The 72,089-nt window shown below is 36.5% G+C and overlaps 1 long non-coding RNA gene across 3 annotated transcripts; it reads right to left on the reverse strand.

The window, feature by feature from the left end:
- Nucleotides 1-2,824: 2,824 nt before the first annotated feature.
- On the reverse strand, nt 2,825-30,687 carry LOC130684581 (uncharacterized). 3 transcript variants are annotated; one of them, XR_008998913.1, is made up of 3 exons: nt 30,404-30,687; nt 27,668-27,761; nt 2,825-4,631 (listed from the first exon to the last, which is right to left on the reverse strand). It is a non-coding gene; the product is annotated as an uncharacterized LOC130684581 (long non-coding RNA). The 3 variants fall into 3 exon arrangements; XR_008998912.1 differs by lacking the exon at nt 2,825-4,631 and adding an exon at nt 4,643-5,424; XR_008998911.1 differs by lacking the exon at nt 2,825-4,631 and adding an exon at nt 24,155-24,680.
- Nucleotides 30,688-72,089: the final 41,402 nt, after the last annotated feature.

Raw genomic sequence — 72,089 nt, forward strand, 5'->3', positions numbered from 1 at the left:
TCTTTAGCTCTGTAAATACTTATGTTTATCTTAATACCTCACATGACCTATAACTTATCCACTTGGTAAACTCCCGTTTATGGACAAGTAGTTAACTACATAACATGTGAGGGATATAAGCACTTAAATACGTCAAGATCAGTATTGAAGGATCACAATCCCTTAGCTTGTAAACATAAGCCAGTGACTCCTAGAGTCAGGGACAAAATCTCATTTCCTATCATAGCATCAGTCTCGGAGGAATGTCAAGTTTTGGCGAAAGGTATGGAAGTATCATTGAATTTCCATTCCCACAGTGCCTTGAACAGCAGTATGGACAAGAAAGCCCATAGTAAATGTTTTTTCAATAGTGGTAAATGATAAAAGTTGTGCAAGACACCTTAATTACAACTTTTTCTAATCACTTACTGATATTGGCCATCTATGTGACTTGTGTGAAAGCTGCAATTTTAAGGGGAAACTATTCATGGTTTTATTTTTTCCACTGTAATCACTGCCAACATTACACTGATCACCCATGAAAAAGGCATGTGGAGATCATGAAAATGATTTGCCAAGATTAAACTGTAATAAACAGGTAAGGTACTAGTGTGCATAAATAATAGTAATAAATACAAGACTACCACTTGACTTTTTAATCTGTAATTATACTAGTTAATATTTAGTAAGCTGCCTCTATGAATTGGGCATGGTGCTAAATGCTTTCACACTGAACTTTTCACAGTGACTTTATGAGGGAGGTGCTGCTATCATTCCCATTTAGACAAGGAATCTGAGGTCCAAAGTGGGCAAGTCATTTGCCAGAGGTCAAATACCTATTTAAGTATTAGTCTTCTTAAAGTAGGAACTACTGATTAGAAGGATTTAATTTTCATACAGTTTACCCATTCCTTATTCACTCAAAGTCATACAATGCATGACATCACATTGTGTAATTGGAATATTAATGAACTACAGTTCCTCTTAAATTCTGACATCAAACTTGGTAGACTACCTTAATGCTTTATATCTTAGAAACCTCAGGTATGTTAAAAGTTGAGTAGAGCTGAAAAGAGCTCATCTTTATGAGATGTGATTTCAGGACTTGCAGGGCCCTTGACAAGGTGGCCAACACCTGTGGATCACGTGTCTATGAGTGATGTGGCTTCACCACGACTGTGTCACAGACGACACATAATTTATGGAAAAATATACAATGCAACCTCCAGTTCATTCCTTGATATTTCCTTGAGAAATTAAATTTTTGCTTGACTTCCTAATGAAACAAATGGGATGGTACAATGGTTTCACCTTGTGCCAGTCATGCCAGCTTGATAAGAGGAGAAGGTTATGCAGAAAAAACGCAGCCCATTTTAACAGGTGATATGAATATGAAGTTTGATTTAAATATGTGGGCAATATGAGTAAGGCAAGGACTTAGGCTCCTAGTGAATATATCATTCTCAATTATCTAGGTAAAGAATATTCCTTAATGTTTAAATATCCACATCTATCTGGTAGGGGAATAAGTTATACACATAATAATAAAAATTAGTTTGCAACTGATGCTTCTTTCTTCTAATTTTTAGCTAATCCAGAATTCTCATTGAGTCCCTCACTCCTTTCTCTAAGTTACATGGCACCTGAAGGAACAATGGTATTTGTGTGGGATGGGTACTAAATGTGACACTCACTGAAAATAAAAAGCAGTACCTAGGTGACTTTTTTCTTAGAAGTTTTCAATACTCCAATCCAAACAATACCTCTTTCTAGTACTGACGGTGATAAACCATCTACTGTGAATATAAATAGTTCTGCTTTCTTTTAAAAAGGAACGTATCACAACTGTTGCTCTTAATAAGCACTGCTGCTTGTACTGTGTGATTATTGCTGGGCTTGAAGTTTCTTCTCAGTAACACGTTTGATGTGGCTAATGGATGAAAAAAGGCATATCTACCCTGAACAATAGTTTGTAAGTAGAAACATGTAGTTACTCACAAGACACTTTGGGATTCTCTTTAAATTTGTACTCTTGCATACTAATGAGATAATGGGAGATTTGGGATACTAAAGCACTTCCTGAGTGATAAACACTAAATTATATTCCATATAATTTAATCTTAAACTTTATTTCAATGCATTCCATGGTATTGTGTTTTATTAATTAAAATGGTAAACTTATCTAACTCTATAATTTAGAACATCGAACTTTTTTTCTCTTTTGGAATGGGTATTTTTTGGCTCTATCAAATAAAGTGAACAAAAATAAAGACAGGCTGATTGGGAGACCATACTGTTGGCTTGAGAGTTAGGTAATGTTATCAGCTCCTTGTGGGAGGATTTCTTTGGGTGAGTCACATCACTTCTCTCAAGAGCCAGTTTTCCTCATTGTGAAAAGAAAGGGCTCAGACTGGAGTAAAATAATTTATTTCAGTCTAGTGTTCCAGAGTGACTATATTATTCATGTTGACATTATTGTAAAAAGACCAAAGATACAAAAAGTGCTTCACACTTCTGTTATTATGAAAGATTCAAAAAAACATATTCAACAAGGATTGAATGAATTCCTTGCATGTACTTATTACTAAATTAAGCTGAGTTATTAATTACTTACTGATGGTTCTCACCACATAAAACCATATCTGGAATTATGGTTGCCAGATAAAATATAGGATACCCAACTAAATTTAAATGTCCCATGTGATATTTGAGACATATACTTTTATTAAAATATTATTTTTCTGATGTTCAAATAACTGGGTATCCTGTATTTTTATTTGCTAAATCTGGCAACCTGATGGGTCAGAAAGAGTGAGGAGGGGGAGAAAAATTGGATGGAAGGAAAGTGAACAAAAGCAGTTTTGGAATATCCAGTAGTGAATTTAATAGTAAACAGAAAAAAAAAATAGTCAAGTAACATTTCCCAAAGTATATTCTGTTGAACCATCTCCTGAGTGAAGCTGTGTTAGTAAGGGGGACTAGTCCTTTATTCATTTATAAGTGGTCAAGTAAGTTTGGGAAATGCTTTGTATTTTATTTTCTTCTTAAAGTTTTATTTCTAATTGCAAGACTTCTCAGGGCATTTGTCTGTGAAAATAAATTTATAAGAATAAAATAGTATGTACTGAGCGGTCCATACTTACTTGAGCAGGACATCCTTATTCATGATCTTAGAATATCTATTAACAATCTACAGTGTTCCACTGAACATGCTTTGTAAACAGCAGAGTAAATAGTACAAAAACAGTGTGCTGATGAATTATTCCAAACGTCTTAACACAGAGGCTTTCTTCTGATTGGACAGACTTGTGGCCCATTGTGGACAATTATTCAAGGAGTAACTGTCCTGGGTTCCCCAGACCACAGAGAGTTCTGAGGCTATCATTAGATAGCACAAATACATTAATTTAAATAGTAGGTCTAGTATATGCCAGCAGTGCTTATTATAAAACACTGCAATTAGTTAACATACCATAGAAGCAGTGACCCAATATTAGGAAGCATTCCTTTAGTCTAAATTTGTGGTCTGTAACTTGTCTGTGATATATATTCAAAAGGGTCCACTGTTTGATTACAAAGGAAACAGGAACCCATGTGTGCATCAAGCTTGTTTATTGTTGAAAAAGCACGTTGCTATTTTGAAAATTAAGTGTGTGTTATCGTGGTTGATGAGGTATTTTTCATTTAAACATGTTACTAAATTTATAACAATTTTCAGTCATTAATTTTCTCAGTGAACACATTGAACTTCGGTCACATGGGATTCTACAAAAGTTTTACAGTTGGGCCTCATTTGTTAGTGAGCTGATCATCTTTCTCTGAGGACTCTGACTATTCCCAAACAATTTGGTGCAATGTGGTGGCCCTGTGACCTGTTATAACCAACAGAATATGGCTGAAGAAAAGCTGTGTCAGTTCTGGGTCCAAGCCTTAAGAAGGCCTGGTAGCTTCTGCATTTGCACTCCCGAGGAAGCCACTCACTATGTAAAAAGTTAGACTGAGCTGGGACTGCCATTCTTAAGAACCTTAACCTACCAACATGGAGAGGACTGGTGGATAAGAAGCCGAGCCCCCAGAGAACAGCCTTCACTGAACTCCCAGCTGACAGCCAACACTAGCTCACCAGCCAGGTGAGGTCAACCCCAGCTGAAACCACCCCAGGCTGATGCTATGCGGAGCAGGTGGGCTGTCCCCACAGAACCCTGCCTAAGTTACAGAGTTGGCAGCAAGTGAAATGGTTGCTGTTGTAAGTCTGCAAGTTTGGGGTTAATTTGTTATGCAGCAATATGGAAGTATAATTATACTAGATCTTTTCTCCTCCCCCCAGATTTGTTTGGCACTTAGTCATTTGTTCATTGGTTTTATAAAATGTTAACAGCTTTACCATGTTATAATCTCCCCCCCACCACTACTTTGAGTTGAAGGAAGCATTCATTCTTTCAATAACTGTTTGCCAAGCACCCTTGTTGGGTGCCGTTGGGCCCTAGATACCTGGAGATGAGAAGGAGACTCGGGAGAGGTGGCAGGAATACTCACACAGGATCTGTTTTGTGTGCGGTAAAGCATGTGTGCCCAGTGCAGTGGCAGCCCAGAGAACGGATCAACTTGTTCTCCCAGAGGCTGCAGAGAGTCAGAATACTCCAGGAAATGTCCTAGAAGGAACATCATTTATGTTAAGACTTGAAAGATGAAAGAATTCTTCCAGGTCAAGAAAGAGGGGTATGGAGGAGAGTCATTTTGTGTCAAAGGAAGAGCAGTTGCAAAGTTCTGACAGTATGGAGAATTATGATAGTTTTGAATAACTGAAAGTAGTCTCTGTGGCCACGGTGCAAGATGGAGTTAACAAAGATTACCCAGCTGTACAACCAGACAGAAGCCTTGAATGCTGTTTTAATGAATTTGGCTGGAGGACATGGTGAAACCATCTGAAAGATTTTTTAAACTCATACTTAAATGAGGTATAATTTACATACCTTAGAATGTTTACATCTTAAGTTCAGTTAATTCTAACATATGTAAATACCCATGTGACCACCACTGGGCCCAAGATGAGGTTAGCATGACATTCCTGACGAAGGACATTATAAGCATAAAACCACAAATTCAGAACAAAATATCAGCAAATAAAAACACATGCAAATCCAGCAATTTATGAAGGATATTACATTAAGACCATGTGGACAGGAGTGCAAGGTTGTTTTAATATTCAAAAATCAATAAAATAAATCACCACAATGGCAGAATAGAAAACCATACAATTATCATGATACAGATAAAGTGATAAAATTCAACACCCATTCCTGATAAGAACTTATCTGAGTATTTAAATTGGGGGAAAGAATGGCCAGATCAGTGCTGTTTGGAGAAGAAGACTCTTTATGAAACAGTCACCATCCTTGGTCTTGGAATAGGGAGCTACAGGATGACATTCTCTGGGATATATTTCTAGTGATTGGAGAGAAAGCAAAATCCACAGACATCCAACTTTAACATTTGAGGGACTATGCCAAATGCTGACTGCCAAGTGAGCAATAGATTTATTCCAGACCTCTTTAAGAGCTATGCAGACAAGCAAGGACTCAGATAGAGTCCATTAAAAAATGTGATTGCTCCACACATCACAAGCAGCAGTGCTAATGGATATTTGCTTACATGTTTTTGAGCCTGGCAGCTCTGTGCTAAAACAGAAATGAAACAATACAGAAAGCGGATTAGCTCAGGTCTATAGAGGTGGCTCATAGCAATAAAGGTAACAGGTGGAAACCTGAGTTCTAGTTTTGTCTGCCACTGTCCAGCTTGGTGACCTTTGGAAAGACAGGTTTCCTCTCTGAGTCTGCTTCTCCATCTATAAAAGAAGTGGATTGGTCTAGATGGGCCACAGAATCAGTCAGATCTGGGTTTTAATCCTGGCTCTATCCTTTACCATTGGTGTGATTTGTGCCTCAGTTTCTACATCTGTATAATGGGAAGAGTGTCTCTCTGTAGATTAGATAAGATCATGTGAGTGGAGCACATAACACATTCACTATACTGAACACTCAATGTAGGTAAATGCTATTGATGTTTTAAAAAATTAGCTACTAGGCTTGAAAATGCCAGAACGATAAACAGTAGCTTGGAAATACTATTTTTTTCTGACATGGAGACTGGTAGGTGTTGTGGAAAGCTTTGAAATTCTGAATATTCTGCCTGTCATCCAGGTGGTACTATAAGAAGTTGATAATTTTAGCAGGAGGAAAACAGAAGGGTAGATATATTTTCATGATTTAATCTTGGTAATGTACCAGTGATTTCATTACCATGTGCAAAAAGCTATGATGATATTTCTTATACTCTGATAAGTACTAAGTGAAAAGTCTAATTAAATGATGCGCCCATAGAATTTCCATAGAATGTAATCAGTGTGACAACCAGAACCCCCTATTGATTACACTGGTGAATTTAATAAAATACTATGTTTAAGTAATCCAGCAGAGTCTGACATTCACAGTCAGACATGTGGTTTTTGCCAGCTGTAAATAAGTTGCTCACACGAACCAAGTACCCCCTTAGAGACTGGAAATTTAATTATCTGCATTTGCAGCATAACATATTGTATCAAATAAGTGACTACTTTTTCCAAAAGAAAGTTGTATTCATTGTATCTGTCTGAGAGTTTGAACTATTTGGATGGACAGAATATTCAGACTGGAAATATTCATGAGAGAGGTTAAAATGATACTATTGGATCATGTCTGCACCATACATCTCATGCTTTCTTATTTATGGGCAGTCATAGCCCAAGTCATGCAGAACTTGTAATGATTACAGTTGGATTGCAATTTCTGTGGCCTTTGGGTGGCAGTGCTGGAAGCTGGCTACCCTCACTGGCCTGTACCCTCTGGCATCTGTGGCTGCTTCCTCCACTGCTTACCACTTTTAATACCTTGAACTTGCTACTACAGGAAGATGTCCTGTTTGCATCATGTCCACAGGGCGGACAGCAGGGCTGTGGAGTCTTTTTCAAACTTCTTTCTATAGCTCTTCATCTTTTTATGGGGTTGGATTTGTGGCTATGGGAGTCAAAATTTTGTCCTGTACTCAGAGTCAAGTGTGCTTAACTCAGGCCCTCTTTTTTTCCCAACCCTTCAATCAACCAAAGAAAGGGAGTGATGGCTGTCATTCTAAGTGGGCCCAGGGGTTTCCCAGATTACTTCAGTTGGTCCTTCATTGATATTTAAGAGGCAATGTGCCATGCCACGCAAATTACACTCAAAACAGAGAGCCTACACCACTCTCATCTGAGGCTTGTAGAAAACCTTGCATTCAGTGAAAACATGCAGCAGTGAGGCAAAAGTCAGCACAGATCTGCCCAACAGAGTTTTAAAATAGAACAATTAGGGGAGTGAGAGCCCAGTCTGGAATAATAGTGGCTTTGGAAAGAAAGTGCTTTTCTGGCAGGCAGTGTGGCTGTGGAGTTGGACACACCTGGATCAGAACCCTGGCTCCACTGCTCACAGCTGTGTGGTTCTGGATGCATTATTTTGCCTGTTGGGACTCTGCTGGCACCCCTCTATATTGGAGAGATGTGTATTGAGTACAATCTGCTTATGTTACATCAACATATAAGTAGGCTGCTTGTATAATAAAATGAATGCAAATATGTGGTAAATACTTCGAGTGAGGAGACCTTGCCTTAAAAAGAGCTCAGCAATTTTCTAGCTATGTGATGTTGGGAAACTCCCTAAACACCCTTAATTCTTAGAAATGTCTGGAATGGAATTACCTACACCTATCTAGAATCAGTGTGAAGTTCAAATGCATTTTTGTGTCTGGAAGTGCTTTCATAAGCTGTAAATTCTAAGCAAGATAGGTTATTATATTAATATGTTATTACCATGCTATTAAATGTAGTGATCATTTATAATGTTTTTAAAGAAACTGGACATTTTTCTGCACCTGAATTCCAGTGAGTAGAAACTTTCAAAATGAGCCACATGAGAAAAAAATGTCTGTGGATTATATGCAGTTAGTGGTCTGTAGTTCTTGTTGGAATGAACGTTAAAATCATCTGGTTACCACTGACCTCCAATATAACCCTTCTCAACAGGAAAAGAAACACTTGCCTGTGACAGATAATATATCAAAATATGCAAAATGGTTTTATTTTCCTTTTAAATAGAAGCAGACAGAAATGGCAGAGGAGAGAAGAATGTTTAGTGCTTAACACCCCCTATTTTATAAGCTCATCTCAAACTGCAAATGCAAAACAAAGTCAGGAGTCCAAACTGGCTCTTATACCTACCTTTTCTACAATTTTTTTTTGCCTTTTGGGGGACATTTCCACACCTTCATGAAGAAGCAAATTATATAATGTTTTTCTCTCCGTCATAAAATGTGTAGCATAAATATCTAGGATTTTTTCAAATAGTCATAATTTTCTGTTTTCTTCTAAGGAAGTTTTCTACTTGACAAGTACTTAGAAGCTTATCTGTCCTTTGATAAAGTCTTAAGATGATTTATTACAGCTCTGGAAATAACAGTTGGCTTAGTCAACTCTTGGGCAAATAGAAAGAGTTTGAAAAAACACTGTGATTCCTGCTTCAATTGCAACAGTTTTGTCCCCTTCCTGAGTTGGTTTTGGCTTCATAACGATAACCTGCACACTGACAATATTATGATTCTGCTACTTTAAATCTTCAAAGCAATGTCACTTATACTGTCCACCAGTTTTCAAAGTGCTTAAACAAACATGTTATGTCTAATGTAGAGTTAGACAGTCATTAATGATTACCAGCCATATTGTTAGGTGTGAAAGTCCCTTTCTAACATCTCAAGAAAGTCTTAATTGTAATGCAGATCACAGCTACAGATGTCATGGTAGAATTCTTCCAGAAGTATTGCAATAATGTATAATTTCTAGCCAAAGTGATCTCATAAACAATCACATAAACAAACCACATCATTTGGTTTGACCAAAAATTATGGCAGGAATGTTCTCAGAGCCACTCACTGCTATACAGGTAGACATTTTTCATTAACCTCTGCTCCATACAGAAAACCCAAATGGCTCAGCAAATATTGACTGAATTATAATTTTGACATCATTAATCTTTTTTTCACATACTTGAGGTTTGCATATTGCTCCCCATTTTACAAGATGAAAGTGAATGCAAAGTTTAATCAGCAAATAATCTGAATACAATAAACAGGATCCTAGCAGATAAATTCACAGGTATTGTAAGAGGCTTTTAGGGCAGCCTTGCAAAAAGGCTCTTTTGAAAGTTGCACCCTTTGCAAAAAAATGTGTCTGAGCAAAATAAAATGTTTAAACAGCAACATTTACTAAAAAAGAAAACCTCAGCATTAGAAAAGTACATACCCAGGCTCTCCCTGCTTTCCTGTAGTTTGTCATCACCTATTTTAAATATAAAGTTATGTGTCCTGTTGGAGCAGAACAAGGGTTTCAGACCTGTGGATCTCCAGAAGAAATCTAAAACATTTGTAAAAGGTGCAAAGATTTTTCTGTTACACTGCTACCAAAGTTCTCAAGTATTTGGGTGTATTTCTGTATTACTCTTTCCTGTATCATATAATGTAGTATCATTTCCTTAATCATTAGCTCCCTGCAGTAGTTTCTTGGTTCCACACATTAACAAATGTAAAATCTAATATAATGGTTCTTATGTATTAGATAACTCCTGAGAAAATGAATGAATGAATGACTAGGTATTTAATAATGCTATCGATCGTTTCAAAACAGCTGAAGGAAAACACTGATATCTTTGTCTTGACACATCTTGTCATTTTTTCCTTCTACTGTCTCACACCATTCTCTACTTCAAAATGCATGAAAAAGACCAGCGGGGGTACATGTATGTGAAGTGATATACACAAATATAAAATATAATCTTCATATAATATTCTTTTAATCTCTGTAAAAATACACTTCATGAAATATTCTTTTCTAATATTTAATGATTTTGCTAGTTAGGTACTCAAAGATAAATATGCTACTGCCAATTTCCTTACAGAAGGAATTTTTCTCTGAGAAATGGTAAATGTTGATGCCAGAAAGGATAAAAGATGGACAGAAAATTCTTCCCTGTGTTTTGGTCCACTGCTGCCCTCCAGGGGACACATGGGAAATTAGCAGTCTCTCAGCTTCTAGAAATTTGAGATCTGGGAAAATCATCTTGTTCAACCGACTTCTATTAAGGAAGACTTAATTAAAAATTAATTAAAATTCCTTCAAGGATAGCTGTATAATTCTAAACAATCTTTACATTGCTTGCTTTTCTAGGGCCACCTAATTTAGAATCACACTCAGAAGATAAAAAGTTCTTCGTCTATCCTAATTTCCCTGCAGCCTTTTAACATGTTATTTCTTGTCCTGTTAAGGAACATCTGCTTACTATGACTAACATATTACTCACTGTTTATACTTGCAGCTTTTAGCTTTCAAAGCTTCAGAAACCCCAGCTCCTTCAGTCTTTGTTATAAAGTCAGTTTGTACAGAGGAAATATGTAAACATTTCCAAAGTTGTGAAATTGTTATTTATTTCCGGACAAAGAAGCTTCACTATTTTGAAGTGAAGACCAAAGAACAACCTGTGGATTTTAAGTGGTAGAGCCAATTAACAGTATCCTCAGGTCATTTCAGTTTCTTTATATAAAACTTGAAAAATAAGGGATAATATCTATTATAGTCTTCCTTTATAGGCAGAAACCTAATCTTTCATTTGTAAAAATCTTAAAGGAGAATTTAAATCACTATTAAAATGAAGTTTCTAGAAGTATATATTCTGCATTAAGAGAGAATTTCATGACCTTAGTTTGATATTGTGGAAAAATTGCTTATAAAACATTTATTTGTTCAATTAACACTTGTTGAGAATTCCATTACTCATAAGATACTCTATTAGGAGTTCTAGGTGTACAACGAAACATACCATTCAATAGAGAAGATGATTAGTAGACAGTGTCACATTTTGCCCTGTAGAATATTTAGTTTTATTCAACAAGTATTTTTGAAATGCTTAGGTTTTTATATATATATTATCTACTAGAGTTCAGGTACCTTGAGAATAGGGACTTCTGCTCATCTTTGTATTACCAGTACCTTGGATGATTTAATTTCTCAAACCTTTTAATTTCTTTTTGAGTGTGTGTTGTTATTCTCAATTTATAGATGAAGGAAATTATTCATCAATTTCTAAGCTTAGCATGTAATAGAGATTTAAATCCAAATCTGTATCTATATTTCTATGATTATATTTCTATGATATATATACTATGATTTCTCCTGCTTATGTGCTTAGCATAGTATCTGGCTCATAGTATGTGTTCAGTAAATATTTGTAAAAAATTAATTAGTTTTCTTTTCCTAGGTAGTGTATTCTTTGTTTTCATTTTGGAATCTGAAGTGCCCCAGTAGTGTTTGGCACATAATAAGTTCTCAGTAATTGTTGAATGAATAAATGAATGAATGAATGTAGATTCTTGGAAAGTCTCTTTTTTAGTGTTTTTCTACTACTTTAATTCTATAGTATATCCATAATGGTAGAATAAAGTCTTAAGACTAATACAGACAAGTGTTCTATGAGATACAATATTGATGGTGGTCTCTAACCCCCTATCCTGGAATTCATTTTAAGCTAAACCCAGGCTGATAGGTTTCTGACCTGCCTTTTTGGCAATTTCATTGCCCAGAAATCTGAGGAAATGAGTGGGGGAACTGATATTTCAAACAAACAAATTCTAACTCAGAAAGAGGAACTGGTTGGCTAATGGGAAGTATCAGGACTCTTATAGAACAATAAAAATATAGTTTAAAAAACTGTGATGAAGGTAGAAGATCAGAAAGATATCAGACAGATATGGCAAATTTATGAGAGCAAATTTCTTAAAGTTCAGGGAACAGATTAGTAGAATTTTACAGCATAAGAATTTGGAAAGGAAAATGCATTGAGAAGATGGAAAAGTTTGCAGAAATTCTAAATATCTTAATATTAATAACCCAAAACTCTTAATAACAGTTTTCTCTGGTATTAGGATTATAAGTAATTTAAAAAATTTTAGCTCTCTATATTTTGTGTCCATAATGTGTCTATAAAATATTTGTCTATTAATGTGTCTATAAAATGGTTCTCAAATGATCAAAGCAATTCAGATTATATTACAATCTAAAATATAAAGTTTACTGTAAAACAAGCAATTTCTACCACATAGAAATTAGTTGCAGGTAATTCTAAAGTAAAATAAAGTTGTCAGTTATGAAGAAGAAACTATTCTGGTGGTTTTTGTGTGACCTTCTTTGCAGTTTCTGTGTATCTCTGCTTTAAATAACCCATTTATCAATTCATTTATTGAGCATATGTTTACTGAGAAACTTCTGTGAAGCAGCATTGTTCCAGGCATTAGGGACACTGATGTGAACAAGACAAAGTCCTTGTTCTTAGAGGGCTTCCATTTTAGTAGGAAAGAAAGACAAATAAAGAAAATATCTTTAATTCCAGGCAACAATTGTGCTTTTAAGAAAAGTAAGGCAAGGTAGGGGAGAGAGAGCGAAGCTGTGTGGCTGCTTCGAACAAGGTGGTCAGGGAAGTTCTCTGAGAAGGCAGCGACTCTTGATCGGATGCTTGAATGTTATGTATTAGCCTGGGAAAATCCGGCTGAAGAGTTGTTCAGATGTAAAGGAACACACTCAAATGATCTGAGAAGAACTGAAACAATTTTCAGGATTCATAAAAGTTTTTAAGTTCAAAGAGCACAGTGTTCCAAGAAAAGATGGACCTGAGGCTTAGAGATGATGGTAATGTTGATGGATGAGAAAGACAACAGAATTGTCAGATTTCTATTTTCTTTGTCAAGGAGAGAATGGAAACGATAGACTATTATTGCTGAGAGGGAAGAGAAGATGAATAAAGAGAGTGTAAGAAGATGCCTATATTCTAGATTTCTTCAACGATTCTGATTGGTGCTTGCTGTGTTCTTGGGCATCTGTTTTTTTGTTTTGTCCCTTAGAAATGATTGAAACCTTGGGGTAAAGACACTCTATAATTCCCTGAGTAATCTCAATTAATTACCAGGATTTTATTGAAATGTGAGATTTGTTATCGTCACCTATTTATTGTCTTTAGAAGCTTGTTCTACCTGAAATTCTTCTGTCCCTCTGGCTTAAATTTCCTTACAGTAGTGGAATAAGGGAGAGACGCAGGTTATTTTAGGGTAGTGGAAGAGGGGCCAGGTCCCAAGAGAATTTGGTACTGAAGTAAAGAGGGGAGCAGAGGGACTCCAGTCCTTGGAACAGGGAGATGAGGCCTCATAGGACTGAACTGGAAACATCTCTCCCTTTATACTCTTTCAAAGCTCAACCTTGCCTTCCTTGTATGTTTTTTAATGCCCCACACTTTTCTCTGTCTCCCCCACAACCGAACAGTTCAAATATGGCTCCATCTGAGCCTCAGTAGGAAAACTAGTGCCCAAAATGTCTCCAGGTAAAATGCAAATCATCTTTCTCGAAATCTGGGGAATGTCATACACAACCACTGGAAGAAAATGTGGAAGGGTGTGAAGTATGTGTGGCACATGGTCAGATGTGGAACGTTCCTTTGCCCAATTCAAAATTCTAATATAGCATATAAACAGATCTGTCTTCAGACATATATAATTCCTATTTCATAGTTTAAAGCATAAATATAATTACCAAAATACCAGTTTTAAGTGTGTTGATTCTTAAAAATAGTAGGATATCTCGTCTGTTCTGACACTGTGCTAGGTTTTAGGGATGTGAGTAAACTGAGGTAAATTAGCAAATGAAACCTACTGAACTGCCACTGACCATCTTTGAGCAACTGCAGAAAGCAGGAGAGGTATACACAAGCAAAGGATTGGCGAACGTGGAACTGATTTTCAAAAGTCGGGGGGGAAGCAGGTTTCCAACAACCTCTTATCAGTGAGCTTCAAATGAGCTGTGGTAGGGCTCACAGCTGGGCTCCAGATGATTCTCCAAAGAACAGGTCATGCAGATGAACATTCCTTCTCTGAAAAGGTTACTGGACTGACCAAGGGGGTAATTACTATATCTGGAATTCTACAGGATACTTGTCAATGCATGGCACAGAATCCTTGTGGCTAGGATGAAGAAATATGAGCTAGAAATCAAAGGTATTGGCAACTTGTTGAATAGCCACATCCAGAAGATAGAAATGAATAATGAATGGCTGTCTGGAATTTCTAATGGTGGTGCCCTGGTCCTGTTACTGTCAACATTTAATTAAGCTAAGTATTAAAATAAATAGAAAGAATACTAGTCAGATTTACTATGACACAAGTTAGGACTTCATTTAGTAACTAAGTGAGATGACACAATGAAGTTATACTTCCCATTCCAAGTTGAAAAAAAGTTGGTGGGCTGGAACAAATTTAATGAGGTAATATTAATGGAAACGTACGTGAAACAAAACTACACAGATATAGGATGAGGTATGTGTGACTTAGCTTAGATATTTGAGAACACTTAGGAATTTTAATTGTCACTCTGATATGGTTGCCACAAAAGCAAATCTAGTGTAATAGAAAGTACTTGGAATGACTTTGAGTGTCCATGAATATTTTTACAATGAGTTGTTCAGCATTCAATTGGTTATTTTTTGTTGTTGCTTGGTCCCACTGCAGTTTGGATGATACAGAAGGATGATACTAATTTCAGTACTTGGAATTAGCTATTGCTAATTGTGTTTCATCCTATTGAAGTCAGATTATACTCCATATTTGTAAAATATAAAAAATTGGAGCATGTTCAGAGAAAAGTGACAAAGGTGTTGAAGGAAGGAAACCAGAGACAATGAGGGATCATTGGAAAGGAGCTTGTCAGGGTATCAGAGGAAGTAAACATTTCATTAGTCTCAAAGTTTACACCTGGGACCAATAAGTAGAACTTACAAAAAGACACATTATAGTTTGCTTTAAAGACTTTCTGTCAACTGGAGCTGTCTCAAGTTGGGAGGCTGAAAGATTCCTGTCATTGGTGGTGATTCAATATCACTTCAATCATAAAAGGAGTGTAGGATTATCATTCATGACCTTTATGGTCCCGCTCAGCCTTGTGAGTCTTTACTATTTATTGTACAAGTGGCCCTGATGAAAAGTTTTTGATTACTTTTAGGATGTGATTTTAGAATTTGGGGAATGGAGTAGGTGAGAGCATATAACCTCTCTCCTATCTCAAAGTGAAGCCCTAGAAAGCAGAGTAAAGGACCTCAAACATTTTTGACTGTCTCAGTTCTGATGTTAGAAAGGAAAGAATTGGCAAAGTGGGGCAAGTGCTTGATTGATACATACAGATCCAGCTGGGTAAACCATCACCAGAAGCATTTCCAGTGTGGTCTCTAGTTGCAGAGGGATCATTTGATGCTATGAATGCCGCTTGCTTTCTGTCACTTAGCAGTGTCATTGTGATCTGTGATCATTTGCCTGTAATAGTGAATATCATTCTCTCTCTCTGTGCTGTAATTAAAAAGAAGTTGTGGTTGTTGACAATTCTATTCCAATTTGCTCATTGCATAAAAAATGCTTTCCCGTTTTGAATGCAGTAGGACTTAGATGATGTGAGTTGTATTCACAGCTTATATTTGGCACAATCAAATGCTATCTTCTTTAGGTATATATACCCACTATTCCAGCCATAAGACATGTATTTATTCAATATTAATGGTGACTTGTTTTTTTTTTAGCACCTTATACCAAATATTTGCTGATCAATACAACTCAGACTTATATTGGATATTAGTTCTCTATTTCATGGTCCTTGGCAATTGATTAATTTCAATATACACATTTACCCAAGAAACTAATAAATTTTTGATACAAAGAGTCCACTGTGAAACTTCAGAATCATTTTTGACTGTAGCATAATTTGTTTTGAAGTTACAGTACACACAATAGTAAAGCTGCCAAACAACATAAGAGTTAAATATTTTCTAACAATACTAAGCTCAGAAAAGAGCTTACATAGCAGTTTTTCTGCTTGCTTTACATTTATATTTGTGTCACAATACAAATAGGGCTTTTACAGTCCAAGATTAATGCTATGCTTTTCTGTGTTCCTTCTGTATCATCCAAACTACAATTGGACCAAACAACAACAAAAATAATCAATTGAATGCTGAACAACTCATTGTAAAAATATTCATGGACACTCAAAGTCAATATCAGAAAAAATGTCCCAGAATATATCTGTAACTCACCATCTTTATTTTGATAAAACCTCAGAGACTGTTGTGATGATTGAATATAAATAATATATGTAAAGCTCTGCCAGAGATTAGCTCAGGGTAGCTAGTTTTTGTGGAACGTTTATCACCGTCATTAGTAGTAGTAGTAATAATATAACTAATAATATTAGTATTTGAATCTAGGGTCAAGTAGATAATTTATTTCATATGTGAGAGGTCTGTTTTTTTACTTTATATCTGAAGTTTTCCACTGCTTCAAAAATAGCTGACTAAAAAAATGATGTAAACTAATTACTAAATTGTTGTGCCTCCAACTATCATCATTGGCTTCGTACAGAAAACCAGTAGTGGTGGATTAAATGGATGCTCAAGGACTGCTTAAATTAACTAGTGCTAATCTTCACCAAACAGACTTGTCAAATGTATTTGATGTATAGGAGCCTGGCTCAGAAGGGAGCTTCATTTGGAAGTGAAATGTCCACTGATGTTAACAAACCTCTCCAGTTTCAATAGAAACAATTACAGTGTAGAAAGCAAGACGATTTTAAATTTAAGTAAAGATCATGATTCCTTTAACCACACTTGTAGGAGAAAATGTTTCTAATGCAGAACAACAAAGGCAAAAGTCAAGAAATAAATACATTGCATATCATTAAATAGTATGTCTGCTAATTTTTCTTTCATTTTTTTTTTTGGATTTAATGTTTCAATATGGGCTGCCTTGAATGTAAGTGTAAGCAATTTTTAAGAAAATTACTTCCAAGAAAACAAGCAGAATTTTTCCTGCATTAAAAGGTTTTCATCTGTTAAACACTCTCATATCTTAGGACAGATTCAATTTTAGTGTTTGAAGAAAATGAGATGCTGGAAGCTAAGATTATCACAAAATCATAGGGTTGGGGGATCATCAAGAGGTCATTTAGTTCATCTTCCTGTCTCTATTCAAAATAACATTCAAGAGAGAAAACTGTTCATACTCTTAAAAAATTTCAGCATAAACTGCATTTGAACTTCATATGAGATAGCTCTCTTTTGTTTGCTTTTTGTTTTTAATAAGTACTTCTCTTTGAAGGAATTTTGAAAAAATTATTTGGGGGTTATATTATAGAAACATCAGAGATATAATGGGCAACACCCTTTGCATTTTATACTCAAAAGAAATAGTACTGACATCTGAAAACACAGGGGTCATATTAAACACTGGCCTAGAAGGAGAGAGTGGAAAAGAATAGATATTCAAACAAAGCAGTAGAAGGATGAAAAATCAAAAATAAGGAAAAAGCTTCTTTGTAGCAGGATGCCAATATATTTACAATAAGAAATATGTTCCTCGTGTGATAAGTTGTATTGTTTGATCGCTGTATTTTCTTCCTGTAGATATAGATACAGATATGGATGTAAATATATGGGAAGAAGAATTATGATTAGTGAACTTGCTACCAAGTGAATCTGAGTTCGTAACCAAGGGAATAAGTTGGAAAGTATAAATGGCTGATGTTTCAAAGCCATGACAACCTAATGGATTCTTCTTTCTCCAGGGATACATTTGTTATGTAGTCTAGAGACCCAGGTTCTTGGGCCAGCTCTTTTTACCCTATCAGGGCTCTAAAGACGCTGTCCATTTTTGCCCCTTTCAATGTCCTTCTACTGTACCTACTTCTGATGGACAGGAAAGCTTACTTGTAAGATTTTTACTGTGAGAGTTTCTAAGTTATGTGTAGAATAAAAGCTGAAATACTTTTTATTAGTTTGCAAGGAAATGTTGCATCATTATTGTGTAAGTGCTATGCTGACTCTAACTAGAAGCAATATTGAATTTCAGCAACTTCTCCATATGCAGTTCTGAAAAATTATGAGCACTTGATTTCATGTAAGTTCTCTCTTTGGAAAAGAATACAGTGTTTTTATTTAGCATGAACATTATTTTTCAGTGTTTCCATATAAGAATCACTCCTCAAAATGGTTTTTTTTTTGGCAAAAGCTAACAGAATTATGTTAAACGATGACAATTGATGAAAACAGAAACACCGTAATAATGGATTCTGGGATTACAAGACTGAGAACCTGGGAATAGAGCCAGACCAACATTTCAATAATGGGATGCTCACTTGTGTTTCATGTTCCATGAGAGGTGGTGGAAAATGAGGAAGTGTAGGGAAGTCTTATCTGGTTCTCTGCCCATTTAGCTTGTTGTTGTTCCAAAAAGAGATGTAAATTCACAGTTCTCCTAAAAGGCTGTGTAAGGACACAGAGTTCTCAGGGGGAAATGATATAGCCAATTTACAAGCTGCAAATGGGTCAAATAAATGTAAATGGGAAAAATAAATGTCATTAAAAAAGTCTTGGACTGGGAAAGGCCCTGGGGTATTAGATATTGGAACTATGGCATGTAAAGAAAGTTACAGCATTTCATTTGGATATTTTGAGTAGTTGGAAGGATTTTTAAAAGGATGGCATGTCTATGTTTCATATACTTAGCTTATACTTTAATGTTTGAAGTGTCTCTTTAGATTATATATGTATTTTTTCTTATTTTATAACAGAAAGTAAGATGGCTAAAATCTCCTATATACAGACATATATATATATATATATATTCATTAAATGGAAATACTCCACTGTGCCCACTTAAGGTCAAGTCAAGTATATCTAACTCTAAGTTAGAAAACTGTGCACTGAACTGCTGATTCCTTTTATAACTGATCTGTTAGCAAGGAGCCTGAGGAGACTATTTCAATGACATTCCTCTGTAGTAATGCTCCTTGTTTTAAAAAATTCATTTTTGAAACTTCTGTGCCCTACTTAGGTACTACACAATAGATCCCATAGCAAATCACACAAATTAAAATTACCTCATAATATGTTGTCTTGTTGTAATGGAGTTTATATTTCAGTATTTACAAAATTTTTAATAATAAAAATATTTTCAAAAGACTCATATTATAGTACTTCCTGTAACTCTAAGTATTTTCCTGGGTTCAAAAATACTCCTTAATTTTGAAAGAAACATTTTGGGATTCTGGAAGAATTAAATGCCCAGTACATACAATGAGTTTCAGAATATTGGCTTTGACAACTAACATGCCAATCAGAAACTTTTGCATGTGAAATTAGGGCTGGAATCTTTGCAATGATTTTTTTTTAATGTTAGTTTAATTGGCTAAATTTAAGAGTCTTGAGATAAATAAATAAAGGAGAATTATGTATTATAAATTATCATGAAAATAAAGCACATTTCTAATTAATTTAAAAATTTGACTTATGACAAAATGACTGAACTTTTTGATGCTTTGTCCTCTACTAGGATTAGAGTAGTGAAATGATATAAGATGTGTATTAGCTGAATCAGTGCTTAGGGAGAATTTTGAGAACTGAGGACTTTAAGTGCCACACACACTAAGAGAAGCAGTTTTACTTAGATCTCAATACAGTGCAAGATGGAGAAATAATGCAAATGATAGAGTTGTAATGGATGTTACCTTTTTAATTAAAACTTAACGTATCACTTATGTATGGTTCGTTATACTTCTCCAAGCAGCCACAACAACCATCTTGCTGATGTAGAAGTTGATGAAGAAAACAAAAGGAAGAAATGGCAGAGAAAGAAAGAAGAAAAGAGGAAGCGGGCAAGGCAGAAGCTCCACAATTGCAAGTTATTTCATAGGCAGATATAAATGATCAGATTCGTTCACTCTTCCACTCTTGCCAAATGTAATGATAAACCTTTTGGTTCTGTACTTTATTTTACAGTGAAGATTTTAAACTCTGAAAATCTCAGCACATTTTTTTTGTGTCACTGGACAGGTGCCATGTGGTCATTTTATAGAAGGACCATTTCTCACTCACATGGACGAGAGGGGGGAGAGATGGAGACAATTGATTTAAATACCCTAACTCAGAATTTACTGTGGATTTAAAAAATCTGATTAATGTTGCATTAAAAACTGGTGGCTGCTTTACTGCCTTTAAAACATGCATATATAATTGGATACTGTAATGCTTTGAGGGTAAAATAAATACCAGCTCACACTAAAATAAATACTCTGTATGATGGAGTTCACATAGACATAAATTAATCATCTACCAGTTAACCAATATGCACAGGAAAGAAATAGATCACTTATTAAAGGTTGCCTCATGTATAAAATGGGAAAAATAAAATGCTTATGTATTTTACAGTGGTGCTGTGAGGGAAAATATATAAAATTATTGCTAAGCAGTTTATAAACCAGAAAATGCAGTATGAACATTAAATTAATAATATTTGTACTAATTCAGATTCAACACCCTCGGCATTAAATATATCTTTGCCTATTGAAGCATACACAAAACCAAATGGAAGGCTTTATATTCAATTTTTAATGGTGTCTTCAGAATTCTTCAAAGCATTGCAGAAGTTGTTGGTTTTGTTACAAACTTTTCAGTAACTTACTCCCACTGTTCCTAAGATAAAGTTCTTGGCTGTTTACCTCCCCAGCCCCATTTTTAAAATTCTTTCTCCAAAGGCTTTACGTCTTTCACTTGTATAGACATATTAGTTACGAAGGGAACATGAGTTTGAATTTTTTAATCACGTGGAAGTTACTACATGTTCTGTGCTTTGGTTTATTTTGAATTAGAGATTGAAATAGGGAAGTACTGTTAAATTTGGTGGAGGACAGGTGCATTGGGTGTCTGAAATATTGCATCAAATTGACATGTAGGGTAAACCTTCTGTGCTGGGACAGCAGCATGGCCTGGAGCAGCATTGTCTTAAGGCCATCATGCTGTTCAAAATGTTACAGTCTTTATAGATAAATCAAGCTTCTGTTTCTCAACTCAAGTCCAGAAATACTGTTCAAGGACACACGGGAAAACTAAGCCACATAGAACACAGTGCCTTTCTTCTTCTGCTTCTTTTAAAAATGGAATCTTACTATTTAGAAGACCAACTTGTACAAAATGTGTAATCTACTCAGCACATTTTTAACATTGTCAATGTCCCTTTGACTATCAATGATAAAACACATCAGGCGTTTCTACACTCATTTGCTTTTATAGGGGCCATTAATATAGAAATATCTCCTCATCTTCCACTACGAAATGATAAATGGCTGACTGGAGATGTCTGAAATATTGCCAAATCTCCCTTATGTATCATATGTCACCAGCAATAATAAACAGTGACTAATCTTTGGTCATGAACTGTATTTATGGCTTTCTTGTCATCGGGAGGTATGTATTTTCTTGAATCAGGTTTAAAGCACTAATATTTATACTGGGAACATGTGTGCTAGAAAAAGTATATGTAGGTCCAAAGGAAAATAATCCTTGCATTTTCTTTCATTTAACTATTTATAGAGTTGGCATTTCCATCTGTATCTATTTCTTTCTTTGCATCAGGATTCACTCAGAAGTGTTACGGATTGGGAGTTCTAATTTATCCCAGTCAGTTCACCATTTTGGTGATAATAGTCTCCTTATCTAATAGGAAAAGTAATGGGGAAAGGAATATGGCAAAAATGTCAACTTATCCCAGTTAAAGCTTTTCAGTGATCGAAAGGAAGCACAGGGAAACTGTTTCCTCCAGCTCCTAAACCCATGTGGGGGTTGGGAGGATGAGTGTGCAAGTCCTGTGGATTCCTGGGAAAGAGTGTCCCAGACAGGAAATAGCAAGTGCAAAGGCCCTGAGGCAGGAACATGTCTGATGTGCTTGCAGAACTGTTAGTAAGACTGATGGAGTAGAGTGAGTATGATTGTGGGGGCAGAACGAGATGGTGGTTGTAGCAGGCTAATAGGTGACCTTGAGTGCCATTGTTAGGTTCGAGCTTTTACTCTGATTGAAATAGGGAACCTCTAGAGAGTTTTGAGTCAAGAAGCAAAATGGCCTGATTTATGCTTTATTGAAAATAGACTGTAGGAGGCAGCAATGAAAGCAAGGAGATAAATTTAATTAATTAAAATGACAAGTTCAACTCTATTCTCTGTATATGTTTAATGACTTTGAGCCAGAAATGAATGAGAGACAGTAGTATAAAAGTATATGCAAAAGATTGACATAACACCAGGTTGGACAAAAGAATTCAATAAAGCAATTATTTCATTTCCATAGCAACAAATGGTAAGTTTGAAAACATTTCAAACTAAGGTCATGAGCAACTAATGATAAAAAATAATTTAAGGTTTGGGAACTTCAAATGTCTATTGCTAAGGAATAGATAAAAAATTTTCCTCCTTAAAATGGTTTGGGTTATGGGATTAAACAAATGCCTGGTATGATTTTGAGATGGTCTCCTCAGGTACCTTTCAGTATTTTGCTTGTCAAGAGTTGGAGAGACTTGAGCAGTTAAGAGAAAGCAAACCACTAAGAAAAATGAAGAGAGCCATATTTTGGATTAATCATAAATGCTTTTATTTTTAAATTTAAAACATCTGAAAGGTGCGAAGATTAAAAAAATAGTTGGGTCTTCTCCAGGGAACAAAGAAAGTGGAAAAATAAACACTGGTAAAGGTAAATTTAGCCTTACAGGCAACCTTCCTGGTAGTCAGAATTATGAGGTTATGAAAGAGAGCTCTCCCCATCTCTCCTGGGCCATTTAGACTTAGAAAAAATTGGACCTGAAAAAGTGTCAAAATTCACAGTTAGGGCACCCACTCAGAGCACCATTTCCATCTCTGAAGTAGGTTACTACATTCACCGAGGGAAATTTCTATTGAATTATAATTAGGTGGCTAATTAAAAAGTGGATTATCAACAAAATTAAAATGTGCCACAAAGATGTGCACATCATTCATTCTTTAATTTAGGAAATCCACCTTTTCCTTAAAAAAAAAATTCTCACTGGGAAATTCCATATATAAGGCATACAGTTTGTTTTTTTCTTCTTAAATCAATTTTATTGAAGTGAGTCTAAGATTTTTTTTTTTTGCACAGTGGATGTAATTTGAGCTTCTATTAATAAAAACTACTGACACATCGTAGTTATCATTCTTTACAATGAGAACCAATGGCAATGGTAGTGACCCTATGGCAATGCAAAGTATTCAGCCTAATGTATCCAAACTCCGCATTTTATGTCTTCTTTTGCAAAGATGAATAAATCAAGATAAACTATAAACTGCATAAATATCTAATAATGAAAATAATGGCTGCTACAATTTATTCACTGCTAATATATGTCCAATGCTGTATGTTTTTTTAAATTCTCTCAACAGCCCTCTGAAGTAATTTTATGCCTATTAAACAGATAAGGAAACTGAGCTCAGGGAAGTTAGGCAAATTATTTGAGGTAACATAGCTTGAAGGTTATAAAGCTGAAATTCAAACTCAGGTCTCTTTGGCCTCAAAAATCTTACATTAAGCAAAAGTTTGCCCTCCTTAAAATGTTTTAATATTAAGCTAAAACTGTTGCATTCAATTAGTTTTAAAAGTGATAATATTCGTGTACCACATAGTCAAGATCTTATATAACCAGAAGATCGTATTTCCTAGCTATTTGTCCAACCATCAGTTTGAGCAAGTTAGTGATTATTGGAGACTCCTGAGCCACTACTAACAAGTTAAAAAGTAATAGTCAGCAGGTACTAATAGTCAGCAGGTACTATGTTAGTTTTAATTTATGTTTTCTCATTCTAATTTCTAAGAAAGTACAAATTAAATGATAGCCCATGAACTTTGGTACAATCCTGTCTATGAGCCTGCTAGACTAGTCAAGTATTAAATGGGTCAGTCCATTCCTGAAGACTCCTAAAAATTAGCCACCGTATCTAGATGACTTAGTAGATGGGCATGACTACACTGGGATGGGCTTACTAAATTGCTTATAGTACTCAATCCTCATGCCATGGAATTCCTTCTCAAATAAATAGTGTAATTATACTAACATTTTTTGAGGGCCTATTGTGTATCAGACATTATGCTCAATACATACATTATTTCACTTTACTCCAGGATGTCTCAGTCTTTGTACTATTGACCTTTTGGGTCAGGTGACTCTTTGTTTTGAGGACCTGTCCTGTGCATTTTAGGAAGATGAGCAGCATCCTTTGCCGCTGCTTTCAGGTGTGAATAGCACATTTACTCCCTCTAGTTGTGATAGCCAAAACTATCTCTAAAAAAAATAAACATTACCAAATATCTTCTAGTGGTAAAAATCATCCCTAGTTTTACTTCAGCACCTCTAGGAGGTTGATAACTATTAGAATAATAATATTAATCGATGAGGGAACTGTGGCTCCAAGACGTTCAAGCAAAATGCTTAAGATCTCACAGTAAATTACAGAGCTGGGATGCACAAAGATTGTCTGCCTCTTGAATGTCGTCACTCTGTGGTTTAAACTCTCAGGTGATGACCAGCCCTCCTTCCAGCCTCTTCACTCCTTATCTCAGCATGGGGCTGGAGCAGTGGGAAGGAAGAAGGGGGCACATGATAGTGCATAGAACTTTTATTGTACCATGGTCTTTTATTTGGCGTATTAATTCCATTTTAATTGGAGTTCTGGAAACTAATGAAAAAAAATTACAAGTCTTAGATGGTCTATTTTCAGGGTTTTTGAATCTGTCTGATTTAATTCTAACCAATTAGCATGCGATTATGGAGGAGTATTACGTTGAGAATCAATATTACACTAAACACTAATATTTTATTCAGTATTAAAAATTTATACAAGTGGTAATACAAGTGCTTTATTCCTATTTTCTCTAACTGAGAAGAAATGCTTCCTTAGGGCAATTCCAGCTACAAAGAAAATTATATCTTTTTAGGAAGCTATTGGTGTTATGCTTTATATAGATCATTGCTTGAATGAATCAGTAAGATTTAATTGAATGAAATTTGTTTGTTTTATTATAAAGTGTATGAGTTTTTCAGTGTATCAAAATAGTTTTCCATTCATCCTTATGTCTTATGTTAGGATGACAATGAAAGTGCACTATTGTCCATATATTATATACCATAAAGTATATAATTATACTTTAATAGTATACCATAAAGTATAATATTAATTGATGAGGGAACTGTGGCTCCAAGACGTTCAAGCAAAATGCCTAAGATCTCACAGTAAATTAAGGACCAAGTAACTGTCATACTCTGATTTTAGAATATCCTTCCTTGTCTCTCCTGCACTCCCCCCGATCCCCCCAACACACACACTTTGTTTTCTTTTCTTTCTTTCTCCATTTGGATACTTTATCTTTTTTTGATTCAACTATAATCTTAAACCAGAATTTGAGCCTGTTGTATCCAGACTCTACATTTTATGTCTTCTTTGCAGAGGAACTAATACACCTAGATAAAGTATAAACTAGATAACCATCTAATAACCACCTAGAGAGAGTTTGGTTAGGTGTGATTTCAAATCTGCTTTCCAAATTTTACAGTGCCTTTGCTAGCGTCTGGCCTTGCCATGCTCTTTGATTGTAGACCCTGTGCCCACTGCCTGGATCCTGTAGCTCTTCCTGGCCCCTCCTTCCATCTGGTCTGTCCCTCTGTGTCTACTCTCCCAACTTCAGTAGCTTCATCAAGCTTCCAAGCTAGGGTAGCATTGAAGATTTCCATAGTTTGGATCTAATGAAGGCATTTATAGTTTTTAATCAGTTAAGTACTTTAATTTCCAATTTCTCAAATATTTGAAAACTGTGAGAAAACTATACCTGTTAAAATATCCCAAACTTTGTGAATAATATACTCGTTCTTCAGTATTAGAGTTAGAAAAGTTTTGTTCCATATTATAGTGATCTCGTAATTGGCTTGGCAAGATCAATCAGTTAATATGCATATGTCTTGAAAAAGCTGCTCTTTGGGAAAAGGTTGCTTGTAATTCTAAAGGCATGTTAGAAGCTAAAAACTGCCTTGCAAAATCAAAGCAAGAAAAGTCATTGAATAAATTAAGCTAACTGAAAAATTAGAAATTGGAAGTATGTTCAGCATAGTAATCACCATTACAAATAGGAAAACTTAACTAAAAAAAATAACATTTAATCGGTTGACTTTTCTAAAGTATTGATTGGATTTCACTAATAAGCATTTTATGCATATGGCTATTTTGAAAGTTCCTTTAGAAATGAAAGACTAATGCCTTAATGGGACTATTATTACTTGAACATATTTGAATCTGGCTTATGAAAAAATAGGATGAGAATTTAAAATGTGTGCATAAAATGCAAACGGGTTTAATTAACTGGAAACCCATAAGACAGAACTTCTTCACATAAGCAATTACTTTGGGGACTAATAGTGTAAATAGGATCCTGATTCATTAGCACAAATACCCATATGAGAGAAGGATCAGCGAATTTTATTCTTTAAGTTATTTATGCACACATGGTAATATCTCATTAATTTAGGGCTTCAATAAATTTAAAGTCTTGGTAATTTCATGAGCTAGGCTGACATTTACCTTTGTTTTGCAAATACTTTATTTATAGGTAGATAAGACATGGTCTTTTAGACATTTATTTTCAATCTTATGTACACTTTTTAGACACAGAATAAACTATTTTCAATGAACCTCAGGCACTTTACAAGCGCCTACATACATCCAATCTATATGCTAATAACACAATGTTCATGTGATTTATTATAACAGGTCTCCTTAAGGATTTCTATTTTGTAAGGTTTTGTTGAAGTTACTATATGTAGTTTAAAGTACTAAAAGCCACATTTGTTTAAAAGTTATCTATAATTCAGTCTTCCCACAAATTGAGATATGCCAACTTCCTTAATTTGTTAGAATAAATGAAATTTTACAATATTCATAGCTATACATATATAGAGAAATTTTCTTTTGAATATGTATTAGGACATATAAAGAAAAATAAAATATGATGAAGAGTGAAAATAACAAATGATTTTGTGGGCGGAAAGGAGAGTGAACTGTGTCAAATAATTTTAAGTTCTTCAGGCACAATACCCTGGTGAAAGAACTCAGCATGTGGCCCTTTCTTCAAAAGCTGATATCACTCACTGGGGAAGACTCAGTTCTAGTCATTTGCAAAGTGATAATAAGTTTTTCCAATTAAAGACAGTCAGTGCCCAGGCCAAAAGGGGCAGATGCTCCAAACTAGGGCATCTGGTATGGAGAGAAGTGCCACTGCACAGCAATCTGGCATTTCTAAATCTTCCTTGAATGTGGCCATGACTTTTCCAAGTCCACATGTCAGTTTTATGCTACTAACTAAAGAATTTAAAAAGTGTCCATAAAGTGGGTAGAAGAGTTATGTTATTTTAATTATCAAAACTCATATGTAGGTCAAAATGACTTAAATTCTAAACCAGATAAAGCATATTAAACTAGAATTTATTAAAACCACAAATGAACTGAAAAATGCAATATTCCCCTTGTTTAGAAAATATTCTGGAGACAAATCTGGATATCAATCATAAGTCATGCCATCTTCACACAAGAAACATTTCCATTTCTTTTGAAAATAGTGTAAGAAAATTAGAAGGAGGGGAAAGTCAATTCTGTTACCCAAATTAGTAGTTACTTACCATTTGAAGGGGGAAAATAAGCTTCAGTTCCATTTTCATAGCTTAATAATGCTTGAAAGAGGCCTCTTTCATGTGCTTCTTGATTGTATAAAACCTGGGAAGGAGATATAGGCATAGGATATCTCATTGTCAAGAAGAAAACTGTTCAAATGATCCTAGCTTCTTATGTCAGTGATTATTTTTCATCTAACAAGAGCTATCCCAGCCAACAGTATGCCACTTACAATCAACCAGCTGCTCATAAAACGTTGACCAAGAAGGGGTGAAATGACTACTGCCACTAGAGAAAGACCCACTCAGTATTTGTCTGAATGAACTCTAAGTCCTTAACTTCACCTGGGCTCAATTCCCACATCTCTCAGGTGGATGCCAGCTATTCAGTGGACTATTCTGATGACTCTTTGTTTTGGGGATGATGTATAGTAAGACCTTTAGTTAACAGTAAAAGTATTTATTTATGCCCTTAAGAATCTTCATCTTAAGGATTTGAGGTGACTTCCATAAAGAAAAATAATAAGAATAAAAATATGAAAGAGAAAGAAGTATACAGGCTACCTATACTGGTCAATAGTTGAGATGATTGACATTACAATATGGATTTTAATTTCTTGGTAATTAAGTAAAAGGAAAACATAGTTTCTTCTATAATTCATATACTAGAAAGGAGAAAATACATCATTACCAAAAGAAACCAAGTATTTTATCTTCCTGATATGGAATTCACAGAAAAATTTTTCATGTAGAACATGATATAGGGACATTGAGATAAAATGGACCGTTCTACCCAACGAGAGTACGGCTGACTCCCTACAATGAAAACTGAAAGGCAGACAGTATTCTTGCTTGGAGGTAGTTATTGTTGCTATAGAAATTGTATTACTCCTAGAGACAAACCTGAAGCTTGAGTTAGGGAAATCCTAAATATAAACGCATTAACTCCCCGGCTCTCCTCCCTCGCTGTGCCTGCCTAACAAACACACAAGGAGCTCCTTTCCTTAAGTCGTGTCCTCTGCAGAGCTTCTGAAGGAGTGTAGCTGATTGCTGGTGACTCTAGGCCAGTCACTGCTCATGAGTACGTAGGGAGCAGAGTGGCAAAGATGAAGTGTGAACCCAGGTGTGGTGTAGCCCTGAGAGCCACACAGCCCATTCCATAGAATGGTCACAAAAGGGAAAGGAAGAGAAAGGGAAAAGGTACAACTGAATGATTATATAAATGAAACAAATCACAGCCAAGGCCTCTTCCTTGAAATCCACTTTTTTCTTGGCTTTCTTGAAACTTCACTTCCAGTCTTATAGGAAACTTCTCTCAATTTTTCTCTCTGGCTCTTCTACCTCCCCTTAAAAATGTGGGCCTTGTTCAAGATTCTCTACTTGGCAGCAATTATATTGACATCCACAGTTAAATTAATATATTTTTTTCATGCCTTCCAGGCTAAATCCTCATTTCTCTTCTCTCCACAATTTGTTTTGCTTTCCACACCTAAAGTCACAGGCATTGTCACTCTCCCTGGCTTCTTCATTCTCCCCCTCCATCCAGGTACCATGCCACAACACACACATCCAACTGATGATGGCCACTTTGCACACAAAAAGCTCTACTTCCTTTTTACATGTCCAAGGCCATTGTCATAGCAGAAGCTCCTCAAGCAGCCACCATCTCCCATCTGGGCAGATTGCCTCCTATCTTATATACTCCCTGCTTCCAGTGTCCATCATTGCCCAGTTTTCTTGATGATCCCGGTCTTCTTCCTAAACTTCATGCTTCTCCACTTGCTTGAATACTTCGAATAGCTTTCCAGTCCCTATGGGATCAAGTCTAAAACTTCTCAGCAGAGCTTTCCAAGATCTGAGATCAAGACATTTACCACTTTTCACATAACCTCTCTAGTCATACTAAACCATTTCCCCTCACTGTCCTCCTTCCACTCAAAAGCTGTTTTCCTTGCCACCATGACTTTGGTTACTAGCTTTCTGCTGTCTGAAATGCTCATCTTTTAACACCCAGTTCAAATACCACCTCTTTAAGGGATGTTCCAGAAATCTTAGGTGAGAATTCATCATTCCTCTACAAACCCAACGATCCTCAGCTACACCAGTACTACAGAAATCACATTTATAGAACTCTGGCTATATTTTCAATACCTCTAAGTACAGAAGTGCCAAGAGCTCTCAGACAGCTTATGACGTAGCTAGGGTAACCCTGCTTTATTCACATTTCTAACTTGTATGGGGGTAATATTCAATGCTTGACTGTGGAAGTGCTCTGTAAATTACAGGTGATCAGATGATTTCTGAAAGTCAAATAACACTGTGAGAGGCTCTGAACATAAGGTTATGGACACCATTATAGAAAATATTTTCTAAATAAGTGACAATAGCAGGACTGACCCAATTTGGAATACAACACAAATGAAAGAAGAGGGGATGAGAAACAAAGCCAAGTACAGGTGAACATGTTATTTTTATCTTTTAAAAATTTTAACATAGATTTGTTTGATGACTTTATAAAAATTAAGTGTTTATATCTGAAAAATAATGATGCATTTGTTTTAATGGATCAGATCATAAAATAGTCATTGTGCACTTGAGATTATCACATGATCGATCTATCCGTCTGTCTGATGGCAGAACTCCCATGAGGGATGAAAACGTCTTCTTGGTGCCTATCCTAGTGCCTGGGACATACAAGATAGTTTAATATTTGTTGAATGAATACACAATTGCTCATCTACTTACCTCTCTCCAGCTGCTCTCCAATCTTTCTTCCCTTTTATGGTCAAACTACTACAAATAATTACTGATGCTCTTCTTTCTTTTCTTACCTCCCATTGGCAGCTCACCTACTTCAGTCTGACCTCTGCCTTATCACATTGCTCACTGTGCAGAGCTATTAAATTCCAGTCTGCTCCCTCTGGTTGTGCTCAAACTTCTGTGTTGTGGCAGGTGTAAGGAGGGAAATTAAAGCTGTATCTCACCACACAGAAGTCGCTGAGGATGTGCTTTGTGATGCTCAGCCTACTTCCTCCACACAGTGATGCCAGCAAGTGGGTGAGGCGAGTCAACACTGCTTCATGAACATTTGGTTTATTTACCCTGGTCACAAGGGTGACTACTGGGTGGAGGAACAGGCAGTGCTGTGCTCATAAAATTCCCTGGTGTCAGGCTCACATTTTCTTTCCAGTTCAGACCTCAGAACCTCAAGACCATTTTATGCTCAGAAGCCAGTTCCACTCTCCTTCCAGTGGTCACCAGCATTTTAATATGGCTTTCCTCTCTATAATGCCTGATTCTCAAGTATCTTCTTTAAATAAGCAAAATGAAACCATGTGAAATATTCTCAAATAGGCATGAGTGCAGACAGCACCAGTCACAACTCTTTTTCCCTTAATATCACTTGGTGATTTCTCTTTAATTCAAAATATTCCTCTCCTGATCAGTGTTTCCACTCTTGCTAAATAAAATAAACAGTTCTTGGTTTTCCACATTTAAGCCAGCTGACCACTCCCACCTTCCTGAAAAGAAATCCTTGTTCCCTTGACCCCCATGACCCGGCAATTTCTTGGGTTTCCTTTTATTTCTCTTGATATTCCCCTTTTCTTTTGCAAGTTCATCCTTCATTACTTGGCTATGTGGATATAAATTCCTTAAGAGTTTGGCCTTTTTTTCCCCCTTCCTTTCTACCTCTCCCACTTTATAAGCTTTGTCTAGGCAATTATATCTATCTTTAGACCATATATCAATCACTTCCAGACTTACAAATGTGAAGATGAGTCACAGGTTTACATCCAAACCTCAGATGTCTCTAAGAAGCTCCTCATCCATAATTCAATGTCTTCTTTATCTGTTCTGTGATGTCTTCAAGACAACCGAAGCTCAGCTTGTCCAACACTGAACTTAGCATCTGTCATTACAAACTTGTTCCTCTTCTGGTGTTCCAGCACTCCTTGTGGTCTCCACATAAATATTGCAGAAGATGGTCTGCCACTTTACCTCCTATAATCTCTTGAATCCATTCACTGTTTAGAAATCACTAACATCTCATCCTTCCTCCCCTCTGCCAAACTATTATTATCTCACTGCTGAAAAAGTTCAACTGAGCTACATGACTTTCTCCTCTTGCCAACCCATACTCCACATTGTAGCCAGAAATATTTTTAAAATATCATATTGATGATGTAACTAGCTACATTCCTCCATCTACTCTGGAAAAGAACCCAACCTTCTCATTGCTCCTAGGATAAGGCATATTTTTTGATCATAGCTAAAAAGCCATTCATGGTGGTGACCCCTGATTACATCTCCATACTCAAGCTGTTTGCCCATGCTGTCTGTTCTAGCCCTTTGGCCTTCCTTCAGTCTCTCACGTTGCCTCTGCCCTCTTCTGCTTTCCATGCATTGTTGCTTTCCCAAACCTCACGCCTTCTGCCTATCCTTTCTTAGCTGGCTCCTATACATCACTTGGATCTTATTTTCCAGAGGCTGATATCTCTCCTTTGTAGCATTCAGACAGTTTCAATTTCATACCTATTTGTGTCATTCTTTTACTGTGTGTCTTCCCCATAAGCCTGTAGGCCAAAGAGGACAGGAATACCTGACATAATTCATTGCATCTGAACAGTGTCTGACACACAATGCGTACTCACTGAAGTTGATTTTATTGAAAGCATGAGTGTATGAAATGAATATGAAAGTAAATGCAGATGGAAGTTCACTGAGAAAGATGTACCCATTGCCTAGTGTTGAAAAATTCTAAAGATAAGCACAGTATTGAGATGAGTAACAAAAGCATTAAGAACTTTTGATGGATTTAAGAAATTAAAGTAGGAGGGTTTTCTTTCTTACCTAGATTCAGTAGTGGGTGGATGGGAATGATAGGGAATTTGAAATGAAAAACTTTACCTGGGCTGAAGCAACTGGTTTTAGCATGTAAGGAATGCACTAAGATATGAAAGTAGTACTTTTCAACCCCATTCTTGCCATTTTTGCCACTGCATATGTTGAACAAGAGCCATTGCAAGGAAAGGAAGGGAGGCTTGAGGACAGAGACAAGCGAGGGTGGAGGGGTGGGCAAAGGAGAGAGAGATTTCAAAAATGTTTAAGTCTCTGAATTGTGGATATTTTACTGAGTATGCCTTTTTATATCTTTGCTTCTAAAATCCATGTCATTACATGCAATACAATTGTCTCTGCTTCCATATGGCAACAATATTCTAGCGACTATATCAGGATCTCAATAAATAGGCAAAATGAAAATTGCATAAGTTGTTTTCCCTCAGTTACTTTCCAAATACAGATCTCCCCCCACCTCAAATAATGAAACACAAATTTTGTAAATTAGAATAGTATCAGTTATGAATGCTGTTTTGCAGTTATGAGAGTAAAAACATTCCACATTGAAATAAGAAATGTCATCTGATTTCGATTTAAGACAAAGGGGGAGAAACACATTCCATTTAAGAATGACAAATAAAGCTGTCAGTGTGATCCATTTATAGCCCTGCAGAGAATGCCACAAATCCACATAATGTTCTGAAGAGCTAGTTATTGTATTTGCTCTCTCAAAGAGAGAAGGCATAGAAGTCCCCAGTGGCTTGCTATCCAAGGAAACTAAGGTTAGGGGGAATAAACTTCCTTAGTCAAAATCTGAGGTGCATACCCCTTACAAGGGAGAATGAGAGCTTCAGGCATTTTATTTAAATAGTATTCCACAGAGGAAAGGGTAGAATGCTGCTGGGACTAATGGGGCAGAAGGAAATGGGAAAAGCCCTTTGTCTTCCTTGTCTGCCCACTCCCCTCCTCCCCCGAATCCTGGGAGGGTCTTGACCTAACGAGGTCTCTTTCTGCAAGGCCTGCTAACAAAAATTATGAAAAGCCATAAAATCTTAATTATAAACATCCAAAGTGCTAGTTAGTTTTGAACATTTTATTATGGGTTATTTCAGGCTTAGGTACAAGGGCACTTGCCACAAACATGTATTGGAAATATAATCTCCATTCCTTATTATGATATTTAAGTATTCCTTCTTTTAAGAAGCAGTTTGCTATTAAATACATATGTTCATATATAAGAATATATAAAATATGACCTTCTGCAAGGCATAACTGATTATATTTTTCTCCTTCACATTGGCTAGTAAAAAAAAAGAACAAAATTTTTTACTATCTTCTAGTAAGAGCGTTGAATTTCATGGCATAAATTTTGAGTATGAATTTCTTTCCTGGCCCCATCTTACATTCTTAGCCTTATTTTTTTCCTTTGACTCATTTTTTCCTAACCTATTCAAAATATATTTTATATTGCTCTACAGTATGTATTTTTATTAGCCTTTTTCTATAAGCCTTAAATCCTTTCCAGCATATAAATAAAATATACAATATTTATAGGTAGTCTTTTTCCCCCCTTTGGAGAGTTACAAAATGTTCCCAAGGCAACATATAATTTATCATTATATGAACATCTAAGGCTAAGAATGATAGCTAAAGAATTAAATTTTTGGTGATATTTAGTTTAATATTTCGGTTAGATTTTTTAAATGTTTATATGCATACTTTTGTAACTGGGATTCCTAGCCTGAGATCCACAGACTCTCTCAAATTACATGCAAAATTTTGTACATGCAAAATTTTTCAGGAGGAGTTTCATGACTTTAATCCAATTCTGGAAGGTAAATTTGATCCAAAATATTAAAAATTACTGCTTTGCAGTGGAATAATCCCAGAAGATCCAAAAGACATTGGTCTTTTGATATTCAACTAATTGACAGAATATTTATTGACCACCTACTGTGTGTCTGGCGCTGTAATAGATACTCAATATCCATGATAGCAGTTAACAGCAGTAAATATGTAGACTTGACTTCAACCTCAGGATGCCTGTAGCCCAGTGGGGATGAGGGTAGACAATCAAAAACACATGTGAAATAACTGGGGGTGGGGGTAATGTACTACAGTAAAACAAAGTAAGGAAATAGAAAATGAATCAACATGGTGGTCAGGGAAGACCTCTTTGAAGGGGTGTCATCTTAGCTGGACCAAGCAATATCTGAGGGAAGAATATTCCAGAGAGAGAGACCAGCTAATGCAAAGACCTGAAGGGGATGTTATAATCCATAGCTTTTCTAGAAAATATGTATGGTAGATAGCCAAATTCACTTTTCAAATTCATTTTTGATATTTCAGTCTAGAAATATAAGACTATGATTTTCTGCATGAAAGATTTCTTTTTTTCATTTTTTTAAAAGTTAGATTTCCTAATGTGAAGGAAAGTATCCTTAGAGAATACAGTACATTTTATTCTACATTAAATTCATTCAATAAATATTTGAGTCTACCATCTTTAAGGCACTGTGGTAGACACCCTCAAGGTACTCAGCACAGATCAAATAAAATATAACTGCCATACATGCGGCTCTAATGTACCTGAAGCCAATCCTGTATTGTTTCATATCATAGGTTTTTGAACCAAGTAAATTCTAGGGCCCAGATACTCTAGTGTACACATGAATCAAAAGCTTCTTAGGAGGGCAGCAGTCACCCTGTAAAAGTTGAAGATAGATGAGCAGTAGAAAAAGGAACACATAATGAAAATTGGGATTAAAAATCCTTGAAATAAAAATACTATACAATATGGCTTGGAAAATGCTCCAAACATCCTTGGCTGTGTAAGTTTTAAGTTAAGATGTGACTAAAGATCATAAATATCATCACATTATTAGATGTTACCCTGAATTAAATTCTTTATGAATCTATTAAAGAAATAATATACAGAATTCTGTGTGATACTGTGTACCAGGAACCATGTGCGAACTCTATGCTCATGCCTTTGGAGGTAAGGGCTGTTACTCTATAGATAGGGAGAAATTGAGTTTTAGAAAAAAAAGTGACGAATCTAGTCAGAAGAGCCATAAGGGACTGGAACCTAGGCGTCTGACTCTGAGCCCCCATGACACCATCTCCAATGTTATCAGTCAGTTCCTTGAAGGGAGGTTGCTTTGTGAATTATCTCTGATAAACTCATCTGCCTTGCTGTTTAAAAGGCTTTGGGGAACAACATTTTGAATGATTAGTCTGAGCTTATGATATTCAAATTAATATAAATATTAGTCAAAACAAAACAAGTAAGATGGCAAGTCTGCTATTAAGAATAACATAATAAAGTATACTTAACTTTGGATCAGAATAAATTATTTGGATTGCCCATAATATTTCCTCTCTTAGGAGACATAATGAAGAGTTGAATTTATTTTAAAATCCTCAGATGAAAGTCCAAACATTATTTTAGTAACTTTTTCTACCCTCACTGTTTTATGATAATAAAATTTCTATTTGGAAAGGGGAGATTTTAAAGCTTTAGCCAAATGTAGATCAAACAGGTATTTTCTCTTCTTTCACTTGCAAAAACCATTCTTTCAGGCTGCTGGGAAACTGATCTCCCCTATAAAATAACAAGGGCGGCTGTAGCAGTGATAGTATGTCAGAGTACTAGGGACCATTGATTGAATATTTAGTTCTGCAGTACCACCCACCATGCCAAGAACTGTACAATTTAATTTCATTTTCACAACAACCCATTAGTAGTCTGTATTATTTTTCCCAATTCTCAGCTCAGGAGATGGGGGCTCACAGAAATTGTACACATATCAAATGCCTCCCAGTTTGTAAGTGGAGGAACTTATCCAGGTCAGTTGACCCTGGAGCCCAGGCTCCCCATAATTGCCACCATACCATTTCCCTTTGTTCGATCAGGTTCTCTCCTCTAACTGACACATCAATAAGGATGCTTTGTCTCCCAACATGGACAGTCCAAACCCTTTAGAATTTAAGAATATCCACAATCTGGATTAAAAAAAAATCTGTCTGAACTAATTTCTTGGTACTCCACACTGAGTACCCTCAAAGCCTGAGGAAATCTACCTTCTCTCAAAGCTTTGGAAATACCCTGAATGTGCAATCCAGCTACATTCTATTGCTCTTAGATGCCTAGTTCAAATTTTACTCTTCCAAGCTACATTCCAGACGTCCCCAGCCCAGAGTGAGTAGGTTGAAGAGCCAGCCTGAGCTGTCTACCACTGCAGATGACCCTGATGTCCCCAAGAGCTTCAGCAGTCTGGAATCCATGGAATAGTATGAGAGTTCTCTTGGAAAGTGCTATTGGGCATTTTTCTCAGGAGCTTTCCAGCTTTTTTACCAATTTCTCAAAGTCTAATAGCCAGTCAGCAACTACCCCCTGCCCTAAACCCTCCAGTTCTGGAAACTAATGACATTAAATGCAAATGTTCCTTGAGCAAGGTTGCTAGATTTAGCAAATAAAAATATATGGGACATGCTTATAGTAAAACATGATTCGTTATATATTTGAAATTCAAATTTATCCAGGCATCCTGTACTTAATCTGCAACCCTGTCCTTGAAAATTTTGTGGATATTAATCTTATCTCTCTGCTCTACTGAATATAATCATCTGGAGGGCAAGGGGCTTCGTTATTTCTCCACAGAACTTAACACACAACTTTTATTGTTAACTACTAATTTATTTTTGTAGTCCAACAGAAACATTTTGGAACATTCTTCATTTGGGGGCAATATCACACCCTGTAGCTACTTCATGACTATACATATATGGCTTTTGTTACAAGGAAACAGATGCCTGTCAAACCAGTTTTGATCATCTGTGCTATTTGCTAGATTCAAATACATCACACTCTTCTCCAAGTATCTTTGTTTAAGAAAATACTCTTAGAAGGAGTCTGGGAAAAGTAAAAACATACTAAAATTACTATTGGACCTCAAAGTGAGATCTTTAGATCATTTGATTGAAAAATCACCAAAGGTGCTTGTTAAAAATGCAGTTGTCTGGGTCCAATCTTAGACCTATTAATTCAGAACTGTGCAGAAAGGCTCCAAGCAATCTGGGTTTTTAAAAAGCCTTCCAGATGATTTTTATGCCCTCTGAAATTTAAGAACTGCTGTATTTTATGGGTGTAATACTCTATCAAGGACTGCTCTCTAAGTTAGAGAATAAAAGTTATTTTAATCCTTAAAAAACAAGCCATTATCATTTGGAATTCAAAATACCAGTCATCTTTTAAATGTATCTTGAATCTATCATACTAGTGTTAAATGCTCAGTACTGTAGATTTTCCATTTGGAGCTCCAAAGCATTTAAACAGAATTGGTAAACTAATGATAGGTATTAAAAGGCTGCCTAATGGATCATTAAAATAGTAAATGAGTCACTGAAGTTTATAGAGGCCAAATCATGAAATTTGAAAAAAGATTATCTGAAGTAGGATGTTCTGTGTAAACTAGGGCTGCGTTTTGGAATTGGTCTGGGAAACCCAAGGCTCTTGGGAATTTTTGAAAAAAAGAAAAAATCATTATTTGCCTGAAGTTCCCTACCTCTGTTGTTTGGGTGGTCCCTGATATTTTTGACCTGTTGGTGAAAAGAGCACTGTTCTGGAACCAAGAAGGCATAGGTTCTGTCATTTAGGTTCTATGTTTTTCTGAGCTTCAGTCTCCACATCAATAAAATATAGGTTTGGACCATTAATTTGTCTCTAAAGTATCTTTGAAACCTATATTTCTGTTATTGTTCTGAGGTTCAGTTATGTCTGCTGTACATTACAGGGGTTAGACCACGTATACTGTGTCATTCTCTCCTGTGTGTCCCAGGGGAGCCCTGTCTCTGGTACTCTACTTGGATTCCATTCAAAATTCAGGCTCAGTCCCTCACTGTAAGATCAGTGATGCATCATTTGGTTTATCCCAAAGATGGGACAATAAACTGGCCATTAGAACATGCCCCTTGTAAGAGATATTTATTCATTCAACATATACTTATTGATCACCAATTATATACTATGTGTAACTGGGCTAGGCTCTGGGAATACAATAATAAAAAAAGTCAGAAAAAAAAGAGCTCTGGCCTCATGCAACTTTTAAATCATCTGATGGGGGAATGATGGTAGAGAAGATAAAAACAACAACCATATGTAAACTGACATATAAACGAAATAACTATAGTTTGTAATCAGTGTTAAGAGGGAGCACTAGGGCTGAGATAGAGAAGCACAGAAGGGTGTTCAGAAAAAGCCTGTTGGTGGAGGTAATATTTGTGTGACCTAAAAGAAGAAGAAAAGATAAACAAGGGAGGGGGTTGGAGGAAAGACAGGGCAAGGAGGAGCATATTCTGGAATCCCATGGGAAGAGCAGTTTGTGTGCTTGGCAACCAAAATCCTGGAACAGTCCCTTCCATCTCTGAGAGAGAATTTAATCCAAAACTAGAGGAAGGAAATCAGAGACCCCAGGGGTTTAAGAGACTTATATGAGGTCAAATGGCCAGTTAGTTAATGGTAGAACTCTTCTGTGCTCCAGTCTAGAATGCAAACTCTTCTTAGTGTCTTCGTTCAAATCCTGGCTCTTTGGCTGATCAACTGCTCGTCCTTGGGCACCAGGGCTTCTTTGAGACTCAGTTTCTTCTGTGTGAAGCACAGATGGCATCTACTGTGTCAGATTGTTACAGGGATTTAATGAGATAATATGGTACAATGCCTGGTGTATCATAGCTGCCCAATAAATGCAAGCTCTTTTGGTTTTTCACCTTACACTTTCACCTGTACCAAGCTGTTGCAAAATAAGTAGGGTATTGGCTAAGTTACTTGGATAAAGGAAGAGTGGTGGCAGAGGGGAAGTTCTGGAATACTGGCCTAGGGCCTATTTAGCAGCTGTCCATCTGATTACTAAGTGGAATAAGTAAAAAGAAAACACTGAAGGTGTCAAGGAAAAACTTGATTAATCCCTAAATTCATAGTTTTGTTCACAGCTTAATCTGCTAGTGGTGAATCTAGAATTGTTTTCCTAAAACAAAAAAGACCAGCCATAGCAATACGTATACTTAAAATTAGCATATAGGGAACAGGTTTTACTCTAGAAGGCCAGCAAACAGAAGAATGACATACTTAGTTATTAAATACATGCAAAGATAAAACTGTGCTGTTAACATGTCATTCAATCCACTGCAAACAATCTAATTTAATTATGTTCAGGATATTAAATAATTGCTGGTATTAAGGATGCTTAAAAACCAACCCCATGATATTGGAAGAATGAATAATTTATCCAAGTAACTATGAAGATTTTGTTCATTGTCTATGAGCAAAACCACCACAGATTGAACTTTAGCCTTAAAATACCAGAGGTGTATTTCATGAATTAAAGTGACAGCTGTAAGGCCATCCCACAAAACCTGTTGCCTTCCCTGTAGACTTACCAAAACATAAGGGAATATTTATAGTTCAGGCACACTTGAAACAGGGCTAAATATTTCTTAGTTTCAGAAGTTCACAAGGTCCCTTTTCCCCCAACCATAAGGTAAAAGCCATTCCATATATAGCTTTTTGAAATGCTGCTTACTTTATGATTCTCTGCCGATGGTGCCTTATGGGAGAAATTTTTTTCAAAGTTTCATAGGATGTGAATTGAGCTCATTATTTTACTTCAGACTCATTGTTTAATTGACAGGAAACATGCATTCTAAATCATCTTGTATGCATGGCAGAAGCAGCTACATAAATTTAACAATGGGTGGATTATTACTATTTAGCATATTTATGGGATTTTATATTTGGGAAGCATTTTGCAAATCTTTTATTAGTTAATCTTTACACTTCTGAGTGAGTCTGACAGGTGGTAAACAATGCTTTCGGTTTTAAATTGCCAATACATGAAAACTTTAATGGGGAAAAATCCCCCACAGCATTCTTCCTTGCTCCCAAACTTGCCAACCTTTTTCTCTCACCAGAGACCAAGAATTTAGTCCAGGGAAGCTAAACCGAACCCACCTGAAACACAAATAATAAAGATGGAACATACTGGGTTCTGTCCCAGGGCAGGTGGCCAACACCAGGGGAAAACCTCACAAGACACCAAGGAGATGTGACAGGATTCCCAACAAAGACACATCCCAGTAATATAGCACATATAAAAAAGCACATAAGGAAACAAAACAGCAAAACAAAACAAAACAAAACACATAAGGAAGCAATTTTTCTAAAGCTATGTACAGTAAACTTAGTTTTAATACTAATGACACCACACCCACTGGATTCACTATCCTTGACATCATCAGTTCTCTTAAAATGCATGCATATATATTAAAAATGAGACCTCATTCAACTAAGGGAATTTGTATTTTCTTTCTTTTTTTTTAAACTCACAAGTTTAAAAAACTAGGCTCCCTTGAACACCCACTTCAAACTTATAAAGATCCTCCAATCTGCTCCTCCAGACACCAGATGTTGGAGATGGGGTAAAGGAAGCCTCAAAGTATCAGTCTCATTCTTGACCCAAACCTTTTTACAGCCTGGGGCTGTCAGAGCTAACAAACTAAGAAAAGCCAATCACGCATCAGAGGGCAGGACACCAGGAGCAGCAGATGCCAAGCCTACTTTCTGAAGACCCCAGTGTGGGCTTGCCCAGTCTCTAATCTCTACTGATTGTGACTCTGTCCCACTAATCCCTCAGGCCCCTGCCTCCGCCTGCGTTATGTGTGTGTCTGTGTTTTGGGGAACATTAAGATAAGAGGGTGCAGAAAACACCCAAAGTATTTTGGAAGCAAGCACCCTCTGGAGCCCTGTGCTTTTCTCAGTGCAGCTAGGCGGCTGTCAGGAGGTCAGTGTAAGGTAATCGGGTCACCCCATCCCCCACCCCCGCCTCCCATTTAGGGTGCAAAGGGATGCTCAGATGCTCAAGCTCTCTCTTCCTCTGAGTTTGCGGACATTGGGGTGTGCAGAGCTCCCCCATAATCCCGCCCACGCTGGCGCGTTCCCCCTCCGCTGGCGCTGTCCCGCCCCGACTCTACCAGGGGAGCTGGAGGCACCGGCGGCTCGGGTCTTGCCAGGTGGCCCCGGCTAGAGCGCACACTGTAATGCCAAGCGGGTGAGCGGCCAGCCCCGACCTCTTCCACCTCGGGGGCCCCCCACGCCTCCGCAGCCGTCCCCGCCCGGCCACCTCCCACCTAGCTCTGGCTCCGGCTGCCGCTTCCCTGCCGGGCGGGGACTGCAGGTCCCTCCTGGCCACCGCAGCCTGCTCGCAGTTCGGGCGGGGTCCCTGGAGCCGCCTCCCGTCCCTAGAGCTATCACCCCACTTGCGCTGGCTTCCCTCGGAGGCCCCCCAGCCTTTTTTGGCCCAAGTGACAGTGGCCCCGCCCTTCCCTGCACCGGACCGGAGGGACCGCGCCCCAGCATCGGAGTCCCCACTACCCACCTCTGGGACTCGCGTGGGGTGCCAGGAGGGGGTGACTCCTACAAATCAAGGCCAGTTCTGGGGAAAGTTTCAGGCCCTGTCCAGGGTCAGCCTTTTCTTGTAGGAATGTTCTCTATCCAAGAGAAGGAAACTGAAGCGATTCTATCTGCAGGTTCTGCTGACATCACAAACCGCACATCACTCTGTCATCTTGTGTAGTTTACACACTTTCCAACACTACTGCAGCCATCTGTACGTTAGCCTCTCAAAGCCCCAGAGTGACAGTTCAGTAAAAGAGTTAAAGGAACTTAATTTTTAAATAAAAAGTGCATTTCATGTTAGCTGTGCCCAAAGCTCTAAGGGTGGTCTCTGAAGGACAGAGACCTGCCAGTGACCAGGATTACCTAGGCAGGATGCTAACTAGCTCCTTCATACCTCCTGAGCTTTTGGTCTCTTTACTCTTCTCTTTCATTCCCTGGCAATATGAAGGAGAGGTGAAAATCATTGTAAAGAAAACAAATTGAAGAGCTCTTAACAGCTGGTGTAAGTTTATGAAGAGGCAGTCTGCAATAATTGAAAATAAGATCCAAAAATTATCTGTAGACCTCACTCTTCAGTGTTACCATTTTTCTTGAGTTTAAATACTGGAGGGCAAATGGTAGCCAAGTTTTTTAGTAGAAATAATAGTTTCCTAGGAATTATTAAGTTGATTAAACATATAATATGGTTATTATGTCAGATCAGGGTAAAACTCTATTTACAGAAAATAAGTTAACCAGCTGATAGGAGACACAGTAACTCTTTGGAGTAGTAAAATTGGTTTTGTCTTAGAGTTTAAATAATATGAAAAGATAAGCTAGAAAACATTATAGAATTTTTATAACCCTTTTTGCCATCTAATGAAAATGTTTCCTTTTCAACATCCCTATTTCCTTCAACCGTTTCTACTAAGATATAATTTCAAGATTGCTCAGAGCTTTGGACATTCATTCATTCTTTAAAATATTTAATGAGGGCTCAAAAAGCGTCTGGGTAAGTGAGGTTGGTACAGGTGCACTAGAGAGATAGATATAAGCCCTACCTTCCAGGAGCTCCCATTCTAACCGGGGAGGGACAGCTGCAAACATAATTTTTTTTTTCCTGGCCTTAGTCCTGTTTTTTCAGTCCTCATGCTCCTGCCTCTTGGCCTTTGAGCCTGTACTCTTGTCCTTTACATGTTTAGGGGCTTGCTCTTTAGTTACATCAGGTATTTATTCCCATGTTGTCTTATCAGAGAGGCAGTTCCTGACCATCTGTTCTAAAAGAGCCCTCCCTCTCAAGCCTCTTGCTTTCTGACTTTAATCTGCTTAACATTCGCTTTTGATATACACATGCACACATGCATACATTTATTGTCTGGTGTCTGCCCCTAAAATGATCACAGCAACGTGGTTATAGTGCCAGCCACATAAAAGTCACTCAATAAATATTTGTTGAAAGAAAGCATATAAAAATTATATTATGTACTGAATATTTGTGTCTCCTCAACATATGTTGAAGCTCTAACCTCTAGTGTGACTGTATTTGGAGCTAGGGTCTTTATGGAAGTAAGTACAGTTAAATGAAGTCAAAAGCATAGTGCCCTGATCTGATAGGATTAGCACCCTTGTAAGAAGAGACACCAGAGAGAGCATTCTAGTCCTGAGGAAAGGCCATGTATGTACCCAGGGAGAAAGTGGCTGTGTGCTGGTCAGGAAGAGAGCTCTCACCAAGAACCAAATCTGCTGGCACCTTGCTCTTGGACTTTCTAACTTCTAGGACTGTGAGAAAAAAAGTTTTTGATTGCTTAAGACTTTCCATCTATGGTACTTTGTTATGACAGCCTGAGCAGACTAAGGCAAGTTACAAAGAATATAAAAGAAGTTTAGATACAATTTTCCTCCTACAGTATGGCTAATCATTTCAAGATCAGTAATGCAGGGAATGGTGTGATGTGGTGACCTTTACTCAATGAACAAACTGCAGCACTTCTCAGAATAAGCAAGATTTGAAGATTAATCTTATCTGGACCTGAGAATAGAATAAGTATTCAAGAGAAACAAATACCTTTTATGCCTTTTTGCTGTTGTTTGTTTCTGAGATCATGAAACTTAGAAGAGGAAGAATAATCCAGACTATGGTGAAGAATGCTGTTTTAAGAGAGCGTAGCCTCTGACCTCCGTGAAAGTTCCCTACTGGTCAAGCTGCAGGACTCTGTGTGCTGCTGTGTGCCTGGAACATAATCATAACCCATTAATACTCGAGCAGAGTATCAGATGCTTCAGATAACAGCTTTGATTACATACCACAACTGTTTTTATACTCTTGGTCTCAAAAGTGGGCTGTGGGGAATAAATATTACAACTTCCAATTATGTTTCTTATAAAAAAAAACAAAACCAAGCCCTTTCAAATATATGATATGCAGATTGATACTGGCAGCCTTACTTGTCCAAGGGTCAGTTGGTCTCCTGTCCTCCCTCACAAAGATATTTTGAGGAAATACTGGGAGATCTATAGCATGGAAGGGCTAACGTGTGGTCCCCATATTGCTTTCATTTCCATTGTGTTGCATTTTACTGATTTTATGTGTATTCACTTAAGGAATTAAGGATTCTATTATCAAGTTTTAACCACACCAGCAGTCACAAAATGGAAAAGTGGCTTAAAAGGATTTCTGCAAAGAAGATAATACTAGTAATACACGCATAAACAAACAACAGGAAATTGGTGGAAATGGAGCTTTTCCTACTGTAGAAAGAATTCTTAGTCATAATGGGAGATTAGTGATCCTGATGATCTATTTAATTGAGTCTTACAAGAAGCCATCTTCTCTCTCCCATTGAAATAGTCAAGAAGACACATTAAATATGGATTCATATCCACTTTTATTAACAAATGATCCTTGCCTTAAGTATATATTATACTTTGAGATACAGGCTAGTGATAATATGAAGCATTGTGGCTAGCAAGAAAATAAATACAATTTAGTTTACCACTAAATGATTTTTAACAATTTTATTTGTATGTTTTATAACAGTATATATAATAAGAAGTCTGATTAATAAGTGAAAATGAGTAAATATATATTTACTGATATATTTAGGGTCTACTCAGCAGTGTTTGTTACACTGCTATTCTAGTTCAGAATTACTTTGATCATAATAGTCTGACTTTATTCATCCATCTTCTTTAAATTAGTTGATTTTTCTCTTACAATAGAATTTACCCATAGAGCTTGAGGTTTGAAATCATTTTAAAACAATGGTCAAACTCTTCTCATTGCTCATACATAAGAAAGGTTTGCCTTATGTTTTTCAAGTTCCCAAAAAACTCCTCCCTCCCCAGTCTAAACTGTAACATGTTTATCTGCAGGATGAATTTATAAAATTTCTGTTACTCAGCCACCAACATTGTGTAACAATCGATGTAAGTATTATCTTTGATACAAGGACTATCTGTCTAGGTCTATTTTCTTAGATGAGTGCCATCATATCCTAACATTTGGCAGTGAAGAGAAATTTGACTATAGGTTACTAAAGAAGCTGAGCCCTCCAGAGGGCTTGCTTACATTCAAACCACTGGGCCCTTGCAGAGCTGAGACCAGACTTCAAACTTCCTGACTTCTCATTCTGAGCACCTCATACTGTGAGATGCTACCTCAGAGTGAGCTTGGTGAGAATGTTTGTAAGTATTAGTCAGAGAAACTAGGACACCTTGAACTGTGTCTTATTGTACCTATACATACATGTGTCAGGCTGCCCAGGGTGTTTGAATTCCCCAAAGACCTCTACCCAAAAGGGTGCTCATGGAGGAAAAAGGATTGTTTTCTCCTGAAGATATGTTTATTTTGCAAGTAATAAAGGTGAGCAGAGGCCTTACAGATTATTTTATTTTTCTCTTTGAGGTCTTAGAATTTAACTCACCTCTAAGCTCCTGCCAACTACTGTTTTCCCAATTAGAACTTTAACCTTCCCATGAAAAAATTATTTTGCGAATACAATCCTAACAAAAAAATAGTAATACAATTATCAGTGAGACACAGACAGGCAGAGTACTTTAAATTAGTTGGTAGAGATTATTGGCTACTGCTTAGCAATAATATCTATTAGTTTGGTAGAAAATTTTCAAGGAGAGTGATGGAAACCTAATTTCCTGAGGTACATAAAATAGGACCAAATAAAATAGTGAAGAGTGTATTGTAAAGATAATCTAGTTGCCCAGATGGCCTTTCCGTAGTTGCAGCTTTTATGGTTCTCAAAATGTGTGTGTTCTTTATTCTTTTATGAGAAAATAAAGATTTTCTTTTTCTCAGGGGCATGAAGTTACCCTGCAGTTTAGTTGTTAAAATATGCTGAATATTTTTTCTTTGTTACTTTTAGGATACTCATATTTATCTGGAACTCACCTTAGTTCCTATGTTTTCCTCCCACATTTGAATTTCAGGCTCTAGAATCCAGATTTTAAACTTGTTATATTTTTCACAGTATTCCTGATAAGCTAGTTAATATTAGATTGTATGTCATGAATTCAAGGAAAAAAATTGCTAAGATTCGGTTATAATCTTATCTCTCTAACACTGATACTTCCCCCACCCTGAACTTTGAAAGCTGTAGTGGGGTGGAATATTTCTGAAAAGAATTTGGAAATTACCTGTACTACGTGTAAGTGTGACTTGTAAATTCTATAACCAAATTCCCATGCATTGTGCAAAAGTTTCATTTAATTTCCTTGTTAACAAAGTCTTAGAATTTAGGAAATTCATATTTTTATAGTACTATGTTTTCTGGGTTTCATTACAAAAGAAATATTGGATGTAACATGACATCTCTGTAACGCCTGTCTAGATGGATCTTGTACGAGTAGTACCATTTTTCTTTTACTTGAAGAAGACAAGTCCTTGATTATAAGGACTCTCTCTTTCTCAATATGCAGTGCTTAATAAAAGCACTTCATGGTTGTAATGTATTAATTTTCTACCTATAATATGTTTTGTGAGTAGAAACTGTAAAGCCTGGAATTTATTGCAGGGACTATCTTGAATTTTGAAACGATAATTTTAGAGTGCCAGTGGGAGAGAGAATATTTCACCTTGGAAGGATGTCCCCAGGTTGAAGAGATGACATTCATAAATATAATTAAATATTAGTAAATTAAAATCTGATCCTTCATCTCCCAAGAACTCCATTATTTCCTAGGATAAAACTGATTGCATAGAGAGCAGAAAACCCATTTGCTCTTAGGGTTTTTGTGCCTTGGTCTTTTGGGGTATCTAATGAATTTATACCTTTCTAGTCCCTCTCTCCACATTCATGGTTAAAAATGATGCATTAACTGCACTTTAAAAAATTATGTTATAATTATGTCCTTCCCTCCTCAAAATGTGGCTCTCACTGCACCTAGTATTTTAACTCTTAGCATGGGCAATGAGGGCCGATAGGACTTGGCTCTGTCTGCCTCTTTTATCTCTTCTACAAATCTTCCCCTGGATCACTAAGCTGAGTGACACTAGACAACTTTCTGTTTCTTCAGGAAAGTATGTTCAGTCCTGCCCTTGAGCCTGTGAACTTGTGATTTCCTCACTCTGGAATGTTCCTAGCCTGGATTTTCAAATGACTGGCTTCTTCCCAATATTCTTTTGCCCATCAACCATCTAATGTTGCCACTCACCTCTCCAGTCCTCTGTCATGTTGAACTGCTTTTTTCTTCATAGCACTTCCCACTTTCAGAAATGAAATTATTTGTTTACACATTTATTATAAGATCTTAATTAGAATGCAGTCATCATGAAATTAGGGACACTGTGTTGTTCATACCTGTAGAGCTATTATTTGGCACAGAACCTGGAACACAGCAGGTGCTCAGTAAATATTTATTTTTAATGAAAATATGGATGCAGCAATGGTTTAAGCAGTAGTTAAAAGCATAGCCTTGAGATCTGTGATTAAATCCTGGCCCCTTGCCATATAATCTTTCTCAAGTTCCTTGGTTGCTTCAGTCACAATAAAGTGAAAAAATATTTATCAGTGAGATCTGTTGTGGGCATTGCTTGAGGAGATGTATGCAAAGTGCCTAGCATCTGCCTAACACATGCCAATTGCTCACTGAATAGTATCTATAATAGTTTTTCTCAAGAGAGGAAAGGAACAGGGTGGGATAGAGACCAAGTACGCTCTGAATCCTGGGATATACCATGGTTCAAAAGCCAGGAAACAAATTACTTGATCAAATTGAAAAGCACACACACCCAAAGTTCAGAATTTGGGTAGAGCAGGTGAGAGCAAGAAGTGAGGAAGAAGCAAAGGTCTAAGGCTTAAGGCAATTGCTGCCAATGGGATTGGAGAGCCCTGAGCCCATTTTTATTGGTTGGATTGCACATGGATAACTCCATTTGGCTTAAAACCCCATTGGTGCAACTAGAAACTGATTGTGTTTATAGCTGAAACTTCTAATACTCTGTTGGTTCATACTTGAAACTATTTTGGATATTATATGTATCTTGTTCTAAATAATTAAGAGAACCCAGTTTTATTATTCTGTAAACTATTTCCCTATATATACATTATCCTTCCAATTTCATCATGAAACTTGAAGGCCAGATAAACCTGATTTACTCACTTGAGGGTACTTGGTCCTAAGTTAATATAGGCACAATACTTAGCACTAGCAAATAATAGGCATACAAGGCCCTATTGAAAACAACTTAATCTTTGATAACTAAAGAAAAAAGGAAAAGAAAAAGAAGAAACAGTGTAATAGTCAAAGAAAAAAAAGAAAAACTTTGTTAGGATTTATGACTTTGCTTTGCCATATTGAATTTCATATGGGTAGAAGGGTCAGGGCCAAACAAAATATCTACAGCACTTGGGTCTCTAGAGGTTTTAATCCAATTCTCTCTAAATATGTTTCAGAAATAAGATTGAGAATATCCCTGATGAACATAGATGCCAAAAACACTCCACAAAATATTACAAACTGAATTAAAAAATACATCAAAAAGATCATCCATAATGATCAAGTACGATTTATTCCAGGGATGCAAGGATGGTAAAACATTTGAAAATCCATCAACATCATCCACCACATCAACAAAAAGAAGGACAAAAACCACATGATCATCTCCATAGATGTTGAAAAAGCATTTGACAGAATTCAACATCCATTCATGATAAAAACTCTCAACAAGGAGCGGCTGGGTATGGTGGCTGTCGTGGAGCCATGGGTGCTGGTGGAGATAGTGTACAGGTGCTCTATGAGTTTCTTAAGATGTAGAAAGAAACCTTGGCAAATTCAAGATGGCTGTGTGAGAGGTGAGACAGAGAATTCCTCCCCAAACCACATATGGTGTGAAAATATAGTTAATACAACTAGCCCTAAAACAGCAACCGAAAAGAAGGCTGCATCAGATTGCATACAGACCTCATGAACAGAGCAGACCTCATGAAACAGGGTAACGTATGAAAGCCTTGATCTGGTGGGACCCAAGTGCTTCCCCTACCTCAGCTCACCAGTGCGAGGAAGAGGAAAGGAGCAGGGAGGGGTTGGAAGCCTAAGACTGCTGAACACTCAGCCCTGGAGGTCTGCTTTGCAGCACAAACCTACATTGTGTGGTGCTCTGGAGGCTGATGGGGTTGGGGAGCTGGGACAGGTGGAATGGTTGAGAGACTGAGATTCTGGCTGCTTGTGGAGGACAGGGATCCATTCCAGCTGCTCTGGGATAAAGGAAAGATGGGCAATTTGAGAGGCTTCCTAGCAGCAAGAGGGCTGCTGAAGGGGCAGGGTTTGCACGGAGCCTGCTGCGTGGGAGAAGGGATAGGTGGACAATGTTGTCTGGGTGCAGTCTGCCTAGCAGGTTGGGAACTTTGAGGAGCTTCATGTGCTCCATCCCCCTGGCTGCCTACTCAGCTCCAAGGCCCCCCACTGTGACATGCAGCCTGCTGTGCCTTCCTCCTGGCCTGCTGGCACCTGCTTGCAAACTGGCAGTCACTGCACTGGAGTCAGGCCAGCCAGAGGGAGGTCTCACTGACAACAGCTAGAGACACCAAGCACAGAGGATTACACCTGTGTGCTTCACCCACTGGCTCTAACACCAGATACAGGCACTGCAGACAGGAATCAGGAAACAGCTCTTTCCACCCCCCCAGGCACCAGTACCACTCCCTATGACCACCCTCACTCTAAGGGCTGTGAAGTTCCAGAGACTAGACCTTCGGGGCACTAGAGAGCACCACATAGAATTATGAAACATCCAAGGAACCTTGTTCAGACCAAAATCTCACAAACCCCAGAAAAAGGACCAAATGAAACTGAACTCACCAATCTTCCTGAAATAGTAAAATAAAAATCATAAGCATGGTCATGGAGGTACAGAAAAATATTCAAGAACTCAGGGACAAATTTAAGATGGAGATTCAATCACTAAGAAATTCCATATCTGAAATGAAACATACAATGGAGGGATTTAAAAGCAGATTAGATGTAGTAGAAGAGATGGTGAATAGAAATTAGAGAAGAGGAATACAAAGAAGGTGAGGCACAGAGAGAAAAAAGGATCTCTAAGAATGAAAGAATATTAAGAGAACTGTGTGACCATTCCAAATGGAACAATATTCCCATTATAGGGGTACCAGAAGAAGAAGAGAGAGAAGAAGGGATAGAAAGTGTTATTGAGGAGGTAATTGCTGAAAACTTCCTCAATCTGGGGAAGGAGATAGTCTCTCAGGCCATTGAGGTACACAGATCTCACAACACAAGGGACCCAAGGAAGACAACATCAAGACATATAACAATTAAAATGGCAAAGATCAAGGATAAATACATACTTTTAAAAGCAGCCAGAGAGAGAAAAAAGATCACATACAAAGGAAAACCCATCAGGCTAACATCAGATTTCTCAACAGAAACCTTACAGGCCAAAAGGGAGTGGCATGACATATTTAATGCAATGAAGCAGAAGGGCCTTGACCAAGAATACTCTACCCAGCAGGGTTATCATTTAAATTTGAAGGAGGGATGAAACAATTTTCAGATAAGCAAAAGCTGAGAGAATTTACCTCCCACAAACCATGTGTACAGTGCATTTGGAGGGACTGCTATAGATGGAAGTATTCCTAAGGCTAAATAGATGTCACCCAAGGGATAGACAAAAAGTACATATAAAGAATGGAGGAGGAAGAAAAAGGAGGACAAAAAAAAACCACCTTTTAGGTTGTGTTTGTAATAGCGTACGAAGTGAGTTAAATTAGACTGTTAGATAATAAGGGAATTACCCTTGAACCTTTGGTAACCACGTATCTAAAGCCTGCAGAGGCAGTAAGTGCATAACTATCAATAGTCATGCTAAATGTTAATGGTCTGAATGCACCAATCAAAAGACATAGAGTCACTGAATAGATAAAAGAACAGGACCCATCTATATGGTGCCTACAAGAGACTCACTTCAAACCCAAAGACATACACAGACTGAAAGTAAAGGGATGGAAAAAGATATCTCATGCAACTAGTAGGGAGAAAAAAGCAGGAGATGCAGTACTTGTATCAGACAAAATAGACTTCCAAACAAAGAAAGTAACAAGAGACAAAGAAGGACATTGCATAATAATAAATGGGTCAGTCCAACAAGAGGATATAACTATTACAAATATCTATGCATCCATCATGGGATCACCTATATATATGAAATAAATACTAACAGAATTAAAGGGGGAAATAGAATGCAGTGCATTCATTTTAGGAGACATCAACACACCACTCACTCCAAAGGACAGATCAACCAGACAAAATACGTAAAGAGACAGAGGCACTGAACAACATATTAGAACAGATGGACCTAATGGACATCTACAGAACACTTCATCCAAAAGCAACAGGATACACATTTTTCTCAACTGCTAAGAGGGAAGTATATTGCAATACGGGCCTACCTCAGGAAAGAAGAACAATCCCATATGAAGAGTCTACACTCACAATTTATGAAACTAGAAAAGGAAGAACAAATGAGGCCCAAAGTCAGTAGAAGGAGGGACATAATAAAGATAAGAGCATAAATAAATAAAATTGAGAATAATGAAACAATAGAAATAATCAAAGAAAGAAGGAGCTATTTCTTTGAGGAAGTAAACAAAATAGATAACCCCCTAGCCAGACTTATCAACAAAAAAAGAGTCTACAAACATAAACAGAATCAGAAATGAGAAAGGAAAAAATCACTATGGACACCACACAAATACAAAGAATTACGAGAGAATTATATGAAAAATTATATGGTAACAAACTGAGTAACCTAGAAAAATGGACAGCTTTCTAGAAAAATACAACCTTCCAAGGCTGACCCACAAAGAAACAGAAAATAAGAACAGAGCAATTACCAGCAAAGAAATTGAATTGGTAATCAAAAAACTACCTAAGAAAAAAAGCCCGAACCAGATGGCTTCACTGCTGAATTTTATCAAACATTTAGTGAAGACCTAATACCCATCCTCCTTAAAGTTTTCCAAAAAGTAGAAGAGGAAGGAATACTCCCAAACTAATCCTATGAGGCCAGCATCACTGTAATACCAAAACCAGGCAAAGACACCACAAAAAAGAAAATTACAGACCAATATCCCTGATGAACATAGATGCAAAAATGCTTAACAAAAAATAGCAAACCGAATTCAAGAATACATCAAAAAGATCATCCATCATGATCAAGTGGGATTCATCCCAGGGATACAAGGATGATACAACATTCAAAAATCCATCAACATAAACCACCACATCAACATAAAGGACAAAAACCACATCATCATCTCCATAGATGCTGAAAAAGCATTCGACAAAATTCAACATCCATTCATGATAAAAACTCTCAACAAAATGGGTATAGAGGGCAAGTACCTCAACATAATAAAGGCCATATATGACAAACCCACAGCCAACATTATATGTAACCACAAGAAGCTGAAACCTTATACTTTAAGATCAGGAACAAGACAAGGATCTCCTTCTCCCCACTTTTTTACAACATAGTTCTGGAGTTGCTAGCCATGGCAACCAGAAAACACAAAGAAATAAAAGGCATCCAGATTGGTAAGGAAGAAGTCAAACTGTCCCTGTGTGCAGATGACATGATATTGTACATAAAAAACTCTAAAGAATCCACTCCAAAACTACTAGATCTATTCTCTGAATTCAGTGAAGTTGGAGGATACAAAATTAATACACAGAAATCTGTTGCATTCTTACACACTAATGATGAACTAGCAGAAAGAGAAATCAGGAAAACAATTCCCTTCACAATTGCATCAAAAAGAATAAAATGCCTAGGAATAAACCTAACCAAGAAAGTGAAAGACCTATACTCTGAAAACTGCAGGACACTCATGAGAGAAATTAAAGAAGATACCAATAAATGGAAAAGCGTCCTGTGCTCATGGATAGGACAAATTTATATTGTCAAAATGGCCATCCTGCCTAAAATAATCTGCATATTCAATGCAATCCCTATCAAAATACCAACAGAATTCTTCAATGAACTAGAGCAAATAGTTCTCAAATTCATATGGAACCACAAAGGACCCCGAATAGCCAAATCAATCCTGAGAAGGAACAATAAAGCAGCCTGAATTATGATCCCTGACTTCAAGCTCTACTACAGAGCCACAGTAATCAAGACAATTTGGTACTGGCACAAGAACAGACCCATTGACCAATGGAACCGACTAGAGAGCCCAGATATACACCCAAGCATATATGGTCAATTAATATATGAGAAAGGAGCCATAAATATACAATGGAGAAATGACAGCCTCTTCAACAGCTGGTGTTTGCAAAACTGGACAGCTACATGGAAGAGAATGAAACTGGATTATTGTCTAACCCCATACACAAAAGTAAACTCAAAATGGATCAAAGACCTGAATGCAAGTCATGAAACCATAAAACTCTTAGAAAAAAACATAGGTAAAAACCTCTTGAACATAAACATGAGCAACTTCTTCATGAACATGTCTCCCCAGGCAAGGGAAACAAAGGCAAAAATGAACAAGTGGGACCATATCAAACTAAAAAGCTTCTGTACAGCAAAGGAAACCATCAGCAGAACAAAAAGACATCCTACAGTTTGGGAGAGTATATTCATAAGTGACATATCCAATAAGGGATTGATATCCAAATTATATAAAGAGCTCACACACCTTAAGAAACAAAAATCAAATAAGCCAATTAAAAAATGGGCAGAGGTGCTGAACAGACACTTCTCCAAAAAAGAAATTCAGATGACCAACAGGCACATGAAAAGTTTCTCCACATCCTTAATCATCAGAGAAATGCAAATTAAAACCACAGTGAGATATCACCTCACACCAGTTAGGATGGCCAACATCCAAAAGACAAACAATAACAAATGTTGGCGAGGATGTGAAGCAAGGGGAACCCTCCTACAGTGTTAGTGGGAATGCAAACTAGTTCAAGCATTGTAGAAAGCAGTATGGAGTTTCCTCAAAAAAATAACATAGAAATACCATTTGACCCAGGAATTCCACTCCTAGGAATTTATCCTAAGAATGTAGTATAAAAGTTTGAAAAAGACATGTACATCCCTATGTTTATCGCAGCACTATTTACAATAGCTAAGAAATGGATACAACCTAAGTGACCATCAGTAGAGGAATGGATAAAGAAGATGTGGTACATATACACAATGGAATATTATTCAGCCATAAAAAGAAAACAAATCCTACCATTTGCAACAACCTGGATGGAGCTAGAGGGCATTATGCTCAGTGAAATAAGCCAGGCAGAGAAAGACAAATATCAAATATCAAATGATTTCACTCATCTGTGGAGTATAAGAACAAAGAAAAAAATGAAGGAACAAAACAATAGCAGACTCACAGAACCCAAGAATGGACTAACAGTTACCAAAAGGAAAGGGATTGGGGAGGATGGGTGGGAAAGGAGGGATAAGTGGGCAAAAGGGGCATTATGATTAGCATGTATAATATAGGGGGGGACACAGGGAGGGCAGTACAACACAGAGAAGACAAGTGGTGATTCTATAGCATCTTATTATGCTGATGGACAGTGACTGTAATGGGGTATGTTGTGGGGTCTTGATAATAGTGGGAGTCTAGTAACTGTAATATTGTTCATGTAATTGTACATTAATGATAGCAAAAAAAAAATTCTCAACAAAATGGGTATAGAGGGCAAGTACCTCAACATAATAAAGGCCATATATGATATACCCACAGCCAACATCATACTTAATAGCGAGAAGCTGAAAGTTTTTCCTTTAAGATCAGGAATAAGACAAGGATCCCCCTCTCCCCACTTTTATTCAACAGAGTTCTTGAGGTCCTAGCCACGGCAATCAGACAACACAAAGAAATAAAATGCCTCCGGATTGACAGGGAAGAAGTTAAATTGTCCTTGTTTGCAGATGACATGATATTGTACATAAAAAGTCCTTAAAAATCCTCTCAGCAAAGTTGCAGGATACAAAATTAATACACAGAAATCTGTTGCATTCCTATACACTAACAATGAACTAGCAGAAAGAGAAATCAGGAAAACAATTCCATTCATAATTGCATCAAAAAGAATAAAATACCTAGGAATAAACCTAACAAAGGAAGTGAAATACCTACACTCTGAAAACTACAAGACACTCATGAGAGAAATTAAAGAAGATACCAATAAATGGAAACACATCCCATGCTCATGGATAGAAAGAATTAACATTGTCAAAATAGCCATCTTGCCTAAAGCAATCTGCAGATTCAATGCAATCCCTATCATAATACCAACAGCATTCTTCAGTGAACTAGAGCAATTCCTTCTAAAATTCATACGGAACCACAAAGACCCTGAATAGCCAAAGCAATCCTGAGGAGGAAGAATAAAGGGGGAGAGATTATGCTTCCCAACTTCAAGCTCTGCTACAAAGCCCCAGTAATCAAGACAATTTGTTACTGGCACAAGAACAGACTCATTGACCAATGGAACAGACTAGGGAGCCCAGATATAAACCCAAGCATATGTGGTCAATTAGTATATAATAAAGGAGGCATGGATATACAATGGGGAAATGCCAGCCTCTTCAACAACTGGTGTTGGCCAAACTGTACAGCTACATGCAAGAGAATGAAACTGGATTATTGTCTAATTGAATTTGTAATCAAAATTCTACCTAAGAACAAAATCCTGTACCAGATGGTTTCACCAATGAATTTTATCAAACATTTAGTTAGGACCTAACAACCATCCTCCATAAAGTTTTATCAGACATTTAGAGAAGACATAAGTAAACTCAAAATGGATCAAAGACCTGAAATGTAGTCATGAAACCATAAAACTCTTAGAAAAAAACATAGGCTAAAATCTGTTGAATACAAACATGACCAACTTTTTCCTGGAGGCATCTCCTCAGGCAAGGGAAACAAAATAAAAAATTCACAAATGGGAGTACATCATGTTAAAAAGCTTCTGTACAGCAAAGGACACCATCAGCAGAACAAAAAGGCATCCTACAGTATGGGAGAATATACTTGTAAATGACATATCCAACAAAGGGTTAGTATCCAAAATATATAAAGAACTCAACATGCCTCAACACCCTAAAAGCAGAGAACCCTATTAAAAAATGTGTGGAGTATATGAACAGACACTTCTCCAAAGAAGAAATTCAGATGGCCAACAGGCATATGAAAAGATGCACCACATCGCTAATTATCAGGGAAATGCAAATTAAAACCACAATGAGATATCACCTCACACAAGTTAGGATGGCCAGCTTAGAAAAGACTAGGAATAGCAAATGGTGGTGAGGATGTCGAGAAAGGGGAACCCTCCTATACTGCTGGTAAGAATGTAAAATAGTTCACCCATTGTGGAAAGCAGTATGGAGGTTCCTAAAATAGAAATCCCATTTGACCCAGCAATTCCACTCCTAGGAATTTATCCTAAGAATGTAGAATCCCAGTTTCAAAAATATATATGCACCCCTATGTTTATCGCAGCACTATTTACAATAGCCAAGAAACGGAAACAACCTATGTGTCCACCAGTAGATGAATGGATAAAGAAGATGTACATATACACAATGGAATATTATTCAGCCATAAGAAGAAAACAAATCCTACCATTTGTAACAACCTGGATGGAGCTAGAGGGTATTATGCTCAGTGAAATAAGCCAGGCAGAGAAAGACAAGTATCAAATGATTTCACTCATCTGTGGAGTATAACAACAAAGGAAAAACTGAAGGAACAAAATAGCAGCAGACCCACAGAACCCAAGAATGGACTAACAGTTGCCAAAGGGAAACAGATTGGGGAGAGTCAGTGGGATGGAAGGGAGAAGAGCAATAATGGGCATTACGATTAGCACATATATAATGTGGGGGGCCTGCACGGGGAACGCAGTATAGCACTGAGAAGACAAGTAGTGATTCTGTAGCATCTTATTACGCTGATGGATAGTGATTGTAATGGGGTTGTGGTATGGAATTGATAATGGGGGGAATCTAGTAACCACAGTGTTACTCATGTGATTGTATATTAATGATATGAAAATTAAAAAAAATAAGATTGAAGATTTTATATTTTAAATCTCAGGTTCCAGTTCTAAATTTTCAGCTTCAAACAGTAAATAACTTTTCCTTCATACCAAGACAAACAAAACCTAAATCACAAAACCACATAACCAATCTTCTTTGGAAGGAGTATGTGTGGTGGTGGTAGTGGGGAGAATGTTATAGGTCAGAAAAATTTTTTTCAGGTGTACAACGTTATAATTCAACATGTATGCTCAGCAAAATCATCGTCACTAAAGTCTATTACTGTTCATTGCAATACAATTGACTTTACCCATTTCACCCATCTCCCTTCCCCTCTGGTAACTACGAGTCTGCTCTCTGTATCTGAATAATTTTTTTAGTTTTGCTTGTTCATCTGTTTTGTTTTTTTTTAGATTTCACATATGAGTGAAATTATATGGTATTTGTCTTTCTCCATCTCACTCTTTTCACTTTGCACAACAACTTCAAGGTCCATCCATGTTGTCACAAATGGCAAGATCTCATTCTTTTTTTATAGCTGAGTAATATTCCATGTATATGTATACCACATTTCCTTTGTCCATTCATCCCATGGACATTTAGGTTGTTTCCTTTTCTTGGCTATTGTAAATATTGCTGCAGTGAACATAGGGGTGCATATATGATATGAATCAGTGTTTTTGTATTCTAAGAAATACCTAGAAGTTAAATAGGCAGATCATGTGGTAGTTCTATCTTAAGTTTTAAAGGAATCTCCATAGTGTTTTCCACATTAGCTGCATCAATTTACATTTTCACTAACAGTATACAAGGGTTCCCTTTTCTTTTCCTTGACAACACTTGTGATTTTTTATCTTTTTGATACTAGCCGTTCTAACAGGTGTGAGGTGATAACCCATTGTGGTTTTGATTTGAATTTCCCTAATAATTAGTGATGAACATTTTATGTGCCTGTTGGCCATCTGATGACTTTGGAAAATGTCTATTCAGATCCCTTGCCCATTTTAAAAATCAGGTTGGTTGTTTTTTTGTTGTTGAGTTCTATGAGTTGTTTATATATTTTGGATATTAATCTGTTCTTAGATATATAATTTATAAAATTGTTCCCCCATAAGTAGGCTGCCTTTTTGTTTTAATATTTTTTTCTTTTTTGCTGTGCAGAAGCTTTTTAGTTTGACATAATCACATTTATTTGTTTTTTTCTTTTGTTTCCCTTGCCTTTGGAGTCAGATCCTCAAAAATATCACTAAGAGTGATGGTAAGGAATTTAATGCCTGTTTTTTTAAATGTGAAAACCATTAATTTTATTTCCTGAAAATCTAACATGAAATTTATTTACTTTTTAGTTTTTTGTTTCCACCTCCTTTTTTAAATTAAAGTATAGTTGACATACAGCCTTATATTGGTTTCAACTATACAATGCAGTGATTCAACAATTACCCACATTATTAAATCCTCACCCCAACTAGTGGAGTCACTATCTGTCAACATAGGAAGATGTTACAGAATCATTTCTGCCTATGTTTTCTTTTAGGAACTTTATGGCTTCAGATCTTACAAGTCTTTAACACATTTTGAGTTAATTTTCATGTATAGTATAAAGAAGTAGCCCTGTTTAATTCTTTGTGAGTGTTGATATCTATTCTTCCCAGCACCATTTATTGAAGAGACTCTCCTTTCTCCACTGTATGTTCTTGGCTCCTTTGCCATAGATTAACTGACTATGTTTATGTGGATTTATTTCTGAGATGTCAATTCTGTTCCATTAATCTATGTGTCTGATATAGGTCAATATTATAGTGTTTTGATTATTATAGCTTTGTGTAATTCTTTGAAGTCAGGGAACATACCACCAGCTTTGTTCTTTCTTAAGATTGCCTTGGCTATTTGAGAACTTTATTGTTCCATAGGATTTTAGGATTGTTTGTTCTATTTCTGTGAAAAATGCCATTAGTATTTTAATAGGTATTGCATTGAATCTTTAAAATTCTTTGGGCAATGTGGACATTTTAACAGTATTAATTATTCTAATCCACTAGCATGGAATGTTTTTATATTTATTTGTGTCTTCAGTTTTTTTTTCATCAGTCCTAGTTTTTAGTGCACAGTTCTTTTGCTTCCTCAGTGAAATGAATTCCTAGGTATTTTATTCTCTTTGATGCTATTGTAAATAGGATTGTTTTCTTAATTTCTCTTCTGTTTATTCACTATTAGTGTACAGAAATGCCATGGATTTCTGTGTATTGATTTTGTATCTTGCTACTTTACTGACTACATTTATTAGTTCTAACAGTTTTTTTTGGTGTAGTCTAAGTTTTTCCGCATATAGTATTTTGTCATCTGTAAATAGTGACAGTTTTATTTCTTACTTTCCAATTTGATTGCCTTTTATTTTTTTTACTTTTCTAAAAGCTGTGGCTAGGACTTCCAATACTATATTGAATAGAAGTGGCAAGAGCAGACATCCTTGTGTTGTTCCTGATCTTAAAGGAAAATCTTTCAGCTTTTTGTCATTGAATATGATGTCAGCTTGAGTTTGTCATATTTAAGTTTTATTATGTTGAGGTGTGTTCCCTCTAGACCCGCTTTGTTGAGAGTTTTTATCATAAATGGATATTGAATTTTGTCAAATGCTTTTTCTGCATCTATTCAGATGATCACATGATACTTATCCCTCATTTTGTTAATGTGGTGGATCATATTGATTAGTAGATCTCGAATCATCTTTATATTCCTGGAATAAATTCCACTTAATCATGCTGTATGGTCCTTTTAACGTACTGTTGAATTTGGTTTGCTAATATTTTGTTGAGTTTTTTTTTGCATCGATGTTCATCAATGATACTGGCCTGTAATTTTCTTTTTCTGTGTTTTTTTTTGTTTGGTTTTGGTATCAGGGTAAGGTTGGCCTCATAAAATAAGTTTGGAGGTGTTCTCTCCTCCTCAGTTTTTTGGAAGACCTTGAGAAGGATAAGAATTAAATCTTCGAATGTTGGTAGATTTCATCAGGGAAGCCATCTGGTCCTGGAGTTTTGTTTGTTGGGAAGTTTTAGATTACTGATTTAATATCCTTATTAGTAATTTTTCTGTTCATATTTTCTATTTTTTCAAGATTTAGTCTTGGATGAATTAGAATTTAATCCATTTCTTCTAGACTGTCCTGTTTGTTGGCATATGATTGTTCATAGTAGTCTCTTATGATCCTTTGTATTTCTGCAATGACTTTGTTCTTCTTTTTCTAGTTTCTCGGGGTATGAAGTTCGATTGTTTCTTTGACATTTTTCTTGTTTCATCTGGTAGGCTTGCATTAGTATGATCTTCCCTTTTAGTTACTTTACTTGTGCTGCATCCCAAAGATTTTGGTATGTTGCATGTCTGTTTTAGTTTTTCTGTAGGTATTTTTTATTTGTCCTTTGATTTCTTTGAGAACCCCTTTGGTTGTTCAATAGCATGTTGTGCAGTCTCCCATATTTGTGGCTTTTCCAGTTTTCTTGTAATTGATTCTAGTTTGATACCATTGTGGCTGGATAAGATGTTCTCAATATGATTTCATACTTCTTGAATTTGTTAAGACTTGTTTTATGGCCTAACAGAGATCTCCTCTGGAGAATATTCCATGTACACTTGAGAGGAATGTATATTCTATTACTTTTGGCTGGAATGTTGTATGTATAGCTATTAAATAAATCTGGTCTAATATGTTTAAGGTCGATATTTCCTTACTGGTTTTCTGTCAGATAATCTACCAATTGATGTAGGTGTAGGTGAGGACTTAAAGTCCCCTACTCTAATTGTATTGCTGTCAATTTCTGCCTTAGGTCTGTTTATAGTTGCTTTATATATCTTGGTGCTCCTATGTTGGATATGTGTTATTTATAAGTGTTATGTCTTATTGTTGGATTGACCCCTTTATCATTACGTAATGCCTTTTAAATGTATTATTACAGTGTTTGATTTAAAGTCTGTTTTGTCTACTGAGTATAGCTATACCATCCTCTTTTCATTTCCATTTCCATGGGATATTTTTCTCCATCTCTTCACTTCGAATCAGTGTGCATTCTTACATCTGAAGTGAGTTTCTTGTAGGCAGCTTGTAGATGGGTTTTGTTTTTTGTTCATTCAACCATTCTATGCCTTTTGATTGGAGAGTTTAGTCCATTTACTTTTCAAATAACTATTGATAGGTATATGCTTATTGTTATTTTGTTAATTGTTTTTTGGCTGTCTTCATAGTTCCTTTTGATTCTTTTCTCCTCCTTTTCTCTCTTCTCTGTGGTTTGATGGTTTTCTTTAGTGTTGTTTCGATCCTTTCTCATTTTGTTTTGTGTAATTACAAAAAAAAATAAGATTTTGCTTTGTGATACTTTGTGTGGTCACATACTTCTTGTGTATATGACAATCTATTTTGAGTTGATAGCAACTTAAATTTGAGCACATTCCAAAACTTCCAAAATATTCCAAAAATATCCATCTGTCCTCAATCTTTTATATTTTTGATACAACATTTTACATCTTTTTATTTTATGTATTCCTTAGATATTAGATTTAATTAATTCTATTATTTTGTCCTTTAATCTTCATGCATGCTTTATAAGTTATTGACCCACTATCTTTGCTATATATTTACCTTTGCTGTTGAGATTTTACTTTTTATGTGTTCTTGTTGTTAATTAGTGCCATTTCTTCTCAGTTTAGAGAATTCTCTTTGACATTTCTTATAAGACTGGTTTAGTGGTGATTGACTCCTTAGCTTCTGCTTATCTGGAAAACTTTTTATCTCTCCTTCACATTTTCAAATCAACTATCTCTCCTAGGCCTGAAGTAGTGGCCTTGTGTAACAGATGTCTCTTGGAGCCTAGAAGTGCACTCACCTCTGACCAACAGAGCTAGGCACTCAAGGGCCGTCACTTGTGTGGGCTGCACAAGCCCATTTGCTCTGGCAATACTGTGTCTGTGGTATGGGGGTAAGTGGGTCTGTGCCCAGTCTGGCTGTGGCATCTGCCTGCACTGTGGCTTGGGGATAGTTGGGGCTATCACCTGGCCTGGATGTGATGCATGGCTGTGCTGGGGTGCCGGGGTGGACTGGTGTGTCACTCAGCTGAGCTATGTTACTTAGTTGTGCTCTGGAGGTGGGTGGGGTTCTCATCTTGGTGTATGCACCAGCTTTAGTAGGTTAGAGTGATAATTCCAAAATTGTACTCTCTGATTAGGTTAGATTAAGTTCTTCTGTAGTAACAAACAACCTCAAACTCTCACTGCCTAAACAATAAAAATTTACTTCTTGCTCATGCAAATACCCAGTGTGTTTGGGTGACTCTCTGTGGCAGTTGTCCTCCATGAAGTGACTTGGCATTCCAGGCTCTTTTGACCTTGTGGCTCTGTAATCTCAGTTCAAGGCCTCCTTGATTGTTGCAGTGCAGAATGGGAAACCATATAGGCCTTCTCCTTTCTTTAGCATTAAGAAGTGATACTCATTTTTCCTGCTCATATTTCATTGGCCAGAACTGTTCACATGGTTCCTCCTAACTTAAAGTGCATTTGGAAATGAGGTTTAACCATATTCCTTGAAGGTGTGAGGCACCTGATATTAGTATGAACTAGCTGTGCCTATTATTCCCTGAAGTTGAATTTTTTTTTTTCAGTCAAGGATTTGGCTCAGAGCACAAAATTATTCAAAAGGGGGACTTGACGCTCATGTAAAATTTATAACCAGTAAAATTGGATTACTGACCACTCAGTGATAATTGGTAGCTCTAGGATTACTCAAGGATTCTGCTAAAAAAATAGATTCTTATGGCAGATGTGACATAGCCAAGTAAACTTTCATAATGTCATCTTATGTTCTTTAACTCTCTTCAAAGTTCTGTGTTCTCTGCTTAACCTTCCCACTTAAACAGTGGCTCTGAAAAAAAGAGGAGATTCAGATTATTTTACAGTCTGCTGTGGTAGACCTGCAGAGCTACCCTGAACTTAGACTATGTCATGAAAACCCCAGACAAGTAAGTTGAACCTTATGAAATTATTGATATTTAACCATTTTTTAAACTTACAAAAATAGCAGTTTTATGTAGTTTTTTCCTTTAGTTAATATTAGGTATAAAAAATAAGTAATATGTTCTCCTCCCCTTTTTTCACCTATTTGCCTTGGTGTGACCCTAATTTAGGTCTTCTAGTAAGACCTTTAAGCTCTCTTCAAGTAAGCAATTTAGTACATAGAATTTTGAATTGTAAGCATCATCATTTTATAAAACCTCTTTAACCATGACCAAGTGGTTCACAGCATGACAAGTTGTTAACTTTAGTGAGTTATTAACAAGTTAATTATCCACAGTTTCCTTAGAGCATGTGATTCTTCCTAGGTCAAGTACTCATCGCTCATCTCTAACTGCATGGCTTATGTTGATGAAAGATACTTGCACTTCTTTCCTTAGTCCAGTTCATACTTTGGTGCTTTATAATAATACACCAGGAAAACATAAACTGTCATCTAAATTCTTTTTGTTATGGTTTTTTTTTTTTGTTACAACATAATCTGAAAAATGACATACTACCTTTTCCTCTCAAATACCTCTTTTCTAATTATGAGGGTAACTACCATTTATTGAATATGTGCTTTGTTTCTAACAATTTGCTAAATGATTTTTTTATATCAGTTAATTCTCACAACCCTATTAGGAAAATAACATAATTATGCCCATTTTTATGGATGAGGACAACTACAGTTTAATGAAATGAAATAACTTACTCAAGGCCATGAATCTAGTAGGCAGCAAAACCAGTATTGGAACCTGGCTCTGCCTCTTATAGATCTCATGTTCATATCACTTACCATGTTACTCTCCCCCCTTTTCCTTCAGTTTCTTTTTAAAAGCAATACTCTAAAAAAATATACTCATGTAAAGTTACCCTTGTTCCTAAGTATCGTTTCTGTTTCAATTGAAGTGAAATTTTAGTAGACTGGTTTTGCAAACTAAAGTGTAAGGTAATACCACCATAGGCCTCAGAAGGTCTGAGTATAAGGAATTAGGTGGAAAAGAGTTATTGATTTCTCATCTGTCCACCTGGACTTTTATGTAATAAAAATAGGCTAAGAAATATTTAACCTTTCTCTTATTCTCAAAGTACTTATTTACTTCCCAGTGTAAATGTTTAAACTTTTAGGGTTCATAGTGTTAAAAGCAAGGAGTATTTGGCATTTAAGTTTTATATAGTTTTGGCTTCAGATCATAAAACCAGGAAATATTAGTGATTTATAAGTTACCTTCATTAAGGTAACATGTTAGGTGTATTTTCCAAAAGGCTCATAGATTCTTTAAACTTTTAGAGAGAATGTAGTTTCATACCTACTTTTATGCACATAATCCTATGAATGTGATACTAATTAGACTACAGCAAATGGAAAATAATAAAGGAAACAATGAATATCAGACTTTACATATTTATTTTTTACAAAAATAAATTCACAAATGGATGCATTATAATGTGGTACTGTCAAAACCTTTGTGGTTAAATTTACTTTTAATCCCTTTTGTTCTAATATCTTTGGCAGCTGTAAAATCTTTGATTAATCTGTGTGAATAGAAATTAAACTTTAAACCTTATACATTAAAAAGAAAAAGCTGCTAAGGTACACAGTTAATAAGTTCATTAACTATAAAATTAATCAGTCAACACTAGCAAATTCCCAGAAAACTATGCTGATAATTATATAATACTTATTACTTTGATTTACTGTATTTGCTAATTTTGTGGTAGTATGGTTCATTATGCTTTTGATAGTCTGTAATTCCTATTGCAAATATTTCAATTTGCACTTTCTGTATACTTTTGGTTTGAAGACAGAATTTTAAAATCATATGCAAACTTGAGCTCAGAGAAATCATTATACAAAAACAAAAAGTATGGAATCTTCCCAAATGAGTAAGTTTATCTTCTACCCCAAAACATAATAATCTGGAGTGAAATTGTCTGGGTTCCAGTTCTAGTTCCATCATTTATTAGCTGTAAACACTTGAATAATTATTTAACCAGTTTAAGCCTTAGCTTTCTTATCTGTAGACTGGGGTTAATTAAAGCTTCTACCTCATAGGATCCTTGGGAACATTGATGAGATGAGCTATGTTAGTGCATTTAGTGCTGGCTCAGTAACTGGCACATGGCAAGTGCTTAATAAATATTAGCTATTACTTTTATTAATGTGATAGTTATTTTTTAGCAGTAAAGGGTTACCTGGTTTCTTTGTGGTTTTTGTAGACATAAACATGTCAATGTTGATTATGTGGGGCCTGATGAAACAAATAGTAAATACATTAAGGGTGTTTCTAGCAATTATGTTCTATTGGTAGCATTTATAACAGTAATATAAAGCACTGCTTATGATAATGATCACCATGAAGAAATCATACTTGTAATAATGAGTATAATTATAATGGATTAATAGCATAATTAGAATTGTGATGACTATTTAAAAAGTGACTTAGAAAATACTAGCATTATGTATGTATTAATATAGATTGTTTATGCCAACATGGAATAATTGTGAATGTGTGAATCAAGACGCTTATTTTGCTTGAAATAGAGAACTGCATGTAGGGAAAGCCTCTCTGAACCAGAGAAATGGATATGCCTGAGAACATAGAGACATCTTCCTAAAGTAAATAGAATCATATGATAATAGGAGGGCAGGACATCCCACCAGGAGTCCGTGTTCTGGTGCTCTCCATGTCACTCAGAGCAGTGGGCTACTCACATTGGACAAAGAGCCTATCGAAGCAACATGGAAATAATTTACATGCAAGGCATGGAGAGTGTTTTTGCCATGCCACTGGACTTCATGTAAACTGAAACCATTCAAATACAACACTACTGTGACTCTTTTTTGGAACCACAACTCAAGTATGAAAGGCTTCATGCTTGTTCTCCTCTGGGAAATCTTATTAGGTTAGATTATTTTAGCTCTAATTGTATTACATTAATTACAAAATAATCTTATATGAAGGAAAATAAGTCACTAAGAATGAACGATTTTTATTGGGGTGAAAATTTGAGATTAATAGAGGGTAAAAGGAAACAAAAAAATTTTATCATTACAGATAACTTGATCTAATCCTTTTACCCTGAAAAAAAAATTACTTTTTTATAAAATGTATTTTTTGTTTTATTTGGCCATTAACTCTTTTAAATTCATTTAATTAGTTAAAATTAATGGGAGGCCTCATAAATGCAATAAATAGGTATAGAATGATGAGATGAATCAGCCAAGATCTTGCTCTCAAAAACCTTATGGTCAAGAAACAAGTTAAGAGTATAAGATTAGGCAGGAAGAGATCAGGCTATAAGAGATGTACTGTAAAGTCCATTATGCTGTAAGCAGGCAAAATTATATATAAGTGCTAGCTCTTTTGATAGGGTTCAGGATAATGATCTCTGGCTATTTATAGAGATAATGTAAACTCTTACACTTAAGCTCTTCATACTATTATGCTGTGGCAAACATCCGTCAAGTCATTCATATATCAAATATTTATAGAATGTCAACTCTGCCAGGCACTAAGTCTATAAAAATGAATTAACCTTTCATGGAGTTCACAGTGTAGTAAGGGAGACATCACATTTTATTGTAGTTATTTACTTGTCTCAGGGCAGGGCCTTAAATACATACCAGGAATATAGAGGTAAATGGGATGGAAGTTTAGGATATAAGCATAAGAATATTGTTAAGGTTGGCTTAAAATTATCAATTTAAAAATGTAGAGTTTTAGATCTTAGGGGTCATGAAATTGACCTCCTACATGAAGAATCGTTCACAGAAGATAAATGATTTATTTGCTCAAGGTCACATGGCTTATTGGCAACTGAACTGAGAGTTGGATCCACTCCTGGTTCTTTCAGCTCCACTCTGTTCCTCTTCTGATCAAACCCACTGCCTCAGAAGGGTTAATAGTTAATACAAACGTTTTATGTAGAGTCTTAACCAAAGAAAACATGCCCAAGTTGCTGTTTAAAAGGAAAATAAATTGTAATATGAACAGCTTAATGGCAGGTACCAGATTAGAAGTAGATTTACTTTGCAAAGACCTACAAAGGAATTAATATGGCTTTGTGGAAATATCACCTTACAAATTTGGGAGTCATCAGTAAGCCACATGACTGTTGTGAAAGCAAAGAGACATTTTAGAGAATATTAAAAAGTGTAAAATGGGGGCAGATTTATAAAAGACAAAAGGAAAATATCCATTTCCAAATTAATGTAAATGAAATCTGATTCCTTTTCAATCTGGAATTCCTTGTGATAAGGCTGAAGAAGTAGGCTTTCAGTTGTTAAAGCTCCTCTTTGGTCTTTTTTTTTTTTTTTTTCATCAGACAGGAAATGCGTAGTCCTATGTTCAACAGCTACTACTGAAATAGTTTTAGGACTCTAGGATAGTTTGCTGAAGTAGAACATTGTGGAAGCATGATGTCTACTCTCATCAACTAGCCATTGACTTAGAAGAAGTTATTTAACATTTCTGGGCCTCAGTTTCCTCATTGGTACTATGAAATATGGACTATAAAACCACTCAGGATTCCTTCCAGCTTTAACACTTTATATCTTTGCAATAGATAATACTTACCTGTTCAGAAAGTACATCCAGAAATGGTGAGCTGAGCTTTGTGTTCTACTTAATATGCACTGATAAATAAAGTTGCTGATAACTAGGAACAGAAAGAAAAATGATAGTTCACTCACTTTAATGAGAATGCTGAAAGCATATGCAATGGCTTATTATTAAACTCTTCTACTAGTGGAGAAATTGGAAATATCACAATAAAATTTTTCAATTTTCCATTTCAGTAACTTTATTGAATTGCCAAGGCATATAACAACAGCCAAAGTTGATACATTAAATGTGGATGTTTAAGAACAAAGTTAGTATGTGATATTATTGTTTCTCATTTTATTCCCTTTCTGCCAACCCTCACCAAAGTTAAATAAATCTTCTCCCTTACTTATTGCCAAAAGTGTCTTACTATTTCTGATAGTTTGAATATTTTTTTCACCTAATTCTTTATTCTTATGTAAAGGTAGTAAATCACTATAGATTTCTGTATCTTCACTGCCAAGTGTAATACAATGTTAATATTCCCTTGATTTCCACTGAATCTGTCTTCTGGTTTCTATTTTCAGTTTATGATCCTTGTGTCTATATTTGGTAAAAGTCTGCTTATATTTTTCAAATATGATGTAAGGCAATCTTTTAACAAAATGTTTTTGAGTGGAACCTGATGCAATCTGAATTATTATAATTTTAGATATATGTTTCCCAAGAAGGAAATATAATGCTTCTTAAAAGGACATAGCTGCTATTTGGCTTCAAATATTATTACATTTTATGTATTTGTTCTATATTTAATAATATTCTCATCCTTTTCTTTGATGTTAATGTTACTCTACAAGCTGTCTGCCTCCTGGCCCAGATCCCTTCTTTGTGTTTCTCTGCCAGGAGAGATGAAATTTCTTTTCCTGGGCTCTAGCCCCTGTTTTCTTATCAGCTTCATCCCAGCCACTAGGGGACTTTGGCTTTGATCATACTCCAGAGATCTGGCAATTAATTAGCATGAATAGTAACAGAAGATTGTTAAGTTACACAAAGAACTCATAGGCAGTCTTATTATAATCCATATGACTTTACCTTAAAAAAAAATTCTTAGTAGATGAGTATGATCCATGAGATGATAGGATCAGTTACCTTTAAGGATGATCACTGATGACATGAATTTTTGCTAGTGTTTGGGGAATGGTCAGCTATATTGGCAACATCCTTCAAAGAAGCAGTGTTTTCTAGTGGGCCTCAGTGGTAGCTGGACTGGAGATGGTTTTGCTATCATTGAATTCCATCGGAGGTGGGGGTCATGATTAACATGACTCTTGATTTAGAAAAGGAAACTCCTCACCTTTAGAGTGGAAGGACCTTCCCCCAACCCCCAACCCTCAGGGAGTCGAAGATATAATCAAATTGCCTGGAAATCAGATTTTACATAAATAGTTTATGGATGGATTATACAGAAAGTAAAATGTTAACTGTGGGTAGGGGTGAAGCTTAAGGGTAACCACACAGCACTCCCTACCCTTCCCATTTCCTTTTTCCATTTTAGGATAAATGTTTAGAGGAGGAAGTACAGATGGAGGAGGACCCAGCATCCGAAGTTGCAGAACCTGTCTGGAGATAACAGCCTAAACCTTGAATAAGATCAGCTAGATTTTGCCTTAAGGGCCAAAATGGGCAGAGACCGGACTACCTCCAAGGACTCATTTGCTTCAGCCTGTGGTGTGGAGGTTGCTTCCCATGAGCTTACTGTATGACTGATTTCTAATTAGCCTTTCAGCCAGAGTCATGACATGAGTCCTGGAACAAGGGTTCCGTCTTCCTATATTATTCTTCTAGTTTACTCAAAACCCCTGCCTTGGAAGCACACACCTTTCTTGAGTCTATTGATAGCTAAGCTCATTGAGTCTGGCAGTCACAATTTTCATTCAATACGTAAGAAATGTTTATCGATCACCTAGTTGTGGTGGTCAATAAAGATGCAAAGATGGGCACAAAACAGTCCTCATCTTTGAGATACTTCGTGTCTAGGGACAAAAAAAAAGGCAAATAGGTAATTATAATAGTATGGACGAAAATGGGGTTAGCATGATCATGTTATAAGAACACATTGAAGGAATACTCATCTCAATATTAAGCTCTACCAGTCTAAAGCAGAGAAAATTGTTTTGTTTCTATTTTTCAAAATCACTGTTATCAAGAATGCTGTTTGGCTGACCTAGTTCATCATATTCAAAGACATCATAGATGACTTCTTCCATGACTACCAGACCACTGAACAATGGTGTATGCAATAGTCACACACTGTAGAGACTTAGTAGGTCAGAGTTCCTTTTCTTCTTGCTATACCATAGATGATTGTGTCAAGGGTTGAAACTCTTTGAGAACAGCTGATCATGCTTCCTTTCCTGAGAATTTGAAAAAAACTTTAATTGGAGTCATACAGTTATCGAAGTAAGCTGGAAATGAGCCCTTAATGACAGCCCTTAGAGAGGGATCCTCAGGCTTTTGCAACTGACATTCCCCAAATCTCAGCCTTGTACTTGTTCTAAGACTTGGTTATTCATCTTTAATTCTAACAGAAACTCCTATATTCTTCTAAAAATGTATTTTTGCTTAAAAAGTATCCACTTTTGTTTGTGCTTGCAGCCTGAGAAAGCTTATGATGTGTTTGTATATTATTCTGCTTTTATTTGTGTAATGTAGAAAAAAACATGCTCAGGTAATACAAATTCTGTTGTTATTAACTGCAAGTGCTATGAGGAATATGTTTGACTTCTTACAACTCTGTCTGCTCATGCAGTACCAAAAGAATTGATATACCTCCAGTTCCTAAGTCCAAAGGTCAGATGAAGAGAGAAATGGTGTCAGGACGTTTTTAGAGCTTCCTCTGTTCACCTCTCTGGATGGAGGGTGCCTACTCAATTCAAGAGTAAAGGATCTTTGGAAGAAGAGGCCACAACCATTTCAGGTTTGTTTTTTCAGCAAGCCAGGATCCTCACTCTTAGTTTTTGAAACCGATCTAGCTTTGGTGTTTGCCTTAGCTGGGCCAGGAACCCTCCCTACAGTAATTCCCTATCAAGCTAGTCAAGCCCCTGCCCATTTACTGGAAAATTCTTCATTTTCTCTGAGTTTTCTGATATTTATCTTGCATCTGTGTACATGAATTCTTCCTACGAAATGATGATTGTGCGGATTTTGAAATGGCTGTCTCCAAGATGATGCCTCTTAAATCCCCCTTCTCACTGCCTTGACTACAGCCTGTGGGCAGGTGGCACTGTCCCCTTTGCCTAATCTAGAACACAGGATATCACACTCTAATCACAGTCCAGTACCTTAGACTGCCACTTATTCAGGCCTCTTAGTGTTTTTATGTAAACTGTTAAACTGGAAACTTTCTAACTATCCAAATCCTCTACATTTGGCAAATCTTCAGTCCTCTTCTGCTGAGAAAACTTCTGAAACTACTGCAGGTAATAGTGATTACACTATGTGATTTTGAAATTTATAGCATTTAAAAATATATCTGTTATGTGAAGATCCACTATAGATATAAAAAAACAAAAATAGAAAACAATAACTGAAGCCCCAGAGTTACTCTGGAGAGGCGGAAACCAGGAAGGGGTTCAGGGTCTTGACTGAAGCACCACTTATCTGGCCTTTCTCTTCTCTGCTACAGTTGCGAGAGCTCCCCGCACCTAAATACCCAGAGTTGCTGGAGCAGTTTGCAGACTACAGGTCTCAGTATCATTTATTTAGCATTTAGTCAATTGTTGTCTTTGGAAATTTCTTATACCACATTATTACATTTTGCATGGTTATTTAATTTTGTAAGTATATGTTTTGGCTTCCCCACTGTATTGTAATATCCTTGAGAGTAGGAAGAGTATTTTTTCTTAGAGAGGGAGAGCCAGGTCAAAATCAACATAGACAAAAGTCAGTGCTCAGCTTGTGAAAAGGTGCTCTGTCTATAATCACTGATTGATTGATGATTCTTTCTGTTTGATGATTCTGTCTGGTTTCTAACATTCAGAGGGA

Source organism: Manis pentadactyla, chromosome 8, assembly GCF_030020395.1.
Source record: "Manis pentadactyla isolate mManPen7 chromosome 8, mManPen7.hap1, whole genome shotgun sequence".
Lineage (NCBI taxonomy): Eukaryota > Metazoa > Chordata > Mammalia > Pholidota > Manidae > Manis > Manis pentadactyla.